This window comes from Spinacia oleracea, chromosome 1, assembly GCF_020520425.1.
Source record: "Spinacia oleracea cultivar Varoflay chromosome 1, BTI_SOV_V1, whole genome shotgun sequence".
NCBI lineage: Eukaryota > Viridiplantae > Streptophyta > Magnoliopsida > Caryophyllales > Amaranthaceae > Spinacia > Spinacia oleracea.
In genome coordinates this window covers 91349187-91419803 of record NC_079487.1, presented here as the reverse complement: position 1 = coordinate 91419803, position 70617 = coordinate 91349187, and the positions used below count along the sequence as shown (strand labels likewise).

The 70617-nt window shown below is 39.1% G+C and overlaps 3 protein-coding genes and 3 long non-coding RNA genes across 6 annotated transcripts; 4 read left to right on the top strand and 2 right to left on the bottom strand.

Moving 5' to 3' along the window:
* Nucleotides 1-14505: 14505 nt before the first annotated feature.
* On the bottom strand, nt 14506-21038 carry LOC130467587 (uncharacterized). The gene is made up of 2 exons (XR_008927372.1): nt 15398-21038; nt 14506-14791 (listed from the first exon to the last, which is right to left on the bottom strand). It is a non-coding gene; the product is annotated as an uncharacterized lncRNA (long non-coding RNA).
* Nucleotides 21039-23836: 2798 nt separating this feature from the next.
* LOC130465512 (protein FAR1-RELATED SEQUENCE 5-like) lies at nt 23837-26693 on the top strand. The gene is made up of 3 exons (XM_056834301.1): nt 23837-25103; nt 25263-26407; nt 26493-26693. Exons 1-3 carry the CDS (start codon nt 23837-23839, stop codon nt 26691-26693), a joined length of 2613 nt encoding a protein of 870 aa, XP_056690279.1.
* Nucleotides 26694-29402: 2709 nt separating this feature from the next.
* LOC130465511 (uncharacterized) lies at nt 29403-33411 on the top strand. The gene is made up of 12 exons (XM_056834300.1): nt 29403-29795; nt 29882-29995; nt 30117-30800; nt 30887-31024; nt 31137-31250; nt 31344-32050; nt 32124-32310; nt 32488-32580; nt 32670-32801; nt 32903-33009; nt 33093-33165; nt 33231-33411. The coding sequence occupies exons 1-12, from the start codon at nt 29403-29405 to the stop codon at nt 33330-33332; spliced, it is 2844 nt and encodes a 947-aa protein (XP_056690278.1). The 3' UTR covers nt 33333-33411.
* Nucleotides 33412-34103: 692 nt separating this feature from the next.
* Nucleotides 34104-38734, bottom strand: LOC110783835 (uncharacterized). Its single transcript, XM_056836128.1, has 13 exons — nt 38718-38734; nt 37736-37900; nt 36862-37608; nt 36636-36773; nt 36454-36531; nt 35820-36326; nt 35609-35724; nt 35297-35489; nt 35108-35197; nt 34848-35000; nt 34668-34771; nt 34504-34582; nt 34104-34408 (listed from the first exon to the last, which is right to left on the bottom strand). The coding sequence occupies exons 2-13, from the start codon at nt 37736-37738 to the stop codon at nt 34295-34297; spliced, it is 2322 nt and encodes a 773-aa protein (XP_056692106.1). The 5' UTR covers nt 37739-37900; nt 38718-38734; the 3' UTR covers nt 34104-34294.
* A 1249-nt stretch (nt 38735-39983) lies between these two features.
* Nucleotides 39984-40794, top strand: LOC130467580 (uncharacterized). Its single transcript, XR_008927371.1, has 2 exons — nt 39984-40210; nt 40544-40794. It is a non-coding gene; the product is annotated as an uncharacterized lncRNA (long non-coding RNA).
* An 11736-nt stretch (nt 40795-52530) lies between these two features.
* LOC130466020 (uncharacterized) lies at nt 52531-52963 on the top strand. Its single transcript, XR_008926041.1, has 3 exons — nt 52531-52620; nt 52723-52794; nt 52897-52963. It is a non-coding gene; the product is annotated as an uncharacterized lncRNA (long non-coding RNA).
* The last annotated feature ends 17654 nt before the right edge of the window (nt 52964-70617 follow it).

The following is a 70617-nucleotide window of genomic DNA, read 5'->3' as shown; positions in this document are numbered from 1 at the left end:
TCCGCCTTAAGATTGACCAACTAGAATCGCCTTTAAGGTACTATATATTTTCGGCTAATAGGGCAAGAATATGGATGATTTTTCTACTTAAAAATCTTAGCTTTTTATTGTTTGAATACTTGAAATTGTGTCTCATAAATTGTGACCCTAGGCACCTATTTATGGAGTTATGGAAAAGGACTTGGAATCCTATTAGGATACTAATTTATTTAATTATAATCCTACTAGGACTCTAATTAAATAAACTAAATCTTTTAGGATTAGATTTAATCATATGAAGAATCCCGGTAGCCTTAGGATTCGAGTAACACACTTCGAGTGATACGCTAGCACCGCACACAGGTCTTACGGCCCACGCACAGCGCCAGCCCACTCGTCGCAGCCCATGTCGCAGCTCCGTGCGCGCCAAGGCCATTGCTGGGCCTGGCCTTGCGCTGGGCCTGGCGTGGCTTGGCAGCGTGTGTTTGGGCGCTTGGCTTGCTGGGCGTAGGCCTGGCTTCGTGCTGGGCCTTCGTCTAGCAAGTCTCGTCCGATGCTAATTCGTACGACGCGCTTCCGATTAAATTCCCGATTCCGGAATTCATTTCCGATACGAACAATATTTAATATTTTCGATTCCAGAATTAATTTCCGTTTCGAACAAATATTTAATATTTCCGTTTCCGGAATTATTTTCCGATTCCGATAATATTTCCGATTCTGACAATATTTCCGTTTCCGGTAATATTTCCGATTCCGGCAATATTTCCATTTCCGATAATATTTTCCGATACGTACCATGTTTCCGTTTCCGGCAACATCTACGACTTGGATAATATTTATATTTTCGATACGATCCATATTTCCGTTTCCGGCAATATCATCGTTTCCGGAGTATTCATTTCTTGCCTTTGACGATCTCAGCTCCCACTGAAACCAAAATCCGTCGATTCCGAATATCATAGATGGAGTATTTAATTCCATTAAATACTTGATCCGTTTACGTACTATTTGTGTGACCCTACGGGTTCAGTCAAGAGTAAGCTGTGGATTAATATCATTAATTCCACTTGAACTGAAGCGGCCTCTAGCTAGGCATTCAGCTCACTTGATCTCACTGAATTCTTAACTTGTTAATTAATACTGAACCGCATTTATTAGACTTAACATTAAATGCATACTTGGACCAAGGGCATTATTTCCTTCAAGCATTCCATAGGAAGTGACGCAATTTCGGTAGCCCCTCGATACCCCCACGTAGCCCTCCAAACATCCTCATCAATCACGGATTATCCAACTCAACGGCACCCATCATAGCTAGCCAATATCCCGACCTTACGGAGTATTTACCATCCCTCGATTGCCTCCAATATAATGTGTCATTAGGCTTACATTGTGAGATAGGCAAAGCCAAAATAATATAGATAATCTCCACAGGAAACAAAGCACCAAGTATCTCTTCATTCCAATTGCCATATTTCATATCAAACAAGTTAGCCACTCGCAAATCTTTATCATACCCCACAGGTAGTGTTGGGTAATATACCTTTGCAGCTTTGATAATTCAAGGGTCAGACCAAATATTAATACTTTCTCCATTACCAATCCGCCACGCTAGGCCATCACGAACAAGAGATTTTGCACCCCACATAATCCTCCATGAGTTACTAGGATCATAGCCACGATTAGCATTTAAAATATTTGAGTGTTTAAAATATCGTGCCTTAAGAATAATATGAAGTAAAGACACTGTATCACATTGTAACCTCCATATTTGTTTTGCCAAGAGAGCTTGGTTAAAACACTTGAGATCCCTAAAACTCATACCACCCTTCGCCTTTGGCATACACAATTTTTCCCAATTTTTCCAATGTATCTTTCGATCATCTTCTCTTGAATCCCACCAAGAACGACTTAGTAGAATGTGGATTTCGTCAATAAGACCCTCCGGAATTTCGAAAATACTCATCATATACGTAGGAATGGCTTGAGCAACTTCTTTAATGAGAACTTCCTTTCCCGGGCGTGATAGTAGATGCTCCTTCCATCCATCCAGCTTTTTCCAGATTCTTTCCTTCAAACACGCAAAGATATCTTTTATCGACCTTCCAATAATCGTCGGCAGACCCAAATATTTCTCATGTTTTTCCACCTTACTCACCCCCAAAGTATCTATAATCATTTTTCTTCTGTCAACAGAAACACATTTGCTGAAGGCTACCTCTGTCTTATTAAGATTAACTTTCTGGCCAGATGTTCTTTCGTATGTACTGATTATATCAGCTATCGTCGAACATTCCTGCAGATTAGCCTTTGCAAAAAGAATACTGTCGTCGGAAAAACATAGATGTGAGACTCTAGGGGTGCCGTTACATATTTTGGCCCCACTAATTATTCCATCTTTCCCTGCTCTGGATAAAAGGGTAGAGAAAGCGTCAACACATAATAGAAACAAATATGGAGGAATAGGATCACCTTGTCGAAGTCCCCGGGAAGGGAGAACAGAACCAGAGATGCTTCCATTCACCTTGAAAGAGAAAGAGACACTAGCTAGGCAATCCATGATACGTCGTATCCATTGCTCACTGAAGCCTAACTTATCAATAACCCTCTCCAAAAATTGCCATTCCACTAAATGCAGGTAATGTTTTATCGAATAACTTAATTTTATGTAAATATTATTATTCCTATATTGCCCTTGTTTTAATCTATCTTTTTTCCATCTAAAAATTGTATAACACTTTAATATTATGATTAAATAACTTGTAAAATAACTCTCACCTTGTACTACAAAATCGATGGATAACAACGATGAATTGCAAAGACGGCTATTTTACGGTATGTAATTGAATTTTTGTGGTCAAATTATAAGGTAGAACGAATAAATATAGAACGGACCTGATGTCTGGGACCTTAATTTCACGACATCCAAAGAAGACCATAGGAAAAAATTATCTGGCACCCTAACAAAACCGCCGGAAAGTTGTTGTGGCACCTATATTAGACCGCCGCAAAAAATAACCGACACTCCATAATACTGGACCACCGGATAACATATCTGGCACCGTAAGTGATCCGTCGGAAATTTGAGCCGGAGATCTTGTGCAACCTCCGGTTAGATTAGACGGCGCCCTTGTTCTATATCCGGAAATTATATCCGGAGCGCATGTTGATATGTTACTTATTATTGTTTTCAGCACTTTTTTTTATTAATTTAGTTATTAATATGTTTTGTTTTTTAGGGGAAAATTATTGATATATGATTACTTATTATTATTTTAGGGTCAAATAAATTGCAGGATTATCATTTTATTCCCGATGAAAACGATCAACAATTTCCTGATTTTTCTTAGAGCATCAATTATAGGGAGCTCTTAGCCCCCTCTTAAGGAGAGAGAAAAATATAAGAGGTAACTCTTAATAAATAAGAGCTAACTCTTATCTCCCTCTTATTTAGAGGTTGATTAAGACATCCTCTAAATAAGAGGTACGAAGTAACTCTTAAAAACGGGGGGGGGGGGGTGAGGTGTATATTTATGCATATTTTTTTTCCGTTTTTCTAAAAAAAACGAGATAAACATGTAAAAAAGTATTTAGAGTTAGTATATAAGAGTTAGCTTATTTCTTGAGTTTGTTGGTAGATAACTCCTAATAAGAGATGGTGATGAGGTGGATAAGGAGAGAGATTAAGAGTGGAAAAATAAGAGTTGCCTTTAGTATTGATGCTCTTATCTTTTTATGACGGACGCAACATTTGATGATCGGCAAAAATTGTTAGATTGGGTTAAGTATGTTGGTACGGAGAATCACATGTATTTTATTATTCAATCTTCTAGGCGACCCAATGGGTTGAGAAATGGGCGGGTGTATATTTGTTGTGAAAAAGTGGTGCATATAGGTACGTATATTGTTCCCCTATCCGAAAAAAGTTCAAACATCGAAACAATACTAGTACAAAAAAGGACTATTTCCCCTTTCAGCTTGTTGGAGTTGAACAAGTTGGAGGATTTTGGAAACTAATGGTTAATTTGAATAGAAGTAAACACAACCACAACTTGACATGATATTTTACTAGGGGTGTTCAAAAGTACCCGACCCGCTAACCCGCTGACCCGCTTCAAAATATCCGGGTAATTTTGTAAAATTTCTGTAAATAGCGGGTCGGGTACCCGACCCGTGAAAATATGCAAGTTTTCGGGTCGGGTCATGGGCCGAATTTTTGAGTTAACGGGTACCCGACTACCCGTTAACTTTAAAAATTGGATGTTGGATGTTGGTTTCTGGGGTTTTTGGGTCCTGTTCTTTCTTCTTTGACTATCCTTTCATTTTTTCCCCTCTCTCTCCTATCCCCCCAAACTCTCCTCTATGAAATCTCCCTCTCAAGCTCTCATCTCTCTCCTCAATCTCATTGTTGGTGGATCTCAATGATTATTGTGGCAGACGGGATCCTTCCATAAAACGTCGGCTATATTTCCATCAAGTCACGACATACACACTTCACTCCTTCCAGATCCAACCTATTTTATTTGCAATTTGTATGGTTTAATTTTTGTCAGTTCTTATATGCTCTTAGTTAGTTGATTCTGAGTACTTTTCATGGGTTTTCACAAAGATTACCAATGAAAGTTGTGGAAGACAGTGTTCGTGAGCTTTGCTAATTGGGGGTAAATTTTTATCCAAAAAAATTGCAAAGTAGTAGCCTAATTAATGTAGATCTGTTGGTGATTTTCTACTCCGTAATTGCAAAGTGGGGAAATGAATTAGAGAAAATGGGAGTGCAGATTTCATTTTTCTATTAAATTAATGAATGCTATGCTAACTTAGTTGTTTTGTTTCCTTATTAACAACTTATGACACATAAGTGCATAACTTAGATCTTCCTACAACTCATTTTAGTAATTTTTTTTTTGAGATTTAAGGTTTATGCTTTTTTGCGGGTACCCTATGACCCGACCCGGTACTTTCGGGTACCCGATTTGCGGGTACCCGAAACTCGCGGGTCGGGTCATGGGCCGTTATTTTTACTACCCGATAATGCGGGTACCCGGCTTTTCGGGTACCCGAAAAGCCGGATACCTGCTAATGAACACCCCTATATTTTACTACTACAAAGTGAATACAATGAAAGATGTAGGAAAGTGGGCACTGATATCGAGGCTTGTGGATGTGAGATGAGAAGTAGTTTTGGTTTTCCTGGTGCCTATGAGATGTGTGAATTGATGGATAACTTCACCCCGATTGATTTATCATATGTATATTTTCTAGAAGACTCTTGACTTGGAGACACAAAATATTCATGACAATGAGATTATGAGATAAACTTCTTCTCAGCGGATTAATGAACTAGTAGCTATGATGAAACAACACCCCGAAAACCGACAATACTTTTTTTGCTAATGCAATGTATAATATGATTTATCTTGAGTCTACTGATTTAAAACAGCATATACATAAGCCACCTAAAGGTCGTCAGAAAATAATCCAACCCAAAGAGAAAAAAACGGGAAGGGAACATGCTAAGAAGAATGCTTCAATATGTCCAATTAGCAATCATATTCATTCTTTTGTGAACATATTCTTATATATCTTTGCTTACAATGAAATTTAATATAGCTGCAGGAAATAAAAGAAAGCAAAAGTCAGAGAAAAATCTCGAAATAGGGGATTATATTATTATTATTATTATTATTATTTTAATTTTTTTTAACCAAATGCTAACAAAGTCAATCATTTTACAAATAATTAGTGGGAAGTCGAGATACAATCTGGGCCCCCGACCCACTCCTCTGGCTATAGCAAAGCCTATCCTAGTGAAAACATGAGCAACACCACCAACCCCAATGTCTTGAGTCCTAGAGAACTTCTGAACCCGCTTCAGCAGCGCAACATCATCCTTATCCAGCTCCCCCAAAGAAGAAAAGAGAACGGAAGAAAGCCATAACACCAATCGCCCGGCAACGTGTTTCGTACTTGACTCGCTTCCGAATAGCCGCATCAGTCACAACCCGACCTGGAACAAAGCCAGACAACCCAGATTGTGTCAAAGGAGAAGATCTCGTCAAGTCAACACATACATCACAACCGCGTTCCCAAGAGTAGAGCAGCACGTCTGCAGGTCGAAGAGCTCCATCGTTTCCTCCAGATAGACCAATATCAACCTCTTTAAGCGCCGAAATCCCAGACCGATAACAAACATCAATAAGGGTATCCCGAACCACATTATACCGATGTTTAATAGACACAATGCCAGCACATGACACCGCATGATCATCGAAAATATCTCCCGCAAAGACCCTGGAGCAAGCAGAACATGGCGTCATAACAAATGATAACAAAGTCAATCAAAACACAAAAAATTAGTGGGAAGCCGAGATACAATCTGGGCCCCCACCCCTCTAATTATAGTAAAACCTATCCCGGTGAAAATATGAGCAGCAGCACGAGCTCCAATGTCTTGAGCTCTAGAGAACTTCTGAACTCGTTTCAGCAACGCAACATCATCCTTATCCAGTTCCCCCTGAGAAGAAAACCATAATCAATTTCCCGGAAACTTACTCCGTACTTGACCCGCTTTCGACTAGCCGCATCAGTCACAACCCAGCCCGGAACAAAGCCAGACAACCCAGATTGTGTCAAAGGAGAAGATCACATCAAGTCAACACACACATCACGGCCTCGATCCCTAGAGTAGAGTAACACATCTGTAGGTCAGAGAGCTCCGTCGTTCCCTCCAGACAAACCAATATCAACCTCTTTCCGTGCCGAAATCCCAGACCGATAACAAACATAAACAAGGATATACCGAACAACAAAAGAGAGCCTACTCAAAATGTTATTATTATTATTATTATTATTATTATTGTTATTATTATTGTTATTATTATTATTATTATTATTATTATTATTATTATTATTATTATTATTATTATTATTATTATTATTATTATTATTATTATTATTAAGAAGAAGCGATTACACAAAGTTGGATGGGAGCCTAGCCACTAATTGGGCTCCGACACCCTTATTCAAAGCAAAACACAAACGATGAAAAAGAAAAGAACGAATGTTAGCAGCAGCCGTGTTACTCTGAGCAACCCGTGAGACCCTAGCCATGAACTCGAGGGCATCACTCCCTAGTTCCCCAAAGGTGGAGAAAGCAAAAGCGATAAAACCATATCCGTTGTCTATGCATTTCGCTTCATACTTCTTCTTCTTCCTGGCAACAGTATTAGTGACAGCAACCCCAGGAGCAAAGGCATCAACTCCTGGCCCGGTGAATGGAGAGATACCTGTGACATCTAAGCATACATTTCTCCCTTTGTCCCAAGAGTAGACAAGAAGGTCTGCAGGACGGAGATCTCTCCCTTCCTTAGACAGAAATCCCAAAGGCACCTCCTTCTGCACAACAACCCCATCCTGCGAACAGATATCCCCTAACACATCTCGAACCAAGTTATGGCGGAATTTCAGGCCAACATCATTACCATAATGCACTGCGTGATCCCCGAAACGATCTATGACTTTCGAAGAGCAGCAATGACAAGTAAAGTCAAGAGGGAACATAGGAATCGCAAGGCGATAACACAAAACACACCTGAATTGTCTTGGGTGCATCGTCTGCCCTAACCCCTCAATTGGGAGGGCTCTCAAGAAGTCTAAGGAGTGCGCCGCTCGGTTGCTAATGAGTATAGCCTTTTCTCTGGAACTCGGGTTATGCTGTCCCATCATCTTCTTCTGTACCATATCAAAGTACACTGTAGCCAACTTTTTCATAAACGGGGGGGCTGGTACCACACGGCAAAGATCGAGAGGATCGAATGCTATTATTATTATTATTATTATTATTATTATTATTATTATTATTATTATTATTATTATTATTATTATTATTATTATTATTATTATTATTATTATTATTATAAAAGCTAACAAAGTCAAATAATTTACAAATAGTTAGTGGGAAGCCGAGATACAATCTGGGCCCCCACTCCTCTAGCTATGGCGAACCCGATCCTGCTAAAAATGTGGGCAGCTGCCCGTGCCCCAATGTCCTGAGCCTGGAGTACGTCTGGACCCGCTTCAGCAAAGAAACAGCCCCTTTCTCTAATTCCTCAAAAGAAGAGAAGGAAAAAGGTAAGAAACCGTAACCCAAAGCCCTACAACGTGCCGCATACTTATCCTGCTTCCGCTGCGCTGCAACCGCCACAACCCGACCCGGAACGAAGCCTGACAACCCAAATTGCGTCATAGGGGAAGACCCAGTCAAGTCAACACACACATCTAGACCGCCATCCCATGAGTAAAGCAATATATCTGCAGGACGAAGAGCTCCATCACTCTCACTAGTCAGCCCAACATCAACCTCCTTGCGAGCAGAAATCCCCGACCGATAGCAAATATCCAAAAGGGTATCACGAACAACATTATGACGATGTTTGATACCCACAATCCCAGCACAAGACACGGCATGATCCCCATAAATGTCCCCGTCGAAAACCCGAGAGTAAGCAGAACACGGCGTCGAATCAGAGAACAACGGAATACCCAACCGATAGCAAAGAACCGAACGATAAGTCTTACCGTTCATAGTCTGGCCTAACCCCGAGATGGGAACTGCCCCCAACCAAGCTGAGGAGTGATCCCCCTGCTGTGATTTCCATAGGGCAACAAGACGCGAAGATAAGGAGTAGGCAGATTCCGCATCAGCAATAACCTTCGTGAAATATATGTCTGCCAATTTCTTCATGAGTGTGGGGGCAACGATCTCACTAGGGCTACGCATAAGGTCGGTCTCCACGGTCCTATTGAAAAGACCAAGAGAATCATCAAAGGCCGGTCCCGGACCATCAACACCTGAAAGTCGAAGAAGCGAATCCTGCAAACCAGAAGACTGCAAACGGGATGCAAGAAAAGCATAATGCCGAACATCACCAGCTGAATAAACACCCAATCCTCCATAAGAATAAGGCAAGGTGGCAAGGCGCCATTGCCAGTCACCGAACCCAGGTCCCGAAGCAGTCACGATGCACTCTAAAGAAGCCCGCAGAGCCACATCAAAAGATAATTGGGCCGCTTCGAACAGATGAGGCGGACAAGTGCGCATAGCAAAGTAGAGTTTAGAAACTCCAGTACACGCACGAAGAAGCAACAACTCACACTGGGGATCATTAAGCTTGGCTACAACATCCATCAACACAACAGTCTTCGACACACGCTGCGAAACCAACTCCTTACAAAAAGAGGAATCCGTACTGACTGGGCCACCAAGCAACTTAACACCAAGCGCAGGACGAGTAATATCCGTAGGAAAGACACCCTCTAGACGACTGCGAGGGTCCTCCGAAGGCTAGAAAACCTCCGTCTTCTCAACATTAACATGAAGATCTAAACGAGGACCCTCCTCCAAAATCAACTCCAAGACCTGTCCAACCACCAAAGTGTCACCAACGATAGTGCCATCGTCCAAGTACCAAGCCTGAAGAGATAGATCAAATGAGTCTCTGATTCGACACACCAATGGATGTAGAACCAGAGAAAAGAGCAAAGGGCCTAGAGGATCCCCTTGCTGCACACCCTGACAAGACCACAAGGTATGCTCCCCATAATACAGCCGCGCAGGAGAAGAGTAGCAGAATTCAACCCAACGCGAAAGAGCAGGACAATGGAGCCGAACCTCACGCAACAAAGCCGATCGATCAACTAAATTGAAAGCATTTTGAAAATCCACCAATAACATAGATAGGCCAACATCGGCCCCACGAGCCTCAACCAACCGATTGACAGCATGGAGAATGGCCTCACCACCTACTGGAACCCCAACTCCAAACTGAAGACCTCCAAAGTAGTTTCCTAAACGCGGACCAATCAAAGCAGCCCCGACCTTAGAAACAAGGCGCCTCCAAATAGTGCCCACAGCAATAGGCCGAATACCCCCACCAGGCTTAACCAGTGGCGTAGGAGGAGCACTAGCAATGTATTCTCCAAGCTCAGCAGGACACTTTCCAGCAAGAAAGAGATTAACTACCTGAGTGATAGCATCCACCAACTCATCAGAAACAGCTACAGCAGCACCACCCAAGCAATCCAAAAGGTGTTGAGCACGCAAGCCATGTCCACCGCACGAAGTACCACGCGGAAAGCCCATAATCTGCTCCAAAACAATAGCGGAGGAAGCAGTAAGGTGATGATCAACAGGGATATCCGGTAAGGTAGGGACCGGAACAGAAGGGTGCTTTGCTTGCAAATCTGCAAGAGTAGCATCATCGTAAGGGGTAGCATCATCGTAGCATAATCATTATTATTATTATTATTATTATTATTATTATTATTATTATTATTATTATTATTATTATTATTATTATCATATCAAATGCTAACAAATTGAATTAAAGTACAAACAATTAGTGGGAAGCCGAGATACAATCTGGGACCCCATTCCTCTAGCTATAGCAAAGCCTATCCTGGTGAAGATATGAGCAGCAGCACGAACACCAATGTCTTGGATCTTAGAGAACTTCTGAACTCGCTTCAACAACGCAACAACATCCTTATCCAGCTCCCCCAAAGAAGAAAAGGAGAAATGAAGAAAACCATAACCAATTTTTCGACACCTTGTTTCATACTTCACCTGCTTTCGATTAGTCGCATCAGGCACAGTTCGTCCCGAAATAAAGTCAGACATCCCAGATTGTGTCAAAGGAGAAGATCATGTCAAGTCAATACACACATCACAACCCCAATCCCAAGAGTAGAGTAACACGTCTGCAGGTTTTAGAGCTCCATCTTTCCTTCCAGACAATCCAATATCAGCCTCTTTTCGTGCCGAAATCACAGACCAATAACAAACATCAACAAGGGTGTCCCGAACAACATTATGCAGATGTTTAATACCCACAATGCCAGCACACGACATCGCATGATCACCGAAGATATCCCCCGCAAAACCCTAGAGCAAGCAGAACATGGTGCCAAAAAAGAGAACAAAGGAACACCCAATCGGTAACACAACACACAAAGGTAAGACTTAACGTTCATCTTCTGTCCCAAACCCGATACGGGGACCGCCCGAAGCCAAGAAGAGGTGTGATCTCCCGGATGCGACTTCCACAATGCCGATTGTCGAGTAGATAAAGAGAAGGTGGATTCTGTAGATGCAATAACCTTTGTGAAACATATATCTGCCAATTTCTTCATGAGTTTTGGGGTAACAACCTCACTAGGATTACTCAAAATGTCAGACTCCACAGTTAAATTAAATAGACTCAACACATCTTCAAAGGCTCGACCATGATCAACAATCCAAGCATGTTGTAGAAGCTGTGTCTGCAAACCAGCTGACTGTAGCCGAGAAGCAAGAAAAGCATAATGACTAACATTACCTGCGGAATAAACACCAAGCCCTCAAAACATAAAATGTAAGGTGGCAAGTCTCCACTGCTAATCGACAAAACCAGGCCCCGAAGCAGTAACATTACGCTCTAAGGAAGATCGAAGTGCCCCATAGAATGTGCGTTGAGCCGCCTCAAAAATACAAGGAGGACAAGTACGCAAAGCAAAGTAGAGTTTATAAACTCCGCTACATGCCCTAAGTAACAACAACTCGCACTGAGTATCATCAAGCTTAGCAACCTTATCCATAAGCGCAATAGTCTTGGTCACCCTCTGCATCAGAAGCTCACGGCTAAAAACGAAACTGGAAATGGCGGGACCACCAAGAAACTTAACCCCATGCGGTTGAGCAATATTAGGGGGAAAGACACCACAAGCCTAATTCGAGGGTCTTCCGTAGGCCAGAAAACTTTAGTTTTTTCCACGTTGAGATGTAACCCGAAACACGGTCCTTCATCCATAATCAACTGCAGAACTTTCCCCACCACCAAGGTCTCACCAATAATAGTTTCGTCATCCAAATACCACGCCTGAAGACATACATCAAAAGAGTCTTTGATCTTACACACCAGGGGTTGTAAAACCAAAGCAAAAAACAGAGGACCAAGGGGATCACCCTGCTGCACCCCTTGAGACGACCATAAGATGTGCTCCTCATAATATAATCTAGATGGAATAGAGTAGAAAAAATCAACCCATCGCGAAATGGCCGAACAACGAAGACGGACTTCAAGTAACATGACGGCTCGATCAATTAAATTGAACGCATTTTGAAAATCCACCAACAACATTGAAAGACCCATATTGAAGACCATCAAAATAACTTCCCAAAGACTGGCCAACCATAACAGCACCGGGCTTCGAAACCAGACGCCGCCAAACAGTACCCATAGCTATAGGACGGATACCACCACCGGGCTTGACAAAAAGTGTGAGAGGAGCACTAGCAATATACTCTCCCAAATCCATAGGACATTTTCCAACTAGAAAGAGATTAACCACCCCAAAAATAAAGTCAACTAACTCATTTGAAACATCCACAACATCACCACTCAAGCAATCCATAAGGTGTTGAGCCCGCAGACCGTCTCTCCCACATGATGTGCCACGTGGAAAACTCCTAATACGGTCCAAAACAACATCAGAAGTAGCGATGAGAAGATGGTGATCAACATGTATGTCAGGCAAGGATGGAGCTGGAAAAGAAGGATGTTTTGACTGTAAATCCGCAAGAGTGGCCTCATTATAAGGAGCATCGCGGAAGAAGACACTGCGGCGGTGTAATAACCATCACAAATCTTCCTACAACACTTCTTGATCCTCGTCAGCATCCATCAAAGTAGGGGAACTAGCTGCCAAAGCTTCCCGCAAAAGCAACATATTACCACCCGGCTCACTCCAAGCACGAATAACATTAACAATGCTCTCTTCCTGTCGTTGTCGCCTAACGGAAGATGAGCACTCGCGATTACTCCTCGGGCTAAAGATTTGAAGGATACATAGAGGCAACACGAGAAGATTAACCTAGCAAGAGATGTCTCAAGGCTTGCAAGTTACCTTATCCAGCGTGCCTTTCAAAACCCAGGAAAAACCTAAACGACATTTAGGAGGGATGGATTTCACAGTGAGAATTCGTTTAGAAAGAAATCTGTCAAGGAGAGTGATGGTAAAACCACAAGCATGTTCTTGCATCATAGAATCCACATGAACGGTTACATCAGAATTTAGTTGCGGTTTAGAAAGACCATAGAGCACAAACCGAACAACACTATCCCCAACATCAGGAGGGGCCACTAAATTAGAACCATGACAACATTTAGAACGAAGAGAATGCGTCCTAAAACAATCCCCACAAAGCCAAATCCCTATACGTCGAAAGGTTAACTCAGCTTCAGGAAAAATAGTCAAGTCAGTGGTTAGAGAGTGATGTGTGACTACTTGAGCATCAACCCTGCAATGACGATAACGAAGATGAGTGATCAAAGAGCTCTTAGTAAGGCCATTCCCCCCGCCATCTTGACATCCATTAAGACCCACAAATGGACAATGAAAACGCACCACATCAGTAGGCATAAGAGATAATCTGTGGTAGACCCAAAAACGTGGTAACGAAAAAGCCAATGAACAACCAGAAACACGCTTGATAAATAGTCGCCATAATTTGATCAGAAACTGCCCAACAAAATCACATGAAAACTTCCCGAAACTGACCAAAGTCGGTCTTAATTCCGTCACCAAACTGCCAATAAACTGACCTTGAAGACCATGGCCGAAACCCCCTGAAATTAGCCTGAAAACCGCACCAGATAGCCACATGAAAACCGCACCCGTAATGTGCCAAAACTGCACCAAAACCGCACCTGTACTGCGCCAATACTGCACCAAAACCGCACCAGAATCGCACCTAAACAACACCTAAACTGTACCCAAACAGCACCACGAATTCTCCTGAAAACAGCACCACTAACAGACACACCAATACCCCCTGAAAGTCGCCTGAGAGTCGCCTGAAAACCGCTACAAAACACACTAAAAACTGCACCGCAAGGACACCCAAAACTACGAGGACAAAACTGCACCACAAACACACCAAAACTGCACTGATTCGCCTGGAAAAAAGCACACTAAATCGCCTGAAGCCGCGCCTGCGCCGTGACCATTCGTCGGACCTTCTGCCGCCGAAAATCTGCCGGAAAACGAACCCTACTTGAACATTATTCGAACCCTATTATTATTATTATTGTTGTTGTTGTTGTTGTTGTTACTATTATTATTATTGTTTTTTTTTGTTTTTTTTATTTATTATTATATTATACTGTTGTTGTTGTTGTTGAAATAGTGATTTTCATATGTAGTGGAAAATAATTCCAAATTCAAACACAAAAGAGATGCCTTCTTAAAATGCTAGTAAATATGCATTTCCATAACCCACGGAAGTGCCACAACTCATTATACCATTTATTGATGGACATATAAATGTGAAGCCCGACGAAAGTTGTGGTTTTCGAGCAATTGCTACATACGAGTACGGAGACGAGAATACATGCCTACATGGTTGGATGTGAGGCATGACCTAACTCATGAATTAACTACACATGAGGACTTATATCACAAGGCATTGGAAAATGTAGCTCATAATCAACAATAAAAACTCTTCCTTTATTCCAATTTAAAAATAAAAACTAGTACTACAAAAACCAAAAGCATCAATATCACAAACATCCATAACGTGAAAAAAAAAATCGACAAATTAACCTCCCCTTCTTGAACTACCACCTTCACCTCTCCTCATATGATCATCTTGTAATCTCGACATCCAATATTCCAAATTTTGAGTTAAATCATCGAGGCATTGCCAAAATGTCACTTGATCGGTTTGGTTTCTAACATCACGATGAAGTGGGTAAGCTCGAGCACCCAAGTACTGCAAACGTTGTATTGTAGAGAAAAATAATTTATATAATTGTGTGAATGTATCAACACCCATATATTATAAAATATAGAAACAAAATATACTTACCGCAACCTCAAGCATTTCTAATAGTTGTACATTCTTGGTGGATATGTGGCATCCTTAGTAATCGGACATGAGTGCGATATAGAAAATGCTTAAGATAACCTTCTACAACCTCAGTAGCAAAGTGTTCCCTATAAGCACCAGCTTGACCAACTCTCAAACAATGATTATCCCATGAATACCATGCCCGAAGATTTTCATCATATTTGCATTTATATTTTTTTTATTTTCTGGTCCTCTGTAAACACTTATAGGATGTAAAAGAGGAAGGGGTATAATTTGGACACATCCAAATTGTCTCATAACACCGATCATGCATATAGATCTAAGTAATATCCCAATCCCTACAGTGAATAACCCCAGAATACAACGTGACCGAAAACATGTTATGAGGATTTCTATCAAACCAGGTCCATGTCACATATTTATAGACATTTATAATAAACATTTTAAACCATATTAAAGAAGTTTATTTATATACAAAGATAAGATAGATTGATATAGATAACTAACCTCTTCCACTCTCATATCGTCTAACATGCGCCTATAAGAAACTACATAATCAATGCCAATACTTTGAACACGCGGAGGGACCCATCGTGATGCATGCAGCAAATTTGAATTCCATTTTTCATCATCCGGGGCCTAAATGTTGGGAAATACTCATATATCCAAGACTAGAAAAAGTTATTGCATTTCAAATTACAAAAAGCCAAAATATGATCCATAACAAAATTTGTTTGGGTAAAATTTACCTGAAGCAAAGTTAAGCAACCAACAATTTGGGCATTTTCAAACCTCGAAGCCACCCCTAACTGACGATACAAGTAAGTTAAACACACTGCACCCCAAGCATAATCTTTCACCACTTCCACATTAACCAAGTAAGGAAGGTAATAAGAACCAGACACCAGTCAATGACCTATCTACAAAAATAGTAGACCTTAAAACATCCATAACAAAAAACCCCGTAGCTTGGGAAATGAATTATTATTATTTGATGAACACAAATCCTGTATAGAACGGGTGAATCATATTTATATATGGTATTTTAGGCGCATTTAGGCTACATTTCTAGGCATTCGTCTCATTTTAGTTGCATTTAGGGTCACATTTGCATAAGTTGTCGTTATCGTACTCTAGTACGCCCCATTTGTGTTTTCTTTAACTTTTTACGGTCAGTTGGATGCTTTCGGAGTGTTTAGAGTTGAGTTGGATGATGAAAGGATGGGATGTTGACTCGAAGATCATTACATGTCTCTAGGGATAATTTTGAGTCAACAACGAAGCTAAACTTTATTTTTCTAAGCATCAAAATGGACAAGCGTTCACTCTTTTGATGATATCTCAAGTTCTATATATCTAAATGCAAATATTTTGATTGGGCTAGAAAGTAGGCTTAAAGAGCTTTCCAACGATTGGTCATACGTCTCTAGGGGCATTGTAGAACAAGAGTTATGACGTAAACAAAGGTGACTCAACTATCTAATGAGCCCACAACCCACAACGCTGGCCCAACCCCTCTCCTTGTGCACAAAATCTAGCGCCCTCCCAGCGGTCCCGCCAGCTCTTCGATCTCAACTAATTTAACCTTGACGTCGTGCCCGCTGGAAATCCAGCGCCCACGCTGGATTTTCCGCCCACCATGCTTCGTCGCGCAACAGTCCCATCGAGGGTTCACTCGCCTCCAGCGAGGGGTCTCGCGCTGTCGCTGCCCTTCATCATGCACACCACATCAACTTGCCCATCCCTTTGCCGCACACATCACAACAAGCCTCCAGCGAGGGATGGCTCGACACCCGACGAGGGATCCCTAGATGCCTTGTTGCATTGCCTGCATGCCCGCACCAACCCGCTTCGCGCACATCCCAACGAGAGATGCCTGGGGACCAGCGAGGGATCCTTCGGCCTGCGAGGTGCCTCCGCCCACATAGCTCCCTTATGTGTCGTTTGGGTGACTTGGTCCTGCTCGGGTTTCATTGCCACGTCATCGTCCATCGACTAATTATCGACAACTTATATTTTTATTTTCATTTTCTTATTTTCTCATTCTTTTTTTTTATCTTAGAAAATAGAAACTATAAATAATTCAAGGGAATGAATTTATTTCCCTCATGTTTTTAATTCCTAGAATTCTTTTCACGCTTAATTTTATTTTCTCTCTTCATATTATTGAACCCTAGTACGTTTCATTCCATTGATCAATATAGAGGTATTTTCAGAATTCTTCTTGCTTTGAATTATTGTTTCTTATTATTGTTCATTATGAATTTCATCATTAGTTCATATTTCATATTTATTAATTTAGTTATGAGTGAGTAGTCGTTTTCTAGGGCTAAGTAAGGGATGCCATGTTTATACCATGATTGTTATGCATTGAAGTTTGTTCATTTATAGAGTATGCTTGAGTAATTCCAATTGATTTGTTCTTAATTGTTGATTCATGTAATTGGCCAATATCATGGATTGATTGTCTAGCTAATAGGAATTAGAAATGAAAGATCGTATTCTTAGAGGCTTGGAACAATTGGCAATTCTTACTATGTTAGCGACCGTACTGCATATGTTGGATTGAAAGTGTTAAGACCCGGCCGTAGGATTAACATGTACTTTAATTAATCGGCCTAGTTTATTTATTTCCGGATTGATTTGTGTTCTTGGATAAGGTATAAGCATGGCGGACCAAACGTACGCCCTAGATCTTTAATTCATTGATAAATCCTACATTTATATTATTGTTTTAGTTTCATTAGTTTTAAACAAAAAAATTACCTTTTGTTTATTGAAATAGTTTATATAATTGAGCAAAAACTAGTAGAACTTGTCTCCCTGTGGGATCGACCCGTATTTGCTAAGTATCTGCTAACAACAGATATCGTGCACCTGCGGTATCACTTTTTAGTTCATCAAGAAATAATCCTAACATTTCCATTATGATATTCTTTTTTCACACCGCCTTCAAATATATTAAGGATATTTTTAAGATGACCCTTCAATTCTTAAAAAACACTAGGTTTTCCAAAAACAGCTTCTCCAGTGAGGAAACACAGAATGAATGCCACGTCATGTAAGAGTTATGGTTATCTCTCCAAATGATAGATGAAAAGAATTCATTTCGGAGTGCCACTTCTCCACAAAAACAGATACTAACGGCATGTTCAAGTTAGAATACATACACTCAACCACATGAGAAAGTTCAGTACACTCGATTAACGCCTTCACCTCCTTCATATTAGTTTTCACTTCATTAAACACTCACTTTGCTTGTGACCTTTTAACACAGTTCGTAAAAAAAAGAGGAAAACAAATAAACATCAAAGAAATTCACTAGATTAATTATCATACAAACATTTAATAAACAATTCAGCAACTTAAAATACTACAAAAATGAATAAATTAAGTTGAGTTTTAAGAGTTCCTACCTGATTATGCCAAATATAATAAGCAACGTGACCGCAAAAACTCTTTAATAACTCAGGATTTTTAGGGCCACCCTGAATTGGTTCTTGCAATTCACTGTATTCATCTAAAAAAAAAACTTCTTCCATGCGTCTTCCCACACCAAATCGACCATGTACCTCAAAGGTACCTCGATAACTACTTATTCTTGACCCATATTGTCGTTGTAAAGGCTCCTCCTCCTCCTCATTATCATCATAATTTTTATCACCATTGTTAGTTTGATGACCCACTTCAAACATAATACTCCTTCCGTCCTAGATTAGTTGTTACACTTTCCTTTTTCGTCCTTCCCAGATTAGTTGTTACACTTCTAAATTAGGAATGACCCCACAATTATTATATTGTCTCTCTCTTCCTACTAATTTTTCTTTTTTTACCTTACATACTCTCTCATTCAATTAAAAAAATACCCCACTAACTCCTATCACATCTACTTTTTCAATAAAATAACAATTGATAACCAAACAACCACTTATCACCTAAAACTTTGTGCAAAGGTAAGTGTAACGACTAATTTGGGACGGAGGGAGTATTCTTTTTGTTTTCAGAACTTTCAAGTGATTTTTGAAATGAATTCAAGTATTCTTCAACACGATTACTTTGTTCACTGTATTCTGGCCTACAATTTGGAGTAGGCAGCTTAAGTATTATTTTTCGAGCTTTTTTAGTTCTATTAGATACGGTTGGACATATCAGTGGCACAAGATCATCTTCAATGACCCTCTTGTTAGTACGACCTCCACCCCTACCACCTCTACCACCTCTTGTTACATGTGACATCTGTAAACATTAAAACACATTCGAGTTCAAGTGGACAACTAAGAATATACTCTTGCTCATTACAGTCCTAGCTAGCCATGATCCTCACCATGCTCCAATGTGAAGGAGGATATTACAGAAGTATAATAATTAGAATTAGGATATATAATAGTGTTTGTGTTAGCCTAGGATAATAATATTTGTGTGTTAGTCTAGAAATAAATTACCTTAATACGTTATTTAGTTGGTGAGTACTACTAGGCTTCTTGGTCCTTGTAGGATTAGCAATACATTGTACTATATATTGATGATGATGGAAAATAATCTCACGTGTAAATTTAAATTCTTATTTTCACATAGAAGATAACAAGTTAAAAAATCATGCTTAATTCCTACTTAATCAGAAGCTAGTGGGTATAAGGGGATTTTTTTTTTTCAAAGAAAGGGAGTATAATGCACAATGGCATCACAGGCAAACTGCCTTGTACTGTAACTGGAAGACTGGAAATGGTATGTCAAACAAGTATTGAGCAGACTCCCAGAGTACTCAAACTACGGCAGGTTGAAAGTAATTTTTAGCACACATCCAATTTAGCACAAAGCTAAGTGTCGTAGGGGTCTTAGCTGACATTTGATATATTAATGGCCCAAGGATATTTTTTATGCAGCCAAATAATAATAATAATAATAATAATAATAATAATAATAATAATAATAATAATCTATTACATTATACTAAAACATACACCAGGAATGACACATGTCATTTCTTGGTACAAAATTTTCCCGCCAAAAACCATTTCCTAAAAAAACGTATCTACTTTATTTATTATTTTATTTTCTCTCCCTTTTGTATAAACTGCTATATATGGGAAAAAAAAGATTATAGTATATTACAGTATTAAACGATTCTGGTAATATTTTAGTCAAATCGACATATCAATTATAGAAAATATATAATTACTCAATATTTAATTTGGTCAAATTAACATATTAAGCATATTAAATATTTTGGTCAAATTATCATATTCAACATATAAAATATATACTCCGTAATACGTATTAGGGAGAAAATTTCATATTAGATTGAGTACATTCAAGATTTATTAATTAAGCATTAGCTTTAAGCAATAAATATTTCGGTTAATATTTTATAAAAAAAGATGATCAAATAATAATTTTTGAATATCTGTGCGTGCACGGGACCTAATCTAGTAATAATAATAATAATAATAATAATAATAAAATACCAAGTAGATTAGTGTATTGGACTAATGCAAGACTTTAAATCAGCTCACTTTGAATCTTAGACAAATTATAACTAGTCGGTGATTTAACCCCAAATAACCAACATTCAAAAAGCAGTAGACAACAAATAAGTTGACCCCCCCCACCCCCAGGTCCAATACATCTTGCCGTTTACAACACATCAACAACAATAATATTTCCAATTGAAGTCTGAGCTTTACTGGCACAAGGCCTCCAATTAAGTTTTAAAAAAATTAATCAGGGGAGTTAATAACAACCTAAAAATAAGCATGACTAGAAACACCCATAGCTGTTTCAAACTCTCATGTCTCACACTATCAAAAGACTCATAACCATAAGGCATGATGCAAGAAGACTTCAAAAAAGTCAAATTACAATATGAAAAAACAGTGTCATTTCAACAAACACTTAGTGGACAACAATTTAAATCCCAAACGCAACTCAATTAACAACAAAAGGTTGCTCGGAACAACCAGCCGACGGTTAAATGTGACTGTCGGTGGAAGAATCCGATAGTCAAAACCGACTTCCGGTAATAGGATTCGGTAGTGGAAGCCAACTTCCTGTTGGTTGTTCCGGAACTAGCGTGTATAATTTTTTGTTTCACTTTCTTCATCCACGAGATCAAACTTTTTAGGCAACATTAAATTGACAAATTAACTTGGGCAAGGAGAAGTAGAGGAGGCGACGAGCAGAGCGTAATTGAAGTAATTGTAGGAGTTTTCCTTTTTGTTTTGTTTTGGAGGTTATTAAAATTTAAAAGGGCGTTTTTGTCTTTCTTTTGTTTGTAAAGTTATTAAACAATTCTGCATTTAGTTTTTTTGTACTGCATTTAGTACCTTAGTTTTTTAATTGTAGTAGGACATTAACAAAACAAGAATGCATATTTCCAACAAGTTAGCTAAGGTTAGGGAGAAATTCCGAATTTATCTCATAGATTAACAGAACAAGTAAATGAAGGGGCATAATAGTAAATAACGGTTTAAAAAACTAGTTGACTGTTTATTTTAAGATTGTAGTTGTATATTTTTGTAACATGACTATCAATTAAGCTTTACTTGACTCTATATCAATGCTTAGTTGACTGTATATTTTTTTTAAAAGATCGACAGAGGGGTGGAAATCCCATGTCTGCCATGTGAAACCCAAGAGATGCAAAGGGCGACGGATAAGGAATCGCCACCATAGATCTATGCATTTCCACTGCTATGACGACAAGGAAGACGATGATGAGCACCGTCGATATGGGGAGAGAAATCTCACGACGATGAACACCACCACCGTCACCACCATAAATCAACAAAGTACTTTTTTGATGAGCAGGGGGAGGAAGATTTCGTGATTTAGGAGAGATGACATAGGTTGCGAAGGGGGAGGAGGAGGAAGATGGTCGTGAAGAGATGATGGAGGTTGCGAAGGGAGAGGAGGAGGAAGATGATTGTGAAGAGATTACATAGGTTGCGAAGAGGGAGGAGGTCATGAGGAGGAAGATTATATTATTTACATAAAATACCACTTGATTTACAAATGTGTTAATCTCGGAGATTAACTCGGAAAATCTCAAGATTAGGGTCCCATCTTTTATATTTGACACCTCTTCAGACTTATACTTTTTATTGTCACCTTTTTGGAACCTCAACTAACTTTCTGCTGACTTAACCACACCGTAACTCACTAATAACCATTGCAACAATATTTTTTTAAAAAATATTCCTTTGCAATTACATCCAAAAAAAGAAAAATAAATAAAGGAAATAATAATAAAAAAAACCCTCCAAAATTAACGCTCTGCTCAACGCTCCTTAGTCCATGATCCCCATTATCCAATTTCTGTATACAATTCAATTGCAAACTCAGTAAATCAAAATCCAAATTCTTTTTAGGACCATCAAACCACCTAATCTCCTTAGTTGATGAGTTCAAAACAACATGAAAATAATTCCAATCCAAAACAAACTAACCCTTAACAACACCAAATTTCTTTAAATCAGGATTATTAACGAGGGTTTCTCAGCCCATAATGGCTTGCGTCCAAAATGGACACAAGTACCATTATAAAAATATAAACTGCTTAAAATTTAAAGGAGAAGTGTCCAAAATGAGCTGGAATGGTACTTTTGCACCGTAACGGGGAACGGGATGTGCTGAAATTTGAGGGGGGAAAACATGGTGGGAAAATTTCGCCAAATTGCAGGAAAGATTTTCGCGAAAAGTTGGAGGGAAATATTTCCACGAAATTCCTTCGAAGGAAAGCGTTCCTCTGCTGCTTCAACAGGAGAGAGAAAGAAACCAGAACAAAATCAGAGAGAAAGATAAGGGGAGATGGAGATAAGGGATGGTGCCAACTTATAGAGAACCCCAATACTCCCAATTTTCAACTGATTGAAAATGTATTTGAAGTTTGGTTCTTCATTGAAATTAAAGTCGAAATTCAAAGAGTATTAACTTGAAGATGAAAATGTATTCATAAATGGAAATGTATCGATTTATGAAAGACAAAATATACTACATTTGGACGTAACAAGTACCATTGATTAACTGGTAAAAAAAAGAATATACTGTATGTGTACCAATATAGATATTGGTACTATATATGTACCATACTTTAGATATGTAACAAAGAAGTTAACATATGATACTAAAAACTTAGGTTGGTACTTCAGTTGTACCATTCCATACCAGATTTTAGGGAACGGTATGATATATGTACCAAATTTACGACCCGACATAAATTCAGGTATTTTATTTATACCAAATGTGAAATGAACTATATTTGGTATTAAAATAATACTATATTCAAAAAAATTTATATTTGGTACGTATTATGTACCATAATAATTTTACGAAGAAAGTCAATAAGATAATACGAAATCTTGAGAATATTTTTTACCTTTTCAAGGTCCTATTTGTCAGAGGAGATTGGTTCCCCTTATTCCGACACGTTATTGGCCTGCCAAAATATCCCAAAAAAAGGGGGGAAATTATGGAAATAGAAGGGCGGGAAAATAGAAAGTACAGTGTAAAAAGAATTTTAGGGGTTTATTGTTTTAGGAGAGATAAAGAAAGCAGAGTTGAATTTGGTATTCCTACAAAAATCAACAGTTGGTCGCACATCATTGAGCAAGTTTAAGGTATGTGCTTGTCTTAATTATGTAAATCAATATATGAATTTTGCATATTCAATTAATGAATTAGGGTAATCAGTTATTGATAAATTGCAATTAAGTTTTGTAATTGAGCAAAACAAATTATGAGCAAAACAAATTATTGGTAATTTGTAAGAATTGAGGCATGATTATTAATTAAGTGTGAATTATAATAATCTGTATTGATAATTAAATAAGTGGGAATGTATAAGCCTTGAGAATGGATAATGATTTTTAGGTACTGAAATAATATTTGTTAGGGTTAGGGTTTTGAAAGGGGTTTTTACTTAATTGAAATGTAAAATGTTGCAGAAATATGGTTGAATTTGTTGGGAATGATAATGAGGATGTAATTGAGGATGTAATTGAGGAAGTACACATTACGGATGATGAAGAAGAAAATGGAGCCGATGATGATGTAGTGAGTCCTCCATTTGTTGGGATGGTATTCCAGAGTTGGGAAGAAGTGGATACGTACTACAAAAGGTATGGGAGACAACAAGGATTTGGCATACTCCGTGCTGCAGGGTCGTATGTGCAAAAGGGGGGGGCAAAATCTAAGGAACTGAGGGGATACTTGTGGAAGTGTGAATGTTATGGTCGTGCAGTGTATAGGCGTCGGGTTGAGGGGAAAAGGGTTTACTCAACTAGGGATGAGCTTGGCACCAAAAGGTCAAAGAAATGTGATTGCCCTGTTCTAATGTATTGCAACAGGACCAAGGATGGGGAATGGGTGGTTAAAAGGGCAGTTAATGAGCATAAGAACCATTGTCCAACACCGAGGAAATCTAGGTATGTTCCTAGGTATCGACAGGAAGACATCACCTCTCTTGTAAAGAGGAAGTTGTTTAATGACTACAACTCGGGTGCTAACGTTCCTCAGATATTTAACTGTCTAGCTAGCGAGAGGAATGGAGTTGAGAACGTGACATTCACCAAAAAAGATCTTCAAAACATCATTGCTAGGGATAAGGCAGAAAAGATGAAGGAGGGAGATTGGAATGCAATGTGGAAGTACTTTAAAGCGATGTCTACTGACAATGAAAATTTCTTTCACAAGCATAGGGTGGGTGAGGATAACATCTTAAAGGATGTGATGTGGGTAGATGCTAGGAGTAGAGCTGCTTACGAAGAGTTTGGAGATGTTGTAGTGTTTGACTCCACCTACTTAACAAACGAGTATGACTTGCCATTTTCTAACTTTGTTGGGGTTAATCACCATGGTCAAACCATTCTGCTTGGGTGTGCATTGTTATCCCATGAAGATTCAGAGACCTTTGAATGGTTATTTACCGAGTGGTTGTCATGTATGTCTAACAAAAAACCCATTGGTTTTCTTACTGACCAAGACGCTGCCATGAGGAAGGCCCTACGAGAAGTAATGCCTGATGTCCGACATCGATGGTGCTTGTGGCACATACTTACCAAGTTCAGTCACAAACTTGGAAAATACAATGACTATGAGCTGTTCAAAGTTGAGCTTCATAATGTGATTTACAACAGCCTTACCAAGAATGAATTTGAAGTGCAATGGACTGATGTAATCAAGAAGTATAAACTGGAGGGTGAGATTTGGCTTGCAGGTAATTCCATAATTATACATTTCATTATTTGATATATGGTACATTAATTAAAAAACCATATGGTACATTTTCATGTAGACACACATTTTCCTGCAGAAAAAACAGACCTTAAGATGTTCAAGACTTGTTTATGTTGATTTCCTTTTGCTACTATTTCAGGATTATACCATGGAAGGGAAATGTGGGTGCCTGCATTTATGAACGGGATGTTTTGGGCTGGAATGAAGAGCACTCAAAGATCCGAAAGCATAAACAGGTTCTTTGATGGGTTCGTTGATAAGCACACACGATTGTTTGAGTTTGCTCCATTTTATATTAAAGCAGTGGAATCTAGAGCTAACGATGAGCAACAGGCTGATGCAGCTGACCAAAGGGCAGTTCGCCCGTTGGCCACCCAATTTAGTGTTGAGAGAGCCTTTAGAAAGGTGTACACAGATGCAAAATTCCTCGAGGTTCAAGAGCAGTGCAATCGTGTACTGTACCTTACTTCTCTTGAGACTACTATGGTGTCAGCTGAAGTTGCACATCATAAGCTGGAGGACAGAGTGTGGGTGTTGTGTAAGGAAACCCGCAAGGAATTTTCAACAAAGTACAGGCGGAATTATATTGTGCAGTTCAATTTGGAGACTAAATTGGCGGAGTGCGAATGCAAGCTGTTTGAAAGTGACGGTATACTTTGCAGGCACATTATAAAAGTGTATGACATGCATGACACTCAAGATGTCCCAGATGTTTATATTCTTCGTAGATGGAGGAAAGATGTGTCAAGGAAGCACTCGCGCGTGAAGGTGGTGTACCATGATCCAAGTAAGACCGAAGATGTCATGAAGCATGATAAATTAATGCTAGCATACGAGCCAATCAGTTTGAAGGCGTCAACGAATCCCGAGTGCATTAAAATTGTGATGGATACATTGAAGGTGTTGGAGAAGCGGTTGGATCAACAGTTGATTGGTGTGGAAGATATGGATGCTGATGAGACACAGGATGATGTTGGTACTCCTGGTTTGTCTCAAACCAACAAGAAGAGGGCAACTACTCCAAAATCTGTTACCAATGGGTGCAGTCAAACCAAAAACAAGAGGACCACCAAAAGTACCCCTAAGTCTGTGAACAAACGAAACAAATGTGCAACACCTCCTGATAACGTCAAGGTGAATGATCATGTGGCAAGAAATAAACCACATAGGACACCAAGTTGTAGGCACCGTTCTTGTGTTGAGCCAAAAAAGAAAACACCCATAAGGAGAAGGAGAAGCAAAACAAATGATGTTGCTGGTTGCTCACAGGAACCTCCCACGCAGGTATTACAAATGTATTTACAGTACTTGTTTCGTTGCAGTTCATATGTCCAAACCATTAACTTTGATTTGACTTATTCTTATTCAGGGCGCTGATGATGTTGAGTTGACACACACTTCTGCTGGGGGTATTGAGATGTTATCTCAAGATGGGTCAGTTGGGTATTTCACCAGCATAGTTGGAGGAGATGATGGACTTGACATTGTTGGTGATGTTGGTGATGATGGACTTGGACTTGACAATGTTGATGATCTTTTATGCCGAAATTCTCTTGGGTGGGATAAGTGATTTTCGAAGTCAAAACTATGAAGAGGAAAATAGGTTTAACAATGAAATTGTTTATGTGTTGTTGTTCATTTCAGATATTTGAATGATCTATATGTATGTGTTTCTGTGTATGTGTTTGAATGGGATAGAATCTATATTTATGTGTTGTTATTACCACAACTTAGCGATCCTTACTGTCATTCTTCAAGACTTAAAAAGTACTAATAAACCTAATTTGGTACAAATACTGTACCAAATACAGCACACATAACCCAATTTGGTACAAAAATTCCAAAATCTTTAACAAAGATACCCTAATTTGGTACAACAAATGTAACAAATTCAACATGCGTGGGCTGTATTTGAATAACTAGGGTACCAATTTTTAAAAGTCCCTAATCCATACTTAATTTTTAAAAGTCCCTAATTAGTGTGCAGTAATCCATACTTAATTTTGTTGTATTAAATCTATGCCCTTCCATTTTTTTGAACCTGTTTTTGAAAAAATACGTTTAATGTGTAGAACCGACATGTACAAATGAAATACCTAACCCTAACCCTAAACCCTCAAACCCTAAAGTAATTACCTATAACCGATATGTACAAATGACAACTGATCTATATCGATTTTCTTTTGTAAGCAATTCGGTTGGTGATGCGGGAATTCATTTCCGATTGATTGGGAGAATATTTAATAATTCCCAATTCATTTCCGTTTTCGAACAAATTTGTAATGTATCCGATTTTGACAATATATTTCTATTTCTGAATAAATTTCAATTTCCGGAAATATTTCCGAGGACTCCGGCAATATTTCAATTTTCAAAAATATTATCTGATACGTACCATGTTTCCGTTTCCGGCAACATCTACGTCTTTGATAGGATACGATCCATATTTCCGTTTTCTGGAATACAACCGGCCTCTAGCTAGGCATACGGTTCACCACCACTTATTAGACTACTTAACCTTAAATGGATACTTGGGCATTATTTCCTTCACATTGACCCTTAACCCTTAGTAGTTTCGAAGCATTAGGGTGCGTTATGTTCAACTTATTTGACCTGAATTTATCTGAACTTATCTGAACTTACACGTTTCCACACCATTTTCGCACTTTTCTATAAATCATTAATTAAGGTTTAAATAGTAAATAATAAGTAATAATAAATTAATAATATTTAATAATTAATAATTAAAAAATAATAAATAAGTCGTTGAATATTGAATAAATAAGTCGTGCAAATAGTAAGCGTAAAGAACATTAAGGAATGTAGGTAGTAATAAATAATTATTAATACATAATAAATAATTATGTAGTGAATAATTGTTATTAATTATTAATTATTAAGTATTAATTAGTACTTAATCAGTAATGATTAAGTAATTAATAATTACTAATAAATAATTAATACTTATTTATTAATAATTAATTGGAACTAATTGGAATTTATCTAAAGTTATTGGTACTTATTGAAACATATTGAAACTTATCTGAATTTATCTGAACGAACTTATTGGACTTGAAACTTATTTTTATAAGGTACCCTTAGTGAATTTATCTATGTACTGTTCTCTATGTCGAACGAACTTATTGGACTTGAAACTTATTTTTATAAGGTACCCTTAGTGAACATCTATGTACTGTTCTCTATGTCCTTTATTGTAATGGTACCTAGCGTTTGTATAGTTTTGTTAGATACTATCGTCATTTGGTACTTATACTTTTATAAATATGATAGATACTGGTGAATTTGGTACGTTAAATTTTACAAATATGTCAAGTTCGTACTTTGCCCTTAAAAAATGATCCAACCATTGGGGCTTAAAATTGTCCTTATAGTGTTTTTTTTTATGGGCGGGATATTTGACTAACACTTAAATTTCAAAAAAGTTATTATTCAAAACAAAGACACTTGTCGATTCGACAGTACAAATAACTTAATATTAAACCCATATTTTAATTTAAAAATAAAATTATTATAGGAAAATCCTTTCTCTCTCCTGTCATTTCTACTTGTGTATTTTCTCTCTCCTGAAGTGTCGCAGTTCTTCGACTTCCCCACTCCGACTTGCCTTGTCGACGGCGTTCACCAAATCCACCACCCAGGTATCAAAGTCGAAATTTTCTTTACAATTTCAGTATTTAAATTTGAATCACTACTTGTTCCCAATTCAATTGTTCCCAATTTCCATTTAGGGTTCCCTAAATAGAATTAACAAATCCATATTGAATTTTGTATGAGTTTTTGTCGTTGGTTGTATGGTGATTTGACAGTAGTACATAGTAATTGTAGTAAAGTTTATGAGAAGACCCAATTCAAAAGATGTTGTTTATAAATTAGGGTTCCTAAATTAGGGTTCTTACAAATTGAGTAATGTATGGTTAGTTTTTGCGTTCTTTGTTGGGGAATTGACATCAGTATTGAGTAGTTGTACTCAACTATTTCTAAAGGCCCAGTTGTACATTTCTCGTTTCTAAATTGGGTTTGGTAAAACTGAAGTGCTGTAGTCAAATTGATTACTGTATGGTACTTTTTGTGTCCGTTGTTGGTGATTTGAGATGCATATAAAGTACTTGTAGTTACCCATTTTGCGTAATGTTTGGTGTTTTTGTGTGTTTGTTGTTGGTAATTTGAGATGAGTATAAGTATTTGATTTTGTGTCCCTATTTATTATTTTCACAGTGTCATGAGGAAGGGACTAGTTCATAGTCATATGAAGAGAAAAATGGGGAATAATGTCATTGAATATGAGGGAACTTCAAAGTCCAAATACAAAAAACATAAATCCTTCGAGGACTTTGGGGATGATGAACTGTGTAAGTACTTCACCAGTGACTTGAGTGTACTTCCTATTCATAAACCGCCAACGAAAAAAAGTAGGGCGGTCGTAGATGAAGATTCGTACGAAGACGAAAGTCAAGATGAGGGTGATGAAGACTATGAAGCTGAGGAGACTAACTATGATGAAGTTGAGAATTCTGATGAGGAGTACGATGAAGTGCCAGAGCGAGAGACACATCCAATTAAGAGGGGATACAAACAACAAGTGTCTCGGAAAGTATTACCCAAGCAAGGTCTGAAAAGGAGACGACTTCCTACCCCAAAGCCACGGCCACAGGTAAAGCAATGCAGCAGGAGTGAGTCATTGTAATTGGTTCCCCTGTTGATTGGTGAATTCTAAATATATCTGTTATTGGTATTCAGGAGCAGCAATACGTTGTGAGAAGAACCAAAGGTCTGTCAGGTCTGTCAAACGGGGAACAAGTTAAGAGGGAAGAGTTATGTGTTGCGACGCAACTACAAAAATGTCGCAACAAGGTTAGTCAGTGAACTTTATCTAAATGATGAAACTGTATTCATTAAAATTAAGTGTCCCATTATTCATTTCTAGTTGTACAGGAATGTTTTTTATATGACCATACGATTTTCATGTTTACAGCAACCAGCGGTCATTTGCCGTGTTGATGCATTTTCGAAGTTGATCAAAAGGTTTGATGCTTCTAGAATTGAAGTTGTTAAACAAATGGGTTTTGGTGGGATGCTAATGTTGAAGTTGACCCAACTCTCGCGACAGTTCTGCTATTGGTTAATGACTAGGGTGGATGGAGTTGCCCAGACCTTGGTTGCAGGTGATGGCAGAGTCTTACCGTTGTCTCCAACACAATGGAAATGCATATTTGATCTCCCAATGGGAGGTAAGAAGGTTCCCTTCGACGTGGTTGATAGTCCGGCGTTGGTTGTTAAGGCTGCGAAGGTGGCTCGGAAATTCACAATGGTGAATGGGGAGGGAAAGGAAATGGTTTCTTTACGTTCAGTCATCGATGCGTTAGTCGAAGAGGATGAAGATGGCAACGTCACCCAGCTAGAAACCGAATCGGCCCGTAGCGAATTCCGTACTGCTTTCTTGATGGCGCTCTTGGGTCTGGTCATATGTCCTTCGACTGATGGATCATATATGTCTAAGCCCTTGATGCAAGCGTGTACTGTGGCAGACATGTCAATTGAATATGATTGGTGTACGTTTGCCCATGAGTGGCTTATGACTAAGTCTTCTGAGTTTGCTGAGAAGTTTGACAAAGCTGGGTTCGTGGCGGGATGTGGTGGTTGTACCCTGTTCCTCTTGGTACTTTTCCAAACCTTTTTTCCCCATAGTGAATGTTACTTTTCGTATTATTTAAATAATTTTTGATTAAACATTTTGGTGAACAGATATTCTACCTAGATCATTTGAACAGGCCTCCTCTGTCGTGGAACGAGTTTCCAAGGATAGGAGTTTGGACAACTGAGCATGTCTTCCTGGCTAGGGATTTGGACAAGAAGGAAACTGACGACTACGGAAAGCTATCAGTAAGTTGATCCTTTTACAATGAATCACAACACAACATTAAAATCATGTGTAGCAAACTTATTGTGGTTATTGGTTATTATTTATGGAAATGTTTAATGTTTATTGTGGCAGTCACTGGACATTGCATATGGGGAACCACATCCCCGACTCGCCAGAGACAAAATTACACCCATCTCGCAGGAAGATGAAGATGAGGATTGCGAGGATACAAGGCTAGTAAATAATGTATGTAATTCATCTACGCATTTATATTTTTACATTGTATAAATCGTTCGAGTATACACACTAAAATTTGGTCATCTTCCATATATGGTACAGATTATGAAGTTGATCACACCTTACCTAGAGAGGCTGGAGGAGAAGATTGATAAGTTGCAAACGGCACGGGACAACACAAGACCCTTTGGCTTTCCCATACATGACCAGTTCCATATCCATTCTCCGGCTCATCATTTTGCTGACGATATACAAGATCTTGATCTTGGTTTGAATCAACCATTCACGTCTCTTGAGCAACTGGGAAGTCCAAGGATAATCAATCCAACCTCACAAAGAACCCAAACAGAGCAACAAGAGATCAACAAGAAGATGGCCGCTGTCGACGATATGTTGCACATTGACAATCACCATCAAGTATCAGTTACTGATGTCATTGGCAAAGTTGCAAATGAATCTCTTCAATCCGTATTAGCACAACGTCATGAAGAGTATCATGCCAATAACGAGAATGATCCTGGGAACAATAAGGAGTTGAATCAAGACGACCCATTGACTAGTAAGGAGTTGAATGAGGATGCGCGTGACAATGATGAGGAGTTGAATGAGGATGCGCGTGACAATGAAGAGGCCGCTGCTGGAGGAGGAGGACCAAGGAGGAGGAGGAGTTTAGGACACCGAACTCATATTCCATCTGCAGCAGTATTTTCGGGAGATTTCGTGTCTGGTACAAACCAAAGGGTCACAGGTCCGGTTAATGACATCACTGCGTTCGTTAAGAGATGGAAAGATTTGAGAGACGAGGCTAAGTAAGTTAATCAACTTATAAGAATATGATCCCATTTCATTTAATACCTTAACTAAAGCAGTTCTGTTTTGCAGTCCAGGACAAGTCATGATTACCTGCGATGGCAGGAGTGCAACCCAAAGAGACTGCTATGGGGTCTTGCATACAAGAGCGAGGGTCAGTGCTGACTATGTAAGGATGGCTTCGGAGATGTATATGAAAAAGTGGGCAATGGATTACGAAGGCAAGAGTCGGAGAATTATGCTTGACCCAACATTTGCGGTAATTACGCCTTGAATTGAATTATTACGCCTTAAATCACATTTTTGATTATTTAAATCACACTTTTAAGTTTGAATTCGTAAATCACATTTTTAATTATTAAAATCACATTTTTAAGTTTTAGGTGTTTAGGGTTTACACCAGAATATATTTATTGAACATCATTTTATATTACAGATGAGGGTAATTACGAATAAGGATCCTTTTGAACATCTGGCAAAGAAGCACGGCCAACCTCTTCGTGACATAACTGCATCCCAGATTTGTGTGGTATTTTTCCTAGTTTTAACATTCTCCTTTCACATGTTCTCTGAATAAACAAATAACTAATAATTCCTGTGGTAATATGATGGAATCAGATTTTTGTTCCTGTATTGGACGATGACCATTGGTGGTGTGCTGCATTTGAGTTGAAGGAGAAGACCATATGGTTCATGGATACTATGTACCCCAACCCCGAAGAGAAGCATAAGTCTATTCTGAAAAATATGGTATGTTTTGCTTCCAAAGTTTTTACGCCGAGAAAAATATGGCATGATTGTCATTTACAAACTACAATTTCTGGGGTTGATGTGAATGCTTTACATCACAGATCCCGGCCATCGACACGATGTTAAATGTCCATGACCCCCAGTGGGAACTAGGCACAATGGGTAGTTGGGGAAGACAACTAGTCGAGCTTATGAACAACACCGACAAGTATGTGAACCAGAGGATTTAAATCATTCTGTGTGTCATTTAAAATTTATTCCCCCGTTTAATCACAACTAGTTTTCTTGCAGTCATAGCTGCGGCGTACTAATGTTGGGATGGATAAAGTCATCGGCCGCTCGTATCGTATCAAGATATGGAATGGTAAGTGGCTTTGTATTTAGCCCTCATATATATTGCTCCTTATTACCATTCATTCATCGTTGTAGGAAAATATTGTTGTGGCTCGAAAAGCGCTACTAATGGAAGACTTTCTCTCGGAATTTAATGAAGCAAAGGATGAAGCATTGTCAGCAATCACCTGTACTTGAAAGGCATCTGATGATTCTCGTAGTAATATTATGTAACTCTTGGAAACTGTTTATTAGCCGGATTATCTAATGTTTAAGATTTGTGTCGGATTTTTTGGTGGAAATGTTTACTGCTGCTTTTGGAAAATTCACTTTACTGCTATGCGGATAATTTATATCTAAGGGTTTTATTATCGTTTACTTAACTCTTTTCTTTGTAAGTGTTTTATTATTTGCCTATTATATGTACGAAGTTTGGCAACTTTAAAATCTTATTATCACCACCAAAAGTGGGTCAAATGAAAGTCAAGTGTTTTATTATTTGCCTAAGTGGTAGTACCAAATAAGAAGTGTACGAAGTTTGGCAACTTTAAAATCTTATTATCACCACCAAAAGTGTAGCAAATATAATGGGTTTACTTGAAGTCGAAGTTCTTGGTACATCTAATGTACCAAATTCGATGTTCTGGCTACATTTAATGTACCAAATCGAAGTTCTGTTACGACTTGAAAACGTACCAAAGTCAAAGTTCTGGTTAAATGCATTGTACCAAACTTGAATTTAGGACTACATGAACTGTACCAAAGCCAAGTTGGCAAATGTCATACTCATACCAAAGTTGACAAATGACATATACCAAAGTTGACAAATGTCGTATACCAAAGTTGACCTGCATTTCACTACCTGTGTGCATTTCACTACTTGTGTTCATTTATCTGATTGATTTCATACATAACTACAAATCAGGGATCTTAATTGGCGCATAAATATCTTATTTCTACCTTGATTCCTTTAAAACAAAAGACCCCTTAGTTCACAGTAGAAATATAAACATACAACATCAAATGTTTGGTCATAAACTAACTTCCACACAAACTTCCAAACTAAGTACCAGAATTCAAATGCAACAGAGTTGCCGAAATACATCCAAAATACATCCAAATTACATCCAAAAACTTAAGTTCAAGCACGTAAACACGGTCTACACACGGACTTGCCTCCCAGAAATAAGGTCGTACACCTCAGGTCTCCTCACATTCAACTCGCACAAGATGTCATCAACAGCAAGTGATACCCTTGCATCCTCTATTGCACCCTGATGATGATAGCAAATAAATATGATAGCATTACTACAGGACTATTGTTTTCAAGAACACACACAACTAAACACATGGAACTAAATGAACGTACCGGTTGGAATGTGGGAGAAATTTTGTTGCGTTGGACTATGTCCTTTATCCATGCTAGCATTACAACACAACTTGACACACTGCATTACAGTGATCAAACCATATAATCCTTATATAAACAAACCAACTTATATTTACGCGAAGCGATTGCGTTGGGTTACTTACTCATCGCTTGGTGGGACAGAAACAAGGTCAACCCCCCATCCACTCAGTCCATCCTTTACCCATGACTCGTCTTTAGAGTAAAACAGGGTGTCCAAGTACTTGAACTACAAGAATAACAAGTCAATCATATGTATGAAATGTATGTGATAATTATTAAATGTTTTTAGATACAATCATTACCATGTGGCTAAACAGACGACCGTGCTCAGACAAAGGCTCGTCTGATGTAGGATCAAGGACCCAAATCCGCTTATCCTTCATGGATAATGCAACACAATACCAACGTGTGTGCGGTGGAAGTGTGAAGTACATGTGCAACACGGGTACTACAACCTGGCATGAATTGCAAAATAGATACGATAAGTTAAATGGTAAATTAAAAATTTACCAATAATTATCACAAATGTATTTAATTTAGAATGTGATGTTATCTCACATACCACAAACATTTCCCGAATGACGAGGTTTTCAAAGGGGGCACCGAATGGGGCTACAAGAGACTGGGGGGGTTCGTTTGTTTGTACCTTAACCTGCCACAATTAGAAGGTGTACTAATTACCTCAAGATACGTTTACAAAAAAATTATCAGATCATGATAACATAGATGAGAAATACGTCTGAAAACTAACCCCGAAACCAGGTTCAAGCATTACACTTCGTCCTCTACCGGCACCCAATTCTGCCTTCCACCTGCTAGTATACATCTTACTAGCCACTTTGACGTATTCTATCCCCGCATACTCATCCATTGCTACCATTCGATACATCTGATATTTGCTTAGACATAAACCATCGAACTCAATCAACTCTGGTCCTTCATCCCTGCATATATTGATCAATTGAAGGATAATCAACTGTCGTATTCCAAGTTAAAACTTGTAAACATTAACAAAATACAAATACATTAATAATCATAATTTACTAAAAAGTTTGACATTTACTTGCTATTTCCCTGGCACTCCTTGATGAAAGCAACCAATTCCTTCTCCATATCAGTACGACTCTTCCGGGAGCTCCTAAGAGGTGAAACTCCCTTTAAAATTTCAGTGGTGATTACCTGTGCAATTTGGATATGTATATAACCCAACATTAAAATTATCTAAGATAAGTATATCTTGGATTGTTCATTCACAGTAGTGTAAGAAAATGTACCGGCTTCTGAGCAGGAGATTGTACTTCAGTCTGTAGCGTGGTCATAGATTTCGTAGGGACAGAACAATCAGAGGAAGAGGGAGCCATAAATCCAAGAACATCTGAGGTAACCGCAGAAGAAGGACCAGGGGTTATAGGATCACTCACCAAAACTGGAGAGACTGAAGTGGAAGGAGGAGGGAACCCAAAGCCTCGGGTGCCAAAACCCCGAGCTGAACCAAAGGCCGGTGCAAAACCCACCGGCGACGGAACTCCAAACTGCTGTGCAGTGGCCGTAGGAATTGTGGTCGGCCTCATTGTCTGCGTACCTCCGAGAGCAGGGCAAACAGCCACACCACCCACACTACCACCACTTGTACCTCCACTTTGAGTGTCCTTCAACCCACTATCTTGTTCCCTCACCCCTACTATTCTTGACAAATCAAGTTTCATACTTCTTAAAACCTCTCCTTGGTTGTGCATTTGCTCCTCGATTCTCTCAAATCGGCTTGTTAAAACATTCAGAACCTGTATACAAATTTCAATCACACAATCAGAATATCTAGTGCGCGCGCGGGACAGAAGCCAGAAACTTATAAACTAATCAACTAATAATCTAATTAAACCAAATTGGATTAGAAACAATAGATTAAACCTCTTTTGCAATGTAGGAACCCCGCATATCTCTTGGCAATCGAGGATGGTGTCTCTCGCCGTAAGCAACATCAACAGACTGGTTGTGGAACATCAAAATAAAACATCAGTCCATATATGAATGAATCATTATACTGCTGAATCACTACTAACACAACAGAAATTTTTGGTATTCCATCTCACCTGAGTTCTTCCATAGTCACCTCCAGCTTTCTTGTCTGCCTCTATCAGGGCATCCACATCAGATTGGGACCACACAGCCACCCTCGGCATAACACACCATTGCCTAGGAACAACATTCAGGTGGTCCAGGTAGAACACCTACAACATTAACCAACTTGCTTCAGAATCAAATAAGACCTTTGCAAAATTATACACAATAAATAAAAATATTTTCAGTTATACCAACCGTTAAAAATAGGCTGCAGCCCCCCAATCCAGAAACAACTCCATGCTGATCAAACTGATGTGCAAACATTTTGCACCATATCTTTAGCCACTCTAAACAGAATGTGCACCAATCATATGAATTTGACTCCGGTGCTACCGATGCGGCAGGTAACAACCTTCCCGCCAAGGTAAACCCGTCTGTGCTTGGGCACAACACCAGCTCTAGTATAACAATCATAAAGGCTATTCTAAATTCAAATTCCTCCTCTCTTGTTACAATTGGGACAATAGTAGCCACCGCCTTACCCTGTCCATCCCTCATCCCAACTGCAAATTCCCAAGCTTTCTGAACAGAAACCCCACCACTATCCCCATACATCTTAACAATATGGTCTGCTATATTCCTATTGCGTGTGTCTAGGTTTCCATTAAGAGATGGTACAGGCTGAGTACCCATAGGCAGCCCCAAAACGCAGTTAAATTGGATGGGATCCAGGCTGAATTCCATAACGCCCCCACCATAAAACACCCCATTAGCACCATCTACCTTGGTCACTAACCAGTAGGCAAATTCTGGGGACAGGTTGCGCAGTTTCACGGTGAGGAGGGCTACAAACCCCATTTTTCTAACTAAATCCCTTCGACTGTCATCTAACAGTGACACCAACTTTGAAAACACCTCAATCCTATCATTCTCATGCATGCCTTTCCTCAGCCTGGTGGACACAACAGTCTCCGATTTCTTCACCTGAGCACCTACACTCAACTAAGATGCATACAACAATGCCCACTAAATCAAAACCATGTAAGAATTGATCATAAACATTTGTTCTGATTAATTTTCAATCACAAAATAGATATCCATGAAATAGGTAGTTAACAATTCAACAAACCATCGGTCTAATAGTAGTGGTTAAGTTATGAATACTAACGACGTCCTCGTCATCGTTGCTCTCTGTACGTGGCTCCTCCTCTCCACTAGTCTCCGCATCATAGACTTTTCTCTTCTTTCCACTGGAAGAACCTTCCACTGCCTTTAGTCCACATGCAGTTGTTCTCTACACACACAACACAACAAGTTTACTTATGTCTGAATATTAAAAATAGAATTGGATTAGAATTGGATTCTTCTATTTAATACAATAGCATTCTTGTACTAATTACCGTTCGTGCTTTTGCCCTTGTAGACACGCCCTTTCCCTTAACAACGTCTTCCTCTGTTTTTTTCTCCTTTGGAAGTGGAGCATTACGTTTACCCATTTTCCTAAAAAATTATAAAACTTAATGACTACAATAACAACGTAAACTAAACACAAGAAATTCACAACATTCCAAAACTTCACACTGCAATTACTTTTAAAATGCACACATATAAACATCCACACATAATTAGACCAGTAATTAGACCCAGTTTGGTACAAATCTACCAATCCAAATCTCATTTGCGATACCAAACTGTCAAACACTTTCAGTACCATTTTAGGATCAATATAAAATTATGATCCTTTTTAAAAATAATTCTATATTTTAAGTACTATTCTCCATATTATCAACACTATTTTTAACAAATTTCCAAAATTTAGGCGACATCAAATATACCAAATTTGTTCAAATATCAAAACCCAGTTACAAAACAACCATTATTCATACTCCTAATTCCACCAACAGCCTACAAAACCCTAAACAAATATTAAAAAACGATTATTAATAAACGAACTAAAACATGCAGCAATTAAACCAGAAACCCTAACTAACTGAAACCCAGAAATTCTTAAAATTAGACGACTTTAACAATTAGGATTACAACCCTAAACCCTCCAATAAGCCTAAATACATTAACTTTTTAAATTTTCGATTTGGGTTTTAGGGTTTTACCTCTTGATGACAAATAATTCTTCCTCCAGCGCAATTGCTTTTCACGAATTCACCAAATTAACGAACAATCCTAGCTCGTCTTGAAAATGGAGGTGTGAATTTTTTAGCTCGTCTTGAAAATGGAGGTGTGAATTTTTTGCCCAAAATTCCCGAAATCTGAATTTCTTGCTCGTCTTCACTGCAGGAGGAGCACGAGGAAGAAGGACTGCTTTGAAGGAGGAGAGAGAATAACAAGGAGGAGAGAGACAATGTGAGTATTAAATACCTCAAATTCAAAAATTTTGAAATCTGAAATTTTTGCCAGCAATGAATAACGGAGTCCGTTATTTCCAAGTGGGCCTCTCTCTTTTTACGGTGAAAATACCATAATGCCCCCACTTGTGTCCAGATTGGACACAAGCCATTATGGAGCAAGACTTCCTCGATTATTAACACCCCTAGAAGATAAAATCATACATAAAATGATTGAAAGTAGAATCATCAAGAAATTGACCAAGATTGACAACGGAGACACACCCGCATCAACAGCCACCGCACCAACACCACGGTACATGTGGTGGCGGTAGACGCTGGCAATGGCTAGAACCTGGGTGGAGGAAAAGGTCGTGAGTAAGTGAAGGGGGAACAATGTGGAAAGGAGGAAAGAGAAAATGGAGTATTAGTTGAAGAATTTTTTTAACGCCATTGTTAAGGGGTTTAGCCCTATTTGACAATTGGTTGTTTGTTGTTGGATGTGGGTTGTTTTACTTGGCTGGTTTTACTGGGTGTTTAAGTTAGCTAATTTTTTTGGTTGTTTGACTATTGATTGTTTATAAATATGTTTGGTAAAATCAGTTGGTGGTTGTAGCTATGTAAACTGACATTTGAGGACATTTTGTGGCTTTTATTCAGTTTTAAATAAATAATATGCATTATGTACGGATACGGCCGGCAAAAGCTGACCCGACCTGATAACCCGACCCGAACCCGACCTGAAAATAGCGGGTTTGGGTTGAGATTTTCAACCCGATTAATTAAATGGGTCGACACGAACCCGACCTGAAGTTAAGTGGGTTAGGTTTGGGTTGAAAATCTCAACCCAAAATCAACCTGTGTAACCTGATTATTTAAATGGGTTAAAATCAGGTCGGGTCAACCCAACCTGATAACCCGACAAAAGTTAAAACAATTTTTTTTTATAAAATATTAGGTAAAAGAAAACGAAACTTTTGTAAAGAACAAAGAAAGAATACGGGGTAGGTCATTGACAATAATGGGCCAAGCCCAAATAACTTTATTTTACCCTAAGATTTGAATCGATCACAATATAAAAGTAAATTTACCTAAACCCTAATTTCTTACTTTCTACCCACCGGCCACCACTCTCTCACTCCCTCACTAACTCCCTCAAACACTCTCTCTCAAAACAACTAAACGGTTCCTCTCTTCCTCACTCATCAGTTCCTCTCATCCTCTGCTCAACGGTTAATTTTTCGTTCCTCTTCATTCACTCGGTAATGTTCTTCACTCTTTTTCATTTCCTTTGTTGTTATTTCTCTAATTTATGCTATTTTTTTTTATCTTTTTGAATTTTATATGCGAATTCATGCTATTATTTTTGTTTTATTCGATTTTATATATGATTATATGCTGATATTTTCGAATTTATCGATTTTGTGTTTTTTCGATTTGATTTATGCAGATGGTTTTTATTTTTCGGTTTTATTTTTGCTTTGTTCGAGTATGTTTAGGGTTTAGAGTTTTATTGATTTTGTTTAGGATTTTTCGATTTTGGTTTTTTCTAATTTATTTATGCTAATATTTTATTTATTTATGCTAATGTTTAGGATCCGTCAAAAATTTGAGGGTGAATGTAGAAAGTGATGAGATTCCATTGACAAAGTTGCCACCGGTTGAGGCTCATCAGGCTTATCAGCCATCCTCCTCCAACAATTTATAATGTTGCTCTTGTTTTAAATTCAAGTTTCTGTAATTTGTGCCTTTGAGGCAACTTAATTTGGCCTGTAAAACTATTAATAATTTGTGCAAACCTATTAGGGTGTGCTAACTTTAATCCTAAATTTCAAATTGTATTTGAGATCAGAATTTAGAATTTATTGTTTAGGTGACCCGAAAATAGCAGGTTCGGGTTAACTCAACCTGAAAACAGCAGGTTCGGGTCAACCCAACCTGAAAACAGCAGGTTCAACCTAAGTTTTTTTGTCTGTGTTAAAATTTTTAAAATTTGCAGGTCAAAAACAGATCAGGTTCGGGTTGACCTGATAATCAACAGATCAGGTTCAGGTTTAGATTTTCAACCCGAATTCTTAAACAGATCAGGTTCGGGTATGGGGGTTGTCAACCCGAAAATAGTCAACCCGAACACGAACCCGACCCAACCTGATCTGATTGCCACCCCTATGTACGGAGTAGTACGTAATAACGTAATAAACAAAATATTAATTAAAAATAAATTACTTTATGGAGTAGAATTAACTAGAGTATTATTGTAACCATTTATAGATTATTTATATGTATTAAAAAATATAAATAATTAAGTAATTAGTACAATATTAAGTGTTGTTAATTTATTGATTTTTTTGGTTAAATAGCAGAAATATATTGAAACCAAACAGTTAGTACAAACAATCAGAAACAGAACCAACACCAGAAACAATATACTAAGGCAGAAAAAAAAACAAAGGAAAAAACTCATAAAGGACACCACTTTTGCAGCTTCTGCTTCTGAAGACTCTTAGCACATACGAGAACTTGAATGTGCTTAATAACGTCTTGGCATCTTGATGTAAGTGTTGGAATCTTCGAGGTTGCCTTTCTCTCCATACCATGTAAACAACAATGCATAAAGCCATTTTGTACACTTGATGGAAGCCACAATTGCTTTTAAAACCAACCTACATAATATGTAGCTCAGTACACCAATCACCAGATACCCTATACAAACAAGCCATCTTAAGATAGTATTCCATACAATAGAAGAAAACTCACAGGAGAAAAAGAGATGACCCATTGTTTCATTCTCCTTTTCACATAAAACGCACTGATGGTTACAAACAATACCAAAATCAAGTATGTTATCACAAGTTGATAATCTAGAGAGTATGGCTAACCATGTGACAAAAACACACCTTGGAGGAGCAGGAGTATTACAAATCATTTTCTTCTAGGGAACTTTAATTGTATCTCCTCCCATATCATTGTAAAAATTGTCCTAGTAGAGAACCTAGGCTTATGCAAACAAGGAAGACCAGAAGAAAGGTCTCCAAGGTACTTGCATCATTGAAGATTTTTTGATAACCCATGAAGCTTGACCTGGCACTACCTCAAAATCGGCCAAAAGAATCACAAATAAGAGACATCTTCCGTAAAATAAGAGCTTTCTTAATAAAAGAAACCTTTTATCTTAGAAGGAGCTTCCATAGAAGTTACATTTTTGCCTTTGATGTAATATTCATGTACCCATCTAACCCAAACTTTATCCTTCGTTTGGGATAAGTTCAAAAGAAGCTTGCAAATGGCAGCTCTATTCCAACTCTTCACACAAGTGATGTTCCAACCCTCGGCTGTTTAGGAAGATAAAGATACTCCCAAGCTACTAGATCCCTTCTCGAGACAACAATTTTACCTGTCCACAGAAAGACAAGTAGTCTGAATGAGTTTCAATACTTTTTGAGGAAGGATAAAAACATGACACTAGTAAGTCTAAATACTAAACAATACATACTTTAATTATGAGTTGAAGCCTCCCAGAATAAGAAAGAAGCTTAGAGGACCAATTTTCAATTCTAGAAATAACATTCTTGATCAACGTTCTCACTGCATAACTGTCAGTTTCTTGGATGATAATGGAACTCCAAGATACTTAAGGTAACTCACCTTTAATTAAGTTGAATTTAGAAATAATAGTACCCCGGATCTCTGAAGACACACCCCCAAAGTAAATTGAGGTCTTAGCTTAATTTTCTTTCAACCTAGAGACACTAGAGAAATGATCAAAAGAGACAAACACTTGCCATATAGAGCTTAAATCACCTCTAGAGAAAAGAAGTAAATCATCGGCAAAGCAAACATGAACCAAATTAAGTATTTTTCATCGTGGGTGAAACTTAAAGTCGGGGTTGTTCTTTAAGCTCAATAAGCATATGTTAAGATACTCTATGCATAACACAAACAAATAAGGTGAAATAGGGTCCCCCTGTCGGAGTCCTTTCTTAGCCTTAAAAGGTACATTCATATTTCCGTTGACATTGAAAGAATATGAAACTGTCGTCAAACAAGCCCAAATCCAATTGGCAAACTGAAAAGGAAATCCCATCTCTAACATCAAGAACTTGAGAAATGGCCACTCAATAGAATCGTAAGATTTTTGGAGGTTAATTTTCAACCTACATCTAGGAGAGATACCCTTCCTACCATAACCCTTAATCTCTTAATCAACTCATGACTAAGAATGATGTTATCGAAAATGACTCTCCCTTTTATAAAGGCCGATTGATTTTCACTAACAACATGATCTGCATTCTGTTAGTCAAAGTCTTAGAGATTATCTTGTATAAAATAGGACAACAAGCAATGGGTCTAAAATTCTTAACAGATGACGTATTTGGAAGTTTAGGGAGAAGAGTAACATAAGTGCAATTAATAGTATCAGGCAGGAAACCAATACTAAAGAATTTATGAGCATCATTGATTACACTATGTCCAATAATATTCCAAGTACTTTTGAAAAAGTGGACATTAAATCCATTCATACCTGGAGCCTTCATGGAATCCATAATAAAGAGCGCATTTGTAATATCTTTGGCCGAGAAATGAGGGCAAAATTGTAATTGTTGTTGACAATTCAGAATAGGCCCTTTTCTCACAATTTCTCTATCAAGCATAGGAATAGCAACAGCTGCACTCCATATTAATTTCTCGTACAAAGATTTGACCTCCTCTTTTATGAGTTGATGAGTTTGAGTTCTAGTACCATCCTCTCTAACTAGCAAATTAACAGAATTTTGGCTTTCCCTTCTTTAGAAAAGGCATAAAAATTTGGTGTTTAGATCACCAAGTTGGATCCAATCATTAGACTTCTGCTTCCAAATTTTCTCCTCAATATTGCTCCACTTCTCTAACTCTGCAAGCATATTTCTCTCTACATAGATCAAGTCAAGGTTGAATTGATCAGGTTTCATTTGATGTTGAATGTTCTGAAGCTCTTGTCTAGAATTTTCTACTCTCTGGAAAGTAGACTTAAAATATTGAGTATTAATGAATTTTAAAGTGCCTTAAAGATCTTTCAATTTGTACCAGATATTCAACAAGGGATTTCCGTGCTTATTTATTAAACACTACATCTTCACAATCTCAAAGAAAGTATCATGTTTACTGAGAACATTCAGAAATCTAAAGGATGTTGTTCTAGGATAACTCCTTTGAGTAAAGTTCACGAACAAGGGACAATGATCCGAGACTCCTCGATCCATAACTTCTGTAACCATATTACTTCTGAAGCTAGAGAGAGTTTGCCGCAAATCTATCAATTTTGGAGTATATTCTGTCATCATTGTCCTGATTATTACACCATGTGTAATAATATCCCACTATTCTCATTGATGTTAAATGGTTAGTATCTAAGCAACACTCAAAATCTTTGATTTCACTTTCTGTCACATGGGCTCCCATGGAGTCAATCTTCACTCAAAAGTACATTATTAAAGTCCCCAGCATAAATACAAGGAATATCAATTTGAAAATTAATATCAGAAATAAAGTGCCATAAAACTCTTCGTTGTTCAGGGGTGTTGAAAGCATATATAGCAGTGAAATAGAAACTGTCACCACTATCTAGAAGCACTATTTTGCAAAAATTCCCTTGTGCACATTCGAACATCAATTCTATGTCAATAACTTTTGGATTCCAAGAAATATAAATCCTTCCATTAACAACATGAGTGTAGTTATTAAGGGAACACCATCCCCTGAATATTTTTGTGGAGATTTAAGAAATTATCACTCTTGACTTTAGTTTCAAACAATGCACAAATATGAATCTTCTGTTTCAGCAAAAAATATCTGACCTCCTTTTGCTTAAAGGGCTTGTTGTAGCCCCTTATGTTCCGGCATACGAGTTTCATAATGAACCAAAGAGGATAAGGTCCCCGTGCTTGTAAGTTTCCTATTGGTCCATATCATTCGGCATTTCAAATACATCTTATCTAGGTAATAACTCATATGCATTAGTCATATGTACCACCATTGTAGCATTACCCCCAGTAGCCTTAGTAGTTGGCCTCTTAGGCACACTCCACCCTTTATCAGTCTGTTGAGTAGTATCTTTCGTAGTTGTAGCTACTGGATGAGTAGGTTGAGAAGTACGTCTTGGGGATCAACTTCTTCCTGGTTACCTTTTCTAAACGTGCTCCTTATGAATTTCACATTGATGCCCCACTAGTTGACATTTTGTACAGAATATAGGTTCCCAGTCTTACACAATTTTTTGCTCAAAATGGCCTCCTTCAGCACACTCAACCAACACCTTATGAACTAATGGTTTGGTGACATCAATCTCAATAAGTAATCTAGCATACGATATCTTAGTCTACTTTGATGTACATTCATCGGTAAACAAGGGGTGACAATATTGCTTCCAATACGACTCAACGAATCTATGCCCCAACAATTCAGAGGTAAATTTGGTAGTTGAACCCACAATGGGACAACTTTTAGAATTTCAGCATGGAAATCAAAATTGGCAGTCCAACTCTTAACAATCACAGGTCTATTAGCAATGGTCTACGGACCAGAGCATATAACATCATTCTTCTCCTGTAATGAATTAAATCGAACAACAAAATAGCCCTCGACATGATAAAATACTTAAGGGGGAGATAAATAATGCCATTGTTTTGCAATAAAGGTGTTCACATATTTCAGAGTTGGTGTTTCCCAATCACATACAAAATTTTAGCATTCTGCCATATTATAGCTTCAATCTCCAAATCAGTATGTTGTAAGCAAGTCGTGGGGCAACCATGCATTCTTAATAATAGGGGTGATGTAAGTATGTAACCCAATTTCATACCTTTAGTTGCCAAGCGAGGTTGCTCGATATCAATCACCAGATGGTGGCGCCGCCACAAGAGGTGTTTGAGGCATCTCCAATCGCCATGTTACGGGCCTAGAAGGTACCACCACCGACTCCTTTTTTGTAACATGACCATCATAAACTCGTTCGGTGGATAATGAAATCTAGGAAATCGGTGCATCTAGAGGGGTACCGTCCTCCTTACTCTGCGATTGTAAGCTTGAAGTAGTTGTCGGCGTATCCTTCCGCTGCGATTGTTGGACGGGAAGCTTTCTAGGTCTACCTCTTTTGGCCATAACAATATCGATGACGTAGTTTAGCAAAGCACGCAAACCTACGGTGAGAGAACCAAGTGAATTATTTCTTTATTAATCTTTGTGATACTTTATTGATTATTATTGATTAATGATTAATTTAAATATTTTTAGTTAATTATTAATAATTATAATGAATAATTATTCTTTATGCTGCTTGTTTTTGTTGTAAAATGTTGATGTTCGTGTCTATTAGGGCTTTGGCCTCGTAGACATGTTCTTGTTTTCCACCTATTTGATTAATTCAATTATTATCTTTAGCAAAAAAAAAATTATTCTTTAAATAATAAGAATATTTATTAATTACTCATATTCAATTATTAATTATATTGTAATTATTTGTTGAAGTGTAACTAATTAATAATTGTTTAATTATTGAATTAATATATTATTCTATTTAATATTATTTTTAATCACGAATTATTAATTAATTAATTGTATGATTATTTAATAATTATTATTAATTATTAGTTAATTAGAAAAAAACACAAGGATAAAAACTTAATTTAGATAGTGAGAAGCCAAAAGCCAACCTCAAAAAGTTACTAACACTATATTTTTATTTTTGGCAGAAAAGTAGTTACCCAACACATGGCGATTGTTCTGACCGGATTAAAAGTAGTTACCCAATCCGGTGAAAGTATTTAGAAGTTATCAGTATTTAGAATTGGTTGTTTGACCTGATTAAAAAGCTAAAAGCTAAAATCTGATAACTTCTAAATACTTTCGACTTAAAATAAAAATGATTCGTAAAGTAGTTATTGGTCATGTAATAACACTAATGTCCAACATAATACCGTTCATGCTAAAATAACCTTTGACCTTCACTAAAAGAAAAAGCTTCTAAACAAAGAAAAGAGTATGTTTTCCAAAATCAGTTAATAAAATGGATTTATACCAAATTGCTCGTTATAATCGCTTAATAATATTCGAGGCAAATGACGAGTCAAGTCGAGTCAAAAAACCTAGCCGAGTCTGTCACCCTATATGTAGTCATCCCTTGAGTCCATCATGTCCATTAAAGCCTAATTCATCTAGTCTAAACTAAAATTGTTTCCTAAGAGTCTAAACCAAGTTAAAGCCTATCATTAGAGTCATCATTCACCTAGAATTACCTTCTATAGAGTCTTCACACAATTAGAGTCCTTCCCCTATAGTCCACTTACACGTAGGATATTTCCCTTAATCCTCATCCAATACCTTAAAGTGCAACCCGTATATCAAAAAGTAAAAACACTAAAACGGTCATAAAAGGAGTTTTAATAAGAATTGTTAGGCCCATAACCTATCAAACAGTAGGTCTAACCTTAGTCCATCATCCAGAGTCAGTTTCAGTCCAAAAAAGTTAGCATATCAAAAGTTATAGTTGTTGCATTCCAGCAGTTTCATAAATATCCGTTTTTATGTTATAAGTCAAACCCATGAGTCTGAGTCATCCGAAATAGCGTGCTAAAAATTAATACATTGTTGTATATGACATTCACCATCTGAAAAGATTATTAAGCCAGTTTGTACCTCAAAATTAATAAATTAACACTCTTAATTTATAAGCGATTATCACATTCCATTCAAATCACCTAGATCTTAAAAGTATACAAAATTCAACCCTAGACCATGAGAGCACTATAACTCTCACTTGACTAATAGACACAGAATTATTGCCCAAAATACAAGTTTGACACTTACACGATTTCTCATTTTTAAATCTTGAGACGATCATGATAATCCAATTTCTAATCGTCAAGATTTAGAGCAACCTATTTCTTGAGTCTAATACTTAGTTAAGAGCACACAAAAAAAAACTACCTTATGAACCGGAAACCCAAACTTCCAAGTACTCAGTTTGACACTCGGATTGATCAAGCACTACTTATCATCTGAACCTTTAGGTATGTTAACCATATCTAAGCCACCCAATTTGACTAATGCATCAATCTTTAACATCTCGTAATCTGTCAAAATTAATCAAGAACTAGGTGATCATATCCAACTTTTCAAAATCAGTTTTACTTTCTTTCTAGTTTTCATAAACAGTTCATTAATTCTCCTCTAAGGGTCCTAACTAATTCGAGAATAATTCAAGGAACGGTCGCCCGGAAACATAAACTCTAATCATTCAGGAAAGTATTCATTAAATCCGCACTCTTTTAACTTCCAGTCCAAACATGAGTAGCATTCAAGAGCAGATCCATATAATAAAGATTACTCTTATAGAGCTTACTTCTCGCCTCATCGTCTTAGAAGAAAAACACAAGCAAGTTCGTCAATTTGAGCACGGTCCAAGTGATCATCTCGGTTGCCTAATCCACCGAATAGGTTACAACCCTTCGGAGCACCCTACTCCCGAGAAAGTCGACCATCAAAGGATAAACGAACTAACCTCTCTAATGAGACGGAGTTCCCTCTTCAACAAATGGAAGACAGTTAATGAACTTGCTTGTCAACAAAAAATGGTTAAAAAGTGGATTAAAGACAGAAAATTCACTCCGCTAGGCGAGTCGTATACCAATTAAAATGGTTGTCTGTAATACCTCGTATTTTATATTATTATAAATATATTTTATTATATTTATAAAGCATTTCGTCGTATTTATAAAGTATTTTTATAAATTAATTTCATTTAATGAGAATTAAATGCGCTTTTTATTTTTAATTAATTTAAATATTAATTATTTCAAAAACCGTATTTTATTAAATAAATTCAAGGAATTTATTTAGTCGGGAATTATTGGGTCGTATTTCAAAAACGAATTTAATAAACTTAAAGCCCGGTCGTTTTGTTTTAATTAAACCCAACAAAGCTTGCAAGGGATTGAATGAATTGAGCCCGGTAATAAGCCCAACTCAAACTACCATAACCTAGCCCACATGGGAGAGAAAAACTATAAATAGACCCTCTCATTAAACCCTCACAAACTTCACACTCCCTCTCAACTCCCTCTTTCTTGCGGCACACCCCACACCTCTCCTCTCTCTCTTTTTCGTCCGGCTTCCTTGCAGCCAAGGCACGAGTGTGCCGTGTGCGTGCGTGCCCAGCCTCGCAGCCGCAGCGTAGCACACCAAGTGCCTGCGTGCTCGCGCCCTTGCTGCCCCTCTCCTCGTGCCTCGCCCCACAGCGCAACCCCATAGGTGATGCTGTGCGCGTGTGTCGTGTCCCGCAGCCCGCAGCCCCGCGTCCCATCGTGCGCCGAGCCTCGTGCTCGTGTGTGCGCTGTGCCTTGCTCGCCTGCCCTGTCCCACGCGCGCGCGCTCGCCTTGCTGGTGCGTTGCTTGCGCTGCTGTGTTGTTGTTGTCGATTGCGGTCGTGTGTGTTGATCGGCACACACACACGATTTAATTAATCGTTGTGTGTGTGTGTGTCGATCAATGATTTAATAAAAATATGTTTTCAAAAATATTAATTTTCAGTTTTAAATTGTTTTAATTATTGTGATTAAATTTAATTATTGGATTTTTAGATTAATTAAAACGGTTATGAACACCGTATTGGGTTAGTATTGTGTTTTAATTAAAGAGATTGGTTTTGATGATTTAAATTATGATTTTCAGATTATATATGTTATAAAGTCACTAGTAGAAAAAACCCCTGTTGCAGCCCCCTTGTTGCAGCGTACAGGTATTAATACGCTTCAACAACCAGTCGGTCAACGCGGGTCAAACCCTTTAAAGGGTTATTGCAGCGTACAATTTAATTGTTCCCTGCAAAAAAGTTTGTTGCAGCGTACATTTTAAAAGCCCCCTGCAATAGCCTGTTCTTATTGCAGCGTACAATTTAAAAGCCCCCTGCAATAGCCCGGGTAAAAAAAAATTCACTGCAGTATTAGTTGAATAATTCAAAACAAATCAAAGCATCTCAAAATTTGGGTTCTCGCACTTAACTCTCTTCTTCTTCCCTTAGATTCCCTGCGTCGTCCCCTCAAAAAAAATACCATTCCCTGCATCACCCAAAAAGCTTCCTCGTCGATCGTACTGGCCTCCTTGCCAGTCGCTGGTGAGTCTCTTTTTCGCCTCCTCTCCAGTCGCAACCTGTTAGCTTGCTCGGCCGGTGGTTTCAAGGAAAAACTTAGCTGGCTCGCGCCGGTGGTTCCAAGAAAGAAAGTTGCTCGCGTCCTGCTTTCCGTCAACCTCTTCCATGTCCCTTCTTTTAGGTTTGTTCAAGTCGCTTATCTGAATTTAGTTTTAAGAATTAGGGTTTGTTCATTTCATTTTTAGGGTTGTGTGAGTTTGTTCAATTCGTTTTTTGAGTTCAATTCGTTTTTAGGGTTTGGTCATAGATAAAGATGTGGTGGTGTTGGACTTAGAGAATGGTGGTGGGGTGGTGGTGGTGGGGTGGAGCAAGGGAGGTGGAGTTGACGGTTGTATTTTCACTACGCACTTGAATCATGTATGACAGTGTACCCGAAATCTCTGACAAAACCCACCAAACTCCATAATTCTATATTTCTTTTATTGTATTTATGCTGTCTTAAGTTGAGTACATCTTGCCTCTTTTTAGCTTGTAATTTCTGCTACAGATCTCCAGTGGTGCTTGTTCTTGTTCTTAATCTTCTGTATTAATATTCAAACTTCTGTATACAAGATGCTGATTGATTTTCTCTTCATTACTTGTCAGGTTCCAGAGCAAGATTGATTCTGCTGAAGGATCATAGCTGCCAGGACATTCATACCCGTCATGTTGCACAAGGTTGTAGTTGCCTGCTTGGTGATGGTGGTGGTAACATTGCCTTGTAAGATTCCCTGTGTATTGGTAACTCCCTTAAGAACTGTGTAGTAGATTTCATCATTCCATGTGTCTTATGCAGTTGATTTCTAACTTGAGAATTATTGCCTCTAAAGTGTGTGTATTTCTAGTAGTTATCCTTTCATTGATATGTATATGAACTAAAAATCGGTTAGGAGCGGGTCACATGAAAATGGTGTCGAACATTGGTAGAAAGGGATTCAATATGTTCTGTACTCCTAGGAGATTCAATATATTTTGCCAACCATCAATTGTTCAACCGAGCTTAAACTTCAGATTGGATTGTGTTGCAAATGAAGAAGAATGGAACCTGAAATTTGCTTTCAGTTATCTTCGCTTGATATTTACAGAACGTAAAATGATGTTGCTGAACTTATGTTATTTTTAGGAACTAAAATGTTGTTATGAGCTATAAGTATGTTTGAGGGAAATGCCAATTTATATTATAATATATGTTCCATTTCAGTGTTATTGCTTTTGGGACTCTTTGCAGTCATCTAGTAAGTTAGTTTTTAGATTAATTCAAGACTAATTTTGTTGTTCTTGTCAGTAAACTAAGAGTTAATTAATTGATGATGATTGTTTTCAACAGGGAACAACTTTGCTTTGGTTGACATCCATGATCCCTTCACTGAAACCATCACCTTATGCTTAGTCTAGTGGTGAGAGTTGTGCCTCAGCTAATCCAATTCAGTATTATTTCTGTTTGGTTCTTTTTGCCTAATCTCGATAAAGAGAATCCCAACAATAAAAGGGTTATAGATAGTTTCTTCAACTGGTATTATGCCTCAACAAGATTAGCAACTATAATTGCTTTGACAGTTATTGTGTTCATTCAAGATAAAGGTTGGCCAATTGGGTACGGTGTGCCTGCATGTCTTATGGTACTTTCAATCGCAGCCTTTCTATTCGGTTCACCATTGTATGTTCATGTCAAGGTTAAGGATAGCTTGTTTGTTGGTATGTTTCAAGTTCCAATAGCCGCTTTTCGGAAAAGGAAAATTTAGTCGTCCTCCTATTGAGGATGAAGATCAGTACTTTCGCGGAAATGGCTCTGAGAAAACAACCCTCAGTGACATCTTAAGGTAATATTTTAATACTCTAACATTCTACAGCACTTTGAGGTTTTTGGTGTGCTTATTCTGTTGATCATGAATCATTCCACTACTCCAATATTATACTCTGGTCAATATGGACAAAATCACTACCATGATACTATGCTCAATAAGTTCTAAAGGTAGTATACATCATTCATCGTATGTTAGATGATGACATTTATTTATGGTTCTTTTTAGTGTTTTTTGTTTAATTATTATTTTTATGATGTATGAAGGACATATCCCTGGAGAATGTGTCAAGCATGTATGAGCTTTTTGAGGCATTTCATGTTGTGCCATTGAGGCAGGCTAACATCCTTTTCATTTTAGTGAAGCATGATAAATTGAGTGCTAGACCAAGGTATGCAGTTTATCTAATATGTTTTGTTTACTAGCTTTTGTTTTAGCATTACGAACTGGGTGTTTCAGGAATTCGGGTTCATATCCAAAATGATTATTTAGGGAAATAGGGTGGAAATTGTAACTAGTTGTTTATGTTATTGTTTCATTTGAAGGTTTATGCTTTAGATGCAAACCGCAGCAAGTTCTGAAAATTAAAATAGCATTGATATTCTGCTTCTGACAGGTTCTAACATTGGTGTTACTGGATCTTCCTGGACTTCTGTTTTTCTCCACATATACTCTCCTTGTCCTCTTTTGGGCAGAGATCGATCATCAGGTAGAGTGTAATTAATCTGATGTTGCCTTGCTTACATTTGAAAATGACAACATTCATTTCATCTTAGCTCCTTTTCCGCCTAACAAGTGCCTACTTTTTCAGGCTAGATATCTACCAACTGATAAGCTGAGGCTTGTTTACATATTGCTAAACGCTGGAATTTACTTCATACAGGTTTATTACATCTCATGTTTACTTTATCTTTCATGTTAGTGATTTGTTACCAGTTTATTTTCAAAGGGTTTGAACCCATGATAGTTATATTTTATGCTTTAGGTTTGTATCTGGATTTTTCTCTGGTTGTATAACAATGAAGCATTGGAAACCGTAGGACGGATCTTTATTGCAGGTTTGTTTCTGTTATTGATGATGATTTTTTTTGTTATGGGACCACTATTTTCAGACTGTCTAAACTTCTTTATATTCTGTCAGCTGTCTCATTTGTTGCTGCGATCAGTTTCTTGTTTTACAGACGAAGGTCAGTTTTTGAATGTTTGAGTAGTTTGATCGTCTATAACCGAACAACAATGCAAGTTTGGTATACCAGTATACTTCGTATCTGTATTTACTTGTCATGTTTTCTATGAACGACTCCAGATTGTTTGTAATGCTGAGACAGTTCCCAATTGAATCTAAAGGAAGAAGTAAGAAGTTATACGAGGTTTGTCTTCTTTCCTGAAACATTTTTAGTCCAGTTTCCCGCGTAATTTCTAAGTTCTAACCTGCTAACAAAGCAGCCTTCTCCTGGAAAAAACCAGTTAATAGACAACGCCTAAATGAGTTTAAAGCCAATAAAACCTAGGGTCATGTTAGCTCTCCTCAAAGCTAGTCTCATTTATCAGGCCATTATCCTGAGATAAACCAGTTTAAAGCTAGTAAAACCCTTTAAACAGGAGTCAAAGTGTACTGCCGTTATATACAACACCCATGAACAACCTAAATAGGACCTATAGAAACAAATAAGAGCACGGGAGAAAACAACACTGTTATTTCATAATAGAGTCTGGACTCAGTCGACGAGCTAATACCCCTCTTCTCTCTCTTTCTTCCCCTCAACCCTGCTTGTAATAGATTTCCTGTGTGACCTGGCTACTGCTCACAAATTCATCAGATAAGATCTGATAACTTCTCAATATTTGAAGATAGGTCTTTAAAATTTTAGTTTGGCCTAATAACTCTATATTTTACATCGTGTTTTATCCTATTTACAAGAGTTTTAGGGATATTTCTTTCTTAGTTGCTTGAATGTTAAAATGTGACATTTCATTTGCATTTAATCTAATGCTCCCTACAAATTTTTGTTTTTGTAAAGGTCTATACTCCGAGGAATACGCCTTATGCTAATGAGGAAATTGATGTGGTCCGTGAGCAATAGTCTATACTCCGAGGAATGCGCCTTATTATTGGCCTGAGCGCGCTTGATCGAGTTGGTTTAGATGTTATAGAACAATCTTTTATATTAAAATGTATGCGTATGTTGAAATTGGGACGTACATATATTTAAATGTAGTACGTGTATTTTGGTTTTATGATATATACAGAACACCAGTTATTGTTTTTATATTTGTTATACAATTTGAGATATTATTATTGTTGTTACAGGTTTCTATATTTGGTGCAAGGCACTCTAGCTATCCCTAAATAAAATTAAATTTTTTCCGCCAAAAGTGATTTGTTGCAGCGTACATATGTATATGTACGCTGCAACAAGGCTGTAAAATTTGGCAAAAATTATGACCTTTTGCAGCGTACAAATAGATGTTCGCTGCAACAGGATGGGTTTTTTTGCAGCGTACACCAATTTGTATGCTGCAACAAGTCATGATTTCGGCAAATTTTTCACACTTGTTGCAGCGTACAAATATATGTACGCTGCAAAAAAGCACTTTTTGCAGCGAACAATGTACGCTGCAACAAGTTTAGACTTGTTGCAGGCCCCCCAGTTGCAGCATACGATGTACGCTGCAACAGGGGTCTAAAAGCCCGCTGCAATAAGGGTTTTTTCTACTAGTGAGTGTGGATTTTTGAAGTCAAAACATGTTTTCGGATTAAACTATTGCTAGGGTTTTGGTTTCAAATTGATTAAGCAATTGATTTACATAATTTAATGTCAATTTAAATTATGGGAATCAATCAAAATTTTCAGATTGGTTATAAGCTTTAAAAAGTTGGTTTTTAAGGGTTTTAAAGCGAAAAAGTCAATGTTTTTATGCTAGGATTTGAGTTGACTATCTGAGACTATTAAATTACCAATTAATGAATGATTTCTAATTAAACTAAGAGTTTTAGTTCTTAAGTAGTTGCTGGAAATGTAGTAAACATGGATAATAATTTAGTTCTCTTATTTTGTTTTATAGGAGTTGATTTCTAGTGAGTCGTGATTCGCATAGTGGCCCCCGTACTTAGGTATTCCAGGTACATACAAGACTAGGGTGACCACCCATCCCTTGAGGACTTTGTGAAGTGTATTGAATGCGAATCATGTGAACTTATATGCTATGAATTCATGTTTGGTGATTGGGAATGATTATGTTGTTATGAATTCATGTTTAATGTTGAGAACAAGCATGTTATTATTATTGTTGAATCTATGTGAACGAGCATGTTATGAATTGAATTATGCTTTATATATTCTATTGAACTATCATGTCATGGACTTTTATAATCGTTGAATTATGTCAAGCATGTTGTTCAAGTTGGTTTGCATGTATGAGTAGTGCGCATGCAAGTTGTTATTATTATTATTATGCTATAGTACAGGATGTCTAGCATAATTATTGAGCCAGTCGAATATTGCAAGTGAGCAATATAAGGGGTAGAATATGTTAGGGAGTCTATGTGAATTGAATTAAGGACAATTCGTGGTAAGGGAACACCCTGCTTGTTAATAGGCAATGTCGGGTTATCTCAAACAGTGTTTTTGAGAAGGAACAATGGGAGTAATTTCACTTGGGTCTTGTTTGATCACAAGTCCTAAAGAAGTAAAATAATGAAGTGTCATTGTTCAATAGTTTAATTGTTCAATTGTTTGTATGTTGTGTCTTGAGTCGCCTTGAACATAATATACTAATTAACGTAAAGCGTAACCCAAAAGAGCTTCAAAACTCTTGGAACGTATATACCTTGAGTATGAACAATGGGGGGAGTCTTGCCGGAAAACTTGTACTCCTAGAATGATACAAGACGTTGTTTCATTCTCTTTTATGCCGCTGTGCATTGGAATTCCTGTCGGTATGGCCCGACTGTCGGTAGTAGCCCGACTGTCGGTAGTAGCCCGACTTATTTTGGTGTATGGTTGGCTCCCATCACCCTTTCTTTCCTTTTGAGGATACTTTACTTTACCCGTTCGAAGCTACTTTTAATAAACTGTGAGTCAAGAGTCGTGTCTCGTGTCGAGTCTTGTCTCCATGTTTACTTGTTTATTTTATGGCTTTTGCATGTGGATTATTTAATTTGTCGAGTGAAGCATGTTAGGATAGAATGTTATTCTAGTTTGTCCGTACTCAGCTTTTGCTGACTTCGTGCTTCATGTCTTCCGGTCATGGCCTTTTCCCTAATGACCCTATGATGATCCATCAATTGCATTTGCGTTGTTGGGGAGTAGATTTTTAAATAAGCAGGTTTGTAGAGATAACTTGCGGGAGAAGTTATCATGGGATTCGAGTTGAGAGTTTTATGCTTCCGTAATTTATAAACTCTATTTACTTTATTTATAGTCATGACTAATACTACTATTTTCAGTTAATGGATTTCAAACTGTTTGTTTTAGTTTGGGCCTCAACGGTTCCAACTTGTTTTAATTTACCATTAACTATTTATTTAATATGTTTTGAAAGTTAGTTAATTCCGCTGCGTAATTCTGGTAAATAGCCTTAGCCGTTATCACGGTGGCGGTAATATCTTGGTAATTCCTGTGTTTTAAGTTGAGCAAGGAATTATTAGGGTGTTACAAAGTGGTATACTAGAGCTTAGTTTCATTCCTTCTTTGTAGTAAGCAATACTACAAAGTGGTAATCGGAGACTAATGCGGAACTTAGCATTTTTGAAAATCGTTTTCCTAAAGTCAAAATTCTATTTTGAGTACTCATTATTTCGAAAGGTCAAATAGTAATTATTTTAAGTATTTGAAATTTATCGATTTTATTTTAAATGGTTCGAATTTACTAAATTCGAATAAATTCGAATTATATTTTCGAAATTCCGAAAAAAAAATTCTCTCTCTTTCGGAATTTCCAGATTTTTCAAAAAAAAAAAAAAAAAAAAAAAATTTAGTTTTCTTTCGGATTTTCCGAATTTTCGAAAATAAAATAAAAATAATAATGTATTCTTTCGAAAATTCCGAATTAATTATTTTATTATTTATTTAATTCTTTTAAAGTATTTTTGAAAATAATCGAATTAATTAAATTATTCGATTAATTATTTTAAATTTTCAATTTTAATTTCTAATAATTTCGCGTATATTTGAAGTTATTTATTTAAATTAATTTCGAAAATCTTTAAATTCTTTTCTAAGTGAGGAATGGGTAGAATAAGAAGGGTTAATTAGTCTAAGTATGTGTTGTCTAAGTATGCCTTTCTAATCAGTGTTTGTGTGATTATGCCTTGATTTTGTGATATTTTGATTCAAGTTTGATCATGTCTTGTTTTGCTTTATGTGATTAGTTGCATCACGATTCATGATTAAGCATGTACTTGTGCATTGAAAATTGTATGGCTCAACGAACTTACTTTGTTTTAGAACACTTTTAGTAAGACTTTTAGAACACTTAACGAAAATTGTAAGACTTCAAAGTACGCAAATCTAGGAAACCTAGAGAAGCTAGACTGTGAGACCCCACACATTTATGTCAAGAAGATTGAGTTTGCCTGCAATTACTTTGCTTCAGTGCAGAACCTACCTGAGTTGAGAAAGAAAGATGTTATGGCAGAGATGGTTATTCATTGCTTACCTTCCAAGAAACCATACATAGAGCTTAAGAACCGATTTCGGGATATGCATATGGAAAATGGTATCCCTAATTACTACAAGTATGGTACTCCAGATGGTAGATGGAGATATGATTTGGAGATTATGACTACAATTACAGAACTTGCGGAAGAATGCTTTGATGATGGTAAGACGGTAGAGAACATCAACCTTACAGGATTAGATCATGATACAGAGACTCAGATGGATGAGGACAGTGATGATGATGTTGTTGAGATTGAGAACCCTAATCCTATCATTCCTGAACCCACTATTGGGATCTCCAGTGACACAGAAATTGAACCTGAAGTCGACAATGATGAGGTAAACAGTGTGCAACAGCAAAACAATGAGGATATGGAGTATGAGTCTGATCCAGAGGAAGACTTTGATGACTTTGAAGACCATGAGCCCTTTTTACCTGTTTGTAAGGGTGGCTGGATAGTTGAGTAGAATTTTAAGCTTTGTAATAGCTAGTGCCTAGATTTAGTGAAGCAATAAAGTAGTACACTACTATTTATGGTTTTAGTAGTTCAGTTTTGTGGTTTTCCGAATAAAGTACGATCCAAAGGATGTATTATTTTTCCATTGAAGCAATAAAATCTAGAATTCCTTCTTATATCCTTAATTCTAAGTCTATACTATCTTTTGAGCGATTATCGAGAAAGGAATTTTATGCATTTCTTCAATGAAATTGTACTTGCAAGGTGGTCCAATCCTTCACCACCTGAATTTTGTGATGCGGACTAAGGGAAAAGCGACCCATAAACAGGCGCCTATCCGGTCTAGGGTCCGAAATTTTTGTGTATGTGCACCAATTGAATGACTAGCTAGTGCAATGTGCTAATAAGGCAGTGTCCAACCTCAGTTGTTAAAGTTAGTCTTTTGTTTTATCCAGGAGAAGGGAAATGACTACCCAAGGAATTGCTGATGTGGTCAGGCAACTAGCTGAAGTAGTGCAGAACTTAACACAGGATAGGAATAACCAGGGAGTTGATCCAGCTGGTGAGATGTTTAAGAAGGTGGCCCAAAGTAAGCCTCCTTTGTACCAAGGGGAGATAGACCCAACTGTGCTTGAGAACTGGCTAAGGGAGTTCGATAAGCTTATCGTAGCTGTCAATTGCCCAGAGAACCTTAGGGTTAATAGTGTTGTTTATTACCTTAGGGGAGAAGCCGATCTATGGTGGCAAAGATGTGAGAATGCTTTGAGAGCTACACCTGGATTTGGATGGGAATCATTCAAAGTAGCCTTAAGAAACAAGTTTTACCCACCATATCTGAAGAAGCAGAAAGCTCAAGAGTTCATCGAGTTGAAAATGGATGGTATATCTGTAACAGAGTATTATTCGAAGTTCATCGAGTTGTCTAGGTTTGCACCGGAAGTGGTGGCAACGGAGGAGCTTAGAGCCCAGAGATTTGAGAGTGGATTGACTATGGACTTGCAACTAATGCTTGCTGGAGAAACCTTTACATCTCTTGACACCCTATATGGAAAAGCTGCCCATCTGTATGGCCTGCAGCAAAGAAAGAATGGGATTGGTGAAAAAAAGGAAGGATGTTGGCAACCATAACCAAGGTGGTGGTCAGCAAAACCAAGGGAATTTTAAGAAAAACAAGGGAAACAACCATTTCCAGTTCAAGGGAAACCATGGTGGAAATAGGAACAATTTCCACAATAACAATGGAGATAAGAATCAGTCTGCAGGGAATGGAACGAGAGTCTATGAGTGTAGACGTTGCCATACTAATCTCCCAGGTCGAGACTGTAATGGAAACCAAGTTGTCTGTAGGTTTTGTGAGAAGCTAGGCCATAGAGAATTTGAGTGTTGGGCCAAGAATGGGAAACCCAACTAAGGTAACCAAGGCAACCGCCAGAACAACAACCGGAATAACCAAAACCGGAGTGGAGGAAATAATGGTGAAAACCAAAGGGGTAACCAAAATGGTAACAATGGAAATAGTGGCCAGGGTAATGGAAAGCCCGGAGGGAACTATCAGCAAAATGGGAACCAAAATGCCAATGGGAATGCCAATGGAAGTGGCTATAACAAGGGAGTTGCCTAAGGAAAGCTGAATGTGATCACTAGGCAGGAAGCCGAAAACTCGGCTGACGTCATAGCTGGTACTTTTTCTATTAACTCCGTTTTAGTTAAAGTACTATTTGATTCTGGTGCGACTTACTCGTTTATATCAAAGGGTACCTTAGAGAGGTTAGAACTGAAAGCACCTGAAGAAATAAAAGTACCCATAGTGATACCAACAGGTGAGATCGTGAAATGCACTAAGATCCATAGGAATGTACCTCTAACCATAGCCAAGACCATATTCTTGTCTAGCCTAATCGAGTTTGAGTTAGGAGATTTAGATGTGATTTTGGGAATGGACTGGTTGGCCATGTTTAAAGCTAAGATTGACTGTGAGAAGCAGAAGATTCACTTGAAGTCTAGTCTGGGAAAGGTGGTATCGTCACGGCAATGGAGCTCGTGAAATTAATACACAAAGGGAACCCTGTCTTCTTATGTAATGTGAGAAGACCTAGACCATGTAATGAAAGAGAAACCAGGGGATATTGCAGTGGTGAGTGAATTCTTGGACGTGTTTCCGGAGGAGATCCCGGGAATGCCGCCCAATCGACCAATCGATTTTACCATAGATTTAGCACCCGGAACTGCACCTATCTCGAAAGCCCCATACCGAATGGCTCCGGCAGAAATGAGTGAGTTGAAAGGTCAACTTGAGGAATTGCTAGAGAAAGGTTATATTAGACCCAGTGCATCGCCTTGGGGAGCGCCAGTCTTGTTTGTGAAAAAGAAGGACGGTAGCATGAGACTCTGTATAGACTACAGGGAACTCAATAAGGTCACAATCAAGAATAAGTATCCTTTGCCTAGGATAAATGATCTATTTGACCAGTTGAAAGGAGCAGGAATGTTTTCGAATATTGACTTGAGGTCAGGTTATCATCAATTGAGAATCGCAGAGCACGATATACCAAAGACTGCATTTAGGATTAGATACGGTCATTATGAGTTCACTGTTATGCCTTTTGGGTTAACCAATGCACCTGCAATCTTTATGGACTTAATGAACCGAGTATTCCATGAATTCTTGGACAAGTTTGTAGTGGTTTTCATAGATGATATTCTGGTCTACTCTAAGAATGAGGAGGATCATGCGGAACACTTAAGGTCAGTGTTGAGTACCCTTAGAGACAATCAGTTGTATGCCAAATTCTCGAAGTGTGAATTCTGGCTAGAAAGAGTTGCGTTCTTAGGACACTTTGTATCTAACGAAGGAGTCTCAGTGGACCCTGCAAAGATAAAAGCTGTCAGTGAGTGGCCTACACCTAAGAGTGTCACCGATATTCGAAGTTTTCTTGGTTTAGCGGGTTATTATAGACGCTTTGTGCAAGACTTTTCTAGAATCGCCAAACCAATGACAACCTTGATGAAGAAAGAAGCGAAGTTTGAATGGAATGACCAGTGTGAGGAAGCGTTCCAAGCCTTAAAGACGCGATTGACAACCGCGCCAGTGTTAACTTTGCCAGATGAGAGCGGTACTTATGATGTGTATAGTGATGCCTCTAAGAATGGTTTAGGGTGTGTGTTGATGCAGAACGGGAAAGTGATTGCGTATGCATCGAGGCAGTTGAAGCCATATGAATCCAATTACCCTACCCATGATTTAGAGTTAGCAGCCATAGTGTTTGCATTAGATATGGAGACACTATCTGTATGGTGTGAAATGTAGGATATTTACGGATCATAAGAGCTTAAAGTACATTTTCACACAGAAGGACTTAAATATGCGCCAACGAAGGTGGTTGGAATTGATCAAGGACTATGATCTGGATATTCAGTACCATGAGGGAAAAGCCAATGTAGTTGCAGATGCCTTGAGTAGGAAATCGTCATGGTGTGAATGCGTTAGTACGTAGTTGCTAACGAGCTGTGTAAGGACATGCAGCGATTGAATCTAGAAATAGTGAGTGGAGAATACCTTGAGAGTATGATGAATGCCTTAACCATCCAGTCGTCAGTATTTGATGAAATCAGGGAGAATCAGGCTGGTGATGTTAAGCTAGAGCGGATCAAGGAAAAGATTTCGCAAGGAAAGGAGGTTGATTTTAAGATCCACGAGGATGGAAGTTTGAGGTATAAAGGACGAAGGTGCGTACCTCAAAAGTGTGATGAACTAAAGGAGAAGTTGATGAGAGAAGGTCACAATAAGCCATATTCTGTTCACCCGGGAGGTGACAAGCTATATAAGGATCTGAAAAAGGTCTATTGGTGGCCAAGGATGAAGAACGAAGTGGCTGAATTCGTGGCAAGGTGTTTGACTTGTCAGAAGGTTAAAATTGAGCATAGGAGACCTCAGGGAAAGTTCCAACCTTTAGAAATTCCGAGTTGGAAGTGGGGCTGTATCTCAATGGACTTTGTCACTTGTTTACCCAAGTCGAAAAGTGGAAATGACACCATTTGGGTAGTGGTCGATAGGTTGACTAAGTCAGCAGTGTTCATACCAATGAAACAAACCTGTAAAATGGAACAACTTGCCAAACCTTACATCAAACATGTAGTGATATTACATGGAGTTCCTAAGGATATCGTATCAGATAGAGATTCTAGGTTCCTTTCGAATTTTTGGAAAAGTGTGCAGAAGAACTTTGGTACCACATTGAAAATGAGTACATCGTTCCACCCAGCCACAGATGGACAAACCGAAAGAACTATTCAAACCTTAGAAGATATGCTAAGAGCTTGTGTGATTGATTTCCAAGGAGGATGGGAAGATAGCCTAGATTTAATTGAGTTTTCATACAATAATAGCTATCATGCCAGTATTGGAATGGCACCATTCGAAGCCCTGTATGGACGAAAATGTAGAAGTCCACTATGTTGGAGTGACATTAGTGAAACCGTTGTACAAGGTCCCCAATTGATAGAGGACACTATGAATCAGGTTAGAACTATTCAATCCAAAATCCAAGCCGCGCAAGATCTCCAAAAGAGCTACGCAGATTAAAAGCGTAGGGATGAAGAGTTCCAAGTAGGTGACTGTTTTGGGCAAATTCGACTTAGAGAAGAGCTTGCCTTGATGAAGGTGCTAACAATCGATCGAGGTAGATAATTGAAAATGGTGAGAGAAAGATGTAATAGCATAGGATAATTGTTGGTTTATTACTCGGAAATCATGTATGTAAAATAGACAAGACTAAGCCATTTTATAGGCATTCATGACAAGAATGTAACGTTTATGGAATAATTGCCCATAATTAGATAATAAATACGTAATGAAGGCCGGCTTCATCAAAGGTTTGTAACGGTCGTTTTGAGCCCAGCAGTTGGGAATGCCGTTCGATTAATGCCACCTTGCGCCTTGTTGGCAGCCACGTAAGCAATGCTTGCCATGTATGCCCACGTCACCAAGAGGGTATTTTTCCCCCTAACAATTGTCCCCAAACCCATTTTGAATTTATTCCGGGAAGTTCAAAAAAAGGAGAAATGGGTTTCACAGAAGGAAAAAACGGAAACCGCCTCTTAACCTCCCCAACACTGACGACGTCAAGATCATGATGACTTTTGCCTTGGAGACGCCAACCGTCCATCTGCGCCAATAAATAGGACTGCGCTTCCAACCATCCGCAATCACTTCTGCAATCTCTCTCTTCTCTTTCCCAGAAAAAACGATCGGCGCTCTTTCTCTCTCCTTTTTCGAGGTAACTGCTCGGCTTCCTTCTTCTTCTCTTCTTCTATCTTTCTTCGATTCCTTTTATGTCGCAACGAATGGGGACGAAATCCACCCGTGCAAAGAACAAGAGAGTGGTGGTGGAGTGCGATCTGACTGAGGGGCCGATTTTCAGCCCTACCCACAATCTGGACAAAAAGAATGCTCGGTTGGCCACTTGGGGGAAGCAGGATGTGGAGGCGCTCAGGGAGGAGTGTGGTTTTCCTCCGTCGGTGGTAATTCGTTTGCCGCAGCCCGACGAACGGGTCGATTGGGTATCGGACGGCTGGGTGTGCTTCTACGAGTATCCCTTCAGAATTGGGTATACTTATCCCTTCTCGGCACTGGTGCGAGGATTTCTAAGGGCACTAGCGGTGCCGCCGGCGCAACTGATGCCGCAGGTCTGGAGGGTGATGCACTTGGTCGACCACCTGGCCGGCAAACTGGACATGGAGTTCCGGGTTGAGGACCTTGTGTACACCTACAAGGTCCAGAATTACGGGGCTGGTAGGTACTTGCTGCATGTCAAGGATGACAAGGAGGCTCTTCTTGGTGCGGACAAGTCGAACGACCGCGGGTGGATGGGTCGGTTCTTTTTTGTGGAGTTGGCTAGTTTAGGGCCCGACTCCGACTTCTTGACGGGGGAGTGGATGGCTAGAGGTATTTTGTTTGTTTTTGGTGTTTTTTGGACTTGTTGATTTTACTTTGTCTCACTTCTGTGTTTTTGTAGGTGCATCCTTCGACACAGTTGGTGTTGGTGCCGAAGCCATAGAAAAGACTATTGTGCTGTTGGGGGTCCCTCTAAAGGACAGAGCTTTCATCGGCCTCAAGTTCGAACGCGAGGAGCCTTCTCAAGAAGAAGAAGTTTCTGAACCTGCGAACATGTCGACATCAACAGGTAAACATGGGTTAGGGTTAGTTTACATTTTGTTTGGGTTCGTCGCCCTTTTCAATACGAAATGCAAATTACAACTGCTGTGACGAGACTGAGTCGTCAAATAAATGTTATCAACAGGTACTGGCCCGTCGACACGCTCTGGCAAGGCCCCATCTGCGGATGCATTGCTGAGGAAGAGGCTGGAGTCACTGGGAAGTGTATCTCGATTCAAACCCATCACTGTGTTGTCACCACCGAGGTCGCCAAAGGCTTCAACTGACACCACGGTGACGGAGGAGACCAGCTCGCTTCTGCCTGCTGAGAAAAAGCTGCCGCCTCCATCTCGGAAGAGGAAGCTTGCGGTGGAGTTCCCTGACGACTATGGGTCGGCAGATGCACCACGTGTTCAGCTTTGGCCAGAAGTCGATCGTCTCTGGATGCCGTCGAGCCGGGAGCGCCAGAAGTCTTTGTCCCCAGTACCTGCAACTGTCGAGAGCGTCTCGGATGCATGGAGGGTATGTGTTTGCTTTTTCTTGTAAATTTCTTCGCCTCTGCCATCCTCATCTCGTCTTTTTAGAAACTTTAAATAATTCGTTTTCGCACAGGCCCTGCAATCTGCTCTAGCCACACGTCATCATGTCATCATGTTAGAAGATCAAATAGTAAAACTGAAGAATGACATGAAGAAAGCAAAGCAGGAGGCTGGTCGCCTTGGCGGTGTGGCCAAGGAGGCGACAGCAAGGGCTGAGGCGCTGCAGGTGAGTCAAGAGAAGGTGGCTGCTGAGGTCGCACAGTTGAATGCTGAGAAGGAGTCGCTGGTTGCTGAGGTCGACGAGCTGAAGACGTCTTTCTCCAAAGTCAAGGCGAGGATTTACGAGTGTGCTGGTTACTACACTTGGAAAATGAAGGCCGAAATGATGGAGGAATTTAAGGCGGGCAAACATGTGAACTAGACTCCTGACGAAGACATTGCTCAGTTCAACACTGCATTCCTCGAGGACTATATCCCCCCTGGTGCCGTTAGCGATGAAGAAGACGTCGAGGAGGGTGCAACTGCAACCAGCCCCGATGTCGAGACGATGGCGGCACCAGGCGATGGAAAACAAGGGGAGAATGCAGGCCCAGCAGACCATCAGGAGTAGTTCTGTCCCCCCTCCTTAAAAAATTTAAAATTTGTGTTTGTTAAACAATGGCTTTTTTAAACAATGTTTTGTGTGTTCGGCCTTTGGGAAGGTCGAAAAGATATTTGCGGTTGTGTTTCGCCTTGAAGGCGGCAGTCTTTTGAATGTTTTTGGGCTTGTCCAAGGGGGCAAGTCATGTAAATAATTGTGGTTTGCCAATTCTGTGTTGCTTGCTTTGTTTTTGGAAAAATGTGTTTGGTTTTGTGTTTGTTTTGCAGGTTGGGCACATACCTCGAGTTCGACTTTGGTGACGCCTCCAGCCTGTCAAAGGGGAACCTGCAAGAAATGTATGTTGTAGAAAAATGTAGAGATGTATTCCATTATGTATGTAATGTACATTGTAGTGTACCAGGCGTTTTTGTAATGGCCTAAATTGTGTTTTGTAGTTTGTAAGTTATGTAATATGTAATGTATACAAGCATTTTTGAATAAAAGAACACTGTTTCCTTTCACTTCGTGTTTCTAAACATGTGTGCTCATTTTCAACTTTGATTTCCTGTATGTTGTGTTGTGCACTTTGCTTCATCTGTTTTCTCCTTGTCGAATTTGTCACCATGTGGGCACCATACTGTCAACACAGCAGAGCGTGAGGATTGGCCGTTGGTGGAGCCAACGACCCTCCGATGCTTAAGTCAGTATGGAGCAACATAAAAAATGAGAGGAAATTACGACAAGGAGAGAAAATAAAGAGTTCAAGGAGAAATACGGGACGACGTCGAGTCGAGTCGAGTCTTTATGTTCGTTATTCCTCCTAAGTGTATACTTATGATGTCGCCACGGTGTTGTCTGCAAAACGAGACGATGGCGTGAGGGTTGGCCGTTGGTGGAGCCAACGGCCCTCCGATGCCTAAGTCAGTAATGGTGATAACATACAAGGAGGAAAGGAAAAAAGATAGAGGAGAGGAACTTAACTTCTTGCTACTTATAAATGTATATAGTTCGAGATGCTCTCGACTTCGTAATACGTCATGCTCACTTTGTCTCGGGGGTATCGACATAATGGCGATAAATGCTAGAGTACCTGTTTGTGTTAGAAAAACTAGAAAGCAGAAATTATTCGAGTGTTCAGAAATGGTACAGTTTTAGGTGTGTTGCATTCCAACTTCTTGGGATGAGTGTGCCGTCTCTGTCGACTAACTCGTATGCGCCATGTCCTATTCGTCTCACGATCTGGTAGGGACCTTCCCATGTCGGGGCCAACTTGCCGTGTCAAGGATCCTTTTTGTTTGGAAAGACCTTACGCAGAACCCAATCTCCCTGCTGGAATACCCGAACCCTCACATTCTTGTTGTAGCTGTTCGCGACGTCTTGTTGGTAGGAGGCCATCCTGACCAGTGCCGCTTCCCTCAGTTCGTCAATAGTATCGATGTCGTAAGCCAAGACTGAGTCGTTCATTCCTGGTGCCATGAAACTGCTTCTTGCTGTGGGGAGTTCGACTTCAGGAGGGATGACTGCCTCGCAACCGAAGACCAAGGAGAAAGGAGTATGGTTGGTCGCCGTCTTTGGCGTCGTCCTGTCGGCCCAAAGGATCATAGGTAACTCGTCTTCCCATCTTCCTTTGGCGTCATCGAGGCGCTTCTTGAGGTTGTTGATGATAATTTTGTTACTTGACTCGGCTTGGCCATTTGCTTGAGGATATCTTGGTGTTGAGGTGTGCAAGGTGATGTTATACCTACTGCAGAATTCTTTGGTTTTGTTGCTGATGAACTGAGAACCATTGTCGAAGACGATCTCGGAAGGGATACCGAACCGACTAAGGATATTTCGTTTGATGAACGAAATGACTTCAGTATCTCGAACTCGCTTGAAAGCTTCTGCTTCGATCCACTTGGAGAAGTAATCGGTCATTGCCAACATGAAGACGCGTTGTCCCGACGCTTGTGGTAAGGGACCTACTATGTCCATCCCCCATTTTGTGAAGGGCCAAGGGGACAAGATAGGATGGAGTACTTCACAAGGTTGATGAGAGATGGATGCGAACCGCTGGCAGGAGTCGCACTTCTTAGCAAAGGTGATTGCGTCTTTCTTCATGGTAAGGGTTTTGTGGGCTAAGCTTCTTCCTCCGGCGTGGTTTCCACATTCTCCATCATGTATGTTGCGCAATGTCGACTCGATCTCGTCATGATCAAGGCATCTTAGGTACGGTCCTGCAACCGATTTTCTGAACAATACTCCATGGATTAGGATAAATCTGGAGGCTTTCATGCGGAAGGCTTTTTCGTGGGTGACTCCAGGTGGGGTAGTGTTGTGTTTAAGCCAGTGTATGTAAGGGTCGCGCCATGAGGGCATTTGTGTAGGTTGAGACTGTTCGGTGATGGGTAGGTTATCTTTGGTGATGGCTGGATACATTAAGTGGACTACAGGGATGGAGGTGAGTTTAGGTTTAATGTTTGAGCCAAGATTGGCTAAGGCGTCAGCCTGGGTGTTTTGGTCTCTTGGTATTTGTTGTAAGGTACATGAGTCGTACTTGTTCACGAGCCTTTTTGCTATTTCTAAGTAGGCCTGCATCTTTGAGTCCTTCGCTGCATAAGAACCGTTAATCTGGATGATAATTAATAAAGAATCGCAACGTACCTCGAGTCGGCGGATATTCATGTCGAGTGCTAATGACAACCCCAAGATCAAAGCTTCGTACTCTGCTTCGTTGTTGGTAGCTTTGAACTCGCAACAGACAGATTGTACTATGCTGTCCCCTTGTGGCGACTTTAGCACGATGCCGAGGCCTGTCCCCCGTATGTTGGAGGAGCCGTCAGTATGTAGGGTCCATGTAGACGAGGATCCATTATTGGTCAGTGTGTTGACTTCGTGATCGACTTCGTGTTGGAGGCTCGGGCTGAAGTCAGCCACAAAATCAGCCAGGGCTTGCGACTTGATGGCTTTGCGAGGTTCGTACCGGATGTCGTAACAACCTAATTGTATAGCCCATTTGGACATCCTGCCAGACAACTCGGGTTTCCTCATGATTGACTTCATGGGATAGTTAGTTCTAACAGTGATAGGATGACATTTGAAATAAGGACGCAATTTAAAAGAAGCAACGACTAAAGCAAGAACAAGTTTTTCGAGATGAGAGTACCTTGTTTCGGCGCTAAGTAAAGACTTACTGACGTAATAAACAGGTAGCTGCTTTCCGTCTTCTTCCCGTACTAACACTGCACTGATGGTCGACTCCGTAACTGCAAGGTATACTTGTAGTACTTCATTGTTTTTTGGTTTGGACAATAACGGGGGGTTTGATAGGTATTGCTTGAGTTGCTGTAACGCGGTTTCGTGTCGGTCAGTCCAGCTGAACTTCTCATTTTTCCTGAGGATGTCGTAGAACAATTTGCACTTGTCGGACGACCTGGAGATGAAGCGGTTGAGGGCAGCCACTCGGCTTGCTAATTTTTGTACGTCCTTCTGATTTCGAGGTGATTGTAGGTTGATGATTGCGCGGATCTGATCAGGGCTATCTTCGATACCTCTTTGAGTAACCATGTAACCTAAGAATTTTCCAGAAGAGACTCCGAACGAACATTTGGTGGGGTTGAGTTTCATATTGTACTCTCGCAACACGTCGAAGGCTTGCTGAAGATGCATGATGTGATCCGACGCTTTCCTGGATTTCACAAGCATGTCGTCGATGTAGACTTCCATTGTGTCGCCCAGTTGTTTTCTGAACATTTTGTTGACTAGGCGCTGATAGGTGACGCCTGCGTTCCTTAATCCGAACGGCATGACCTTGTAGCAATAAGTTCCCCGCTCCGTGATGAAGGCGGTTTTCTCTTAATCTTCTGGGTGCATCAAAATCTGGTTGTAGCCACTGAACGCGTCCATGAATGTGAGCGTCTCGTGTCCCGCAGTAGCGTCAACCATGGCGTCGATGTGGGGTAAGGGAAAAGAATCTTTAGGGCATTCTTTGTTGATGTCGGTGAAATCTATGCACACTCGCCATTTCCCATTCTTCTTCCTGACTACGACGACATTGGCCAACCAGTCTGGATATTTCACCTCCCTGATTTTTCCTGTATCTAGTAGTTGCGGAACTTCATCATTGATAATTTGGTTGCGTTCTGGAGCGAACTTCCGCCGCTTTTGTTTGACAGGCTTATGTCGGGGGTCGACACTGAGTTTGTGAGTGATGACGTCTAGGCTGATGCCTGGCATATCTTCGTGGGACCATGCGAAGCAATCCGCGTTGGCTTTGAGAAATGTAACAAGCTCCGACCTGATGTCGTCGGGTACATCGCATCCAATAAAGACGACCTGTTCTGGTTTCGCAGGATCCAAGATGATCTCGTCGAGTTGTTCCGATTTGGGCTCTTCGTAGCCTGCTGGTTCGGAGTTGGACTGTAATTTCTATAATGAGGATTTATTTGTGGCCGATGGCTTTAGGGCCGCCTTATAGCATTCCTTGGACTCTTGCTGGTCTCCTTTGATTTCTTGAACCCCCCACCGAGTCGGGAACTTGATGGTTTGGTGATATGTCGAAGGGATGGCCTTCATGTCGTGGATCCAGGGCCTGCCCAAAATAATGTTGTAAGATGAAGGGCAGTCAATAACACAAAATTTTACCTGTTGGTTGATCCCTTGTGCGTAAACGGGTGGGGTAACTTCTCCGAAGGTGGTTTTTGCTTCGCCACTGAATCCTATCAGCACGGTGGAATTTTTGACGACGTCTGTGTCTGGGTTGAGTCCCATCTCTTTGAGGGCGTCGAGCATCATCACGTTAGTTGAGCTGCCATTGTCGACAAGGACTCGTTTGATCATGCAGTTTCCAACAGGAATAGATATCACCAAGCCGTCGTGATGTTTGTCCGAAATGTCCCCTACATCAGATTCATCAAAAGATACAGGGGTTAGGTATTTGGCAGCTACAGCTCGGACTGGTCTATCTATCTCGTTTTCTCGGGCATGTCTCTTCGCTGCAGAATAAGTTAAACCACAAATGTCAGAACCTCCAGCAATGAAATTTACAGTTTTAGTATGAGGGGGAGGTGGAGGAGGTCGAGATGGAGAGTTAGAGTTGTCTTTGCTAATGACGCCACGAGCTTTATCTGACATGACGTCCTTGAGGTAACCATTTTTCAGCAGGTAGGCTACTTCTCTCCTCAACGCGACGCAGTCGTTGGTTGTGTGACCGATGTCGGCATGGAAATCACACCATTTGGAGGGGTCCTTCTTCGACTCGGGTTTGCTAGACTTCGGCGGCCATTGCACTGCTTTCCCCATCTTCGAGAGGTGGTTCATCAGACCTACAGTGT

What these genes read in the sequence shown, in the direction of transcription:
- LOC130465512 (XM_056834301.1), top strand. Translation starts at nt 23,837, where the DNA reads ATGGTTGAATTTGTTGGGAATGATAATGAGGATGTAATTGAGGATGTA. An exon ending in GGGTGAGATTTGGCTTGCAG is followed by an intron (nt 25,104 to 25,262) that starts GTAATTCCATAA and finishes CTACTATTTCAG; the next exon opens with GATTATACCATGGAAGGGAA. An exon ending in CACAGGAACCTCCCACGCAG is followed by an intron (nt 26,408 to 26,492) that starts GTATTACAAATG and finishes ATTCTTATTCAG; the next exon opens with GGCGCTGATGATGTTGAGTT.
- LOC130465511 (XM_056834300.1), top strand. Translation starts at nt 29,403, where the DNA reads ATGGGGAATAATGTCATTGAATATGAGGGAACTTCAAAGTCCAAATAC. An exon ending in ATACAAGGCTAGTAAATAAT is followed by an intron (nt 31,251 to 31,343) that starts GTATGTAATTCA and finishes TATATGGTACAG; the next exon opens with ATTATGAAGTTGATCACACC. An exon ending in CTTATGAACAACACCGACAA is followed by an intron (nt 33,010 to 33,092) that starts GTATGTGAACCA and finishes GTTTTCTTGCAG; the next exon opens with TCATAGCTGCGGCGTACTAA.
- LOC110783835 (XM_056836128.1), bottom strand. An exon ending in GTTCCTACATTGCAAAAGAG is followed by an intron (nt 36,327 to 36,453) that starts GTTTAATCTATT and finishes ATTTGTATACAG; the next exon opens with GTTCTGAATGTTTTAACAAG. An exon ending in AATCTCCTGCTCAGAAGCCG is followed by an intron (nt 35,725 to 35,819) that starts GTACATTTTCTT and finishes CAAATTGCACAG; the next exon opens with GTAATCACCACTGAAATTTT.